This window comes from Pelobates fuscus, chromosome 13 (assembly GCF_036172605.1).
Source record: "Pelobates fuscus isolate aPelFus1 chromosome 13, aPelFus1.pri, whole genome shotgun sequence".
Classification (NCBI taxonomy): Eukaryota; Metazoa; Chordata; class Amphibia; order Anura; family Pelobatidae; genus Pelobates; species Pelobates fuscus.
The window spans coordinates 100,146,606-100,218,694 of NC_086329.1; the positions used below are offsets into that span (position 1 = coordinate 100,146,606).

General features: G+C 42.6%; 1 protein-coding gene across 1 annotated transcript; it reads left to right on the plus strand.

Moving 5' to 3' along the window:
* Positions 1 to 407: 407 nt before the first annotated feature.
* Positions 408 to 31,986, plus strand: NES (nestin). Its single transcript, XM_063439543.1, has 4 exons — positions 408 to 1,320; positions 14,712 to 14,836; positions 18,681 to 18,754; positions 20,219 to 31,986. The coding sequence occupies exons 1-4, from the start codon at positions 514 to 516 to the stop codon at positions 29,632 to 29,634; spliced, it is 10,422 nt and encodes a 3,473-aa protein (XP_063295613.1). The 5' UTR covers positions 408 to 513; the 3' UTR covers positions 29,635 to 31,986.
* The last annotated feature ends 40,103 nt before the right edge of the window (positions 31,987 to 72,089 follow it).

Consider the following 72,089-nt stretch of genomic DNA (forward strand, 5'->3'; position numbering starts at 1 on the left):
AACATTTTAGAAATGAAATAATCAAGTTGGCTACAAACTCTAATAATAATAATAATTATTATTATTATTATTATTTTTGATAAGTATCAGATAGGTATCATCTCATATTTTATTTGAAGCCCGTGTCGATCTCTGGCATATCATTGATTCCTCTATTTCATCACTATTTTATTTTTAATATGCTTATGGGGTGAAAGAAGCATCTGAGATACATATTTATATATAAATACTGTCTCAGAGCTTGTATAAATCTGAGCTATATGACCTCTAGCTAAGACATTGGCTGCAGAAAACAGTGTAATGGGTTAATAATTATGTTGATTTGGTGGGACCCTCCCACACCCTGCCTGACCAGGCAGTATGAATAGCTGTGCTGGACCCCTCCTTAAGTCACTTCATCAGTGCTTTCAAACTCACTGCCAGCTATCCAGCACTAACAGCCCTTGGCTGATACTCTGTCACACTCAACGAGAAGACTTTCACTGTGGAATAGTTGACACTGATAGAAAGAGGATGGAATCTAGCTACCTAGCATCGTTATCACTGGGCGAAGAGTCCAGCCAAATGTGGAGTCTTAACAAGAGGTTAGAAGCATATCTGTCCAGGGTTAAAGCTTTAGAAGAAGAGAATGAATTGCTCCGGGCAGAGATACACCAGTTGCAGAGCAGCAAATCTGAAAGTTGCTGGAAAAAGAAGTTTTTCAATGAGATGCGCAAGTTGAGAGAGGTCTTGGATGAGAGTCATGCCGAGGTGGTCCGGGTGGAAGCGGACAGAGACAACATTTATGAAGAGATCGAGTTTATCAAAGAAAGGTGTCTGCAAGAACGCCATGCACAAGAGGACGCAAAGAAAGAGTTATCCGAAAGCAAGAAACTGCTGGAAGAGGAAAACCGAGCTCAGATCTGGTTGAAAGAAAGACTTCTCCAGTTGGAAGGAGAGTTGGAAGAGATAATCAAAGCTCACGAAGAGGATAAAGAACTGATGGAGGAAGAAATTTCAAGCATCTCCCAAAGACTGCAGAACTTCAAAGTGGCACCAGTGGTTATCCAGCCGGTCAATGTGGATGACTATGCGAACAAGCTCTCGGAGATCTGGCGAGAGGCGGTGGAAGGGTACAAGAGTGAAGTGTCAGTGCTGGAAACTAGCTTGTCAGAGTCCAGGGAAAACCTGAGAAAAGTGCTGGAGGAAAATAAGCAGAGCAAGATACACCTGCAAAACCTGGAGAAAGAGATGCAGAGCCTCAAGACGAGGAAAGACCTGCTGGAGGAGATTCTCTCCACGCAGTTGCAGGAGCAGAAGGAAGAGGAAGGCAACCTACAGGTAGGTAATTCAGATAAACACTGAATGTGATCCTGTGCATGTCAGAATGTTCAACCACTCATTAATTGTAATCATTTTTTACAGTCTTACAGCACAAAGTGGATTAAACTACATACATGAAGTACATATATTTGTCTAAACACTGGAAAATATCCATCTATCCATTTATCCATCCATCTCTTATATATTTTATAAATGTCTAAACTAATCTCTATTTACCTACCTGTCAATTTGTAAATACCTATCAAACTATATCTGCCTATCTAGCCAATACTGCAGCTCTGAGTATATGTGTACATACAGATATCTCCTGGGTAGAGGATTTGTACACACCCCCACCCTATTAGTCACTCCCACATATAAATAGTATATGTTAATACATTCACATATGCATAGTGCACATAAACACATTTATGCACATTAGTAGACATCCATAGACACATACTAGCAGACATCACATTATCAGATAACACTCACACATCTACACACACTAGTACATAGCACTAGTACATAATACACACACATCCATAAACACACATTCATAGTACCCACTCAAGCGAGCACACAGACACTAGTACACATACATTCTTTTGCACAGTAGTATAGAAATTAGCACACATCCATAGACAAACACTCACAAAAATACTCACTTGCACAGACACAAACTCATACATACATAGACATGCCCTAACACACATTCATCAACACAGACTCAGACATACATATACACATGAGCACATATACCTAAACACACTTCCAAACATACATACTACCAGCCATGCTTAAACACTTGCACACATACATAAACAGTCATCCACAAGCACACACCCATTTACATACATACACTAACAGATATGCACATTCACTGACATACAGACACTCACTCACACTATATCAATTTGTCTCTCTCCCTCTAGTCCTCAGGGAGGGGGAAAAGGAGACAGGCTCCATTGTCCTGAGTCCCTGTTTTCAAGGGTTGGAAGCGTGAGAGCTATGCACCGGGCAGTACAGACTTCCATCCTGCTTACTATCAGTACGCACAGTGTACAGACAGCGAGTGTAACGATATGCCATCATATCCCAGTTCCTGCTGCCTGTCGCAGTGTTACTATATAATAGGCAGAGGTAATGACAGTAACGTCACTAACCACAAGTCCACATTCCAGGCAGACAGTAATTCATGCTTTGTCCCCTACCCATAGATGTCAGTGTAAAAAAAAAACCACAATGCTCGCACCCCAAGGCCCAATGAATGCCTCAAGAGTAGGCCTGACATACAGTAAGGCAATATTCCAGCTATTAGTATATCATACATTAGGCAATATTCCAGCTGTTACTGGATATGCACATACAGTATGCATTATTATACCGCTTTACAGTATATCTATACATACAGTATGCATTATTCTATAGCTTTGTAGTATATCTGTACGTACAATATGCATTATTCTACTGCTTTGTAGTATATGTGTACTAACAGTATGCATTATTCTACCGCTGTGTAGTATATCTGTACATACAGTATGCATTATTCTACAGCTTTGTAGTATATGTGTACTAACAGTATGCATTATTCTACCGCTTTGTAGTATATCTGTACGTACAGTATGCATTATTCTACCGCTTTGTAGTATATGTGAACTTACAGTATGCATTATTCTACCGCTGTGTAGTATATCGGTACATACAGTGTGCATTATTCTACCGCTTTGTGGTATATCTGTACTTACAGTATGCATTATTCTACCGCTGTGTAGTATATCTGTACATACAGTATGCATTATTCTATCGCTTTGTAGTATATCTGTACTTACAGTATGCATTATTGTACCGCTGTGTAGTATATCTGTACATACAGTATGCATTATTGTACCGCTGTGTAGTATATCTGTACATACAGTGTGCATTATTCTATCGCTTTGTAGTATATCTGTATATACAGTATGCATTATTGTACCACTGTGTAGTATATCTGTACATACAGTATGCATGATTGTACCGCTGTGTAGTATATCTGTACGTACAGTATGCATTATTCTACTGCTGTGTAGTATATCTGTACATACAGTATGCATTATTCTACCGCTTTGTAGTATATCTGTACATACAGTATGCATTATTCTACAGCTTTGTAGTATATCCGTACATACAGTATGCATTATTGTACCGCTATGTAGTATATCTGTACATACAGTGTGCACTATTCTACCGCTTTGTAGTATATCTGTACGTACAGTATGAATTATTCTACCGCTTTGTAGTATATCTTTACATACAGTATGCATTATTCTACCGCTTTGTAGTATATCTGTACATACAGTATGCATTATTCTACCGCTTTGTAGTATATCTGTACATACAGTATTCATTATTGTACCGCTTTGTAGCATATCTGTACGTACAGTAGCAATTTCCATTCTCTGTATATATCTGTACATACCAAAGGAGCAGTTAGGAGGGGGCTTTGGACAGAAGGATATTTTGTATTTTTTTTATTTTATTTTTACATCAGACAGTTGCTTCTCCGGCCACTTATTATAAAAATAAAGGTCAGTAGTATGAAGCTCCACCAGGCTTCTTGGGAGGAGAGGGGGGTGGAGAGGGGAGGGGAGGGGAAGGAGGGAGAGAGGGGAGCTGTTACGTTATAAGATTTGTTTTTGGGATCAAGCCCCAGATGTTTTTGGAACCTAGAAAATCCCATTTAGGACAATAATCCAGCTGTCAGTATATTTACAGTAGCCAGCATTCTAGATGTAAATATATCACAATATTCCAGCGCTGTGTGTTTATCTGCACACATGACACACTGTATCAGCTGTGAGTTTATCTGTTCATACAGTAGCCTGCATTTCAGCGTACATACAGTAGGCAATATTCCAACTCAACGTATATCTTTACATACAGTAATAAGTACCCAGCTCTGTGTAAATCTATATATATATATAGTAGTCATGCTTCTAAATTTGATTTATGTATATATATTCATATATATTAGAATTCCAGCTGTGTGTATATCCGAACATACAGTACCGGCATTCCAGCTGTGTGTATATCTGAACATACAGTACCGGCATTCCAGCTGTGTGTATATCTGAACATACAGTACCGGCATTCCAGCTGTGTGTATATCTGAACATACAGTACCAGCATTCCAGCTGTGTGTATATCTGAACATACAGTACCAGCATTCCAGCTGTGTGTATATCTGAACATACAGTACCGGCATTCCAGCTGTGTGTATATCTGAACATACAGTACCAGCATTCCAGCTGTGTGTATATCTGAACATACAGTACCAGCATTCCAGCTGTGTGTATATCTGAACATACAGTACCAGTTCTCCAGTTGTGTGTATATCTGAACATACAGTACCAGCATTCCAGCTGTGTGTATATCTGAACATACAGTACCGGCATTCCAGCTGTGTGTATATCTGAACATACAGTACCGGCATTCCAGCTGTGTGTATATCTGAACATACAGTACCAGCATTCCAGCTGTGTGTATATCTGAACATACAGTACCAGCATTCCAGCTGTGTGTATATCTGAACATACAGTACCGGCATTCCAGCTGTGTGTATATCCGAACATACAGTACCAGCATTCCAGCTGTGTGTATATCCGAACATACAGTACCGGCATTCCAGCTGTGTGTATATCTGAACATACAGTACCAGCATTCCAGCTGTGTGTATATCTGAACATACAGTACCGGCATTCCAGCAGTGTGTATATCTGAACATACAGTACCAGCGTTCCAGCTGTGTGTATATCTGAACATACAGTACCGGCATTCCAGCTGTGTGTATATCCGAACATACAGTACCAGCATTCCAGCTGTGTGTATATCTGAACATACAGTACCGGCTTTCCAGCTGTGTGTATATCCGAACATACAGTACCAGCATTCCAGCTGTGTGTATATCTGAACATACAGTACCAGCATTCCAGCTGTGTGTATATCTGAACATACAGTACCGGCATTCCAGCTGTGTGTATATCTGAACATACAGTACCAGCTTTCCAGCTGTGTGTATATCTGAACATACAGTACCAGCATTCCAGCTGTGTGTATATCTGAACATACAGTACCGGCTTTCCAGCTGTGTGTATATCTGAACATACAGTACCAGCATTCCAGCTGTGTGTATATCTGAACATACAGTATCGGCATTCCAGCTGTGTGTATATCTGAACATACAGTACCGGCATTCCAGCTGTGTGTATATCTGAACATACAGTACCGGCATTCCAGCTGTGTGTATATCTGAACATACAGTACCAGCATTCCAGCTGTGTGTATATCTGAACATACAGTACCGGCTTTCCAGCTGTGTGTATATCCGAACATACAGTACCAGCATTCCAGCTGTGTGTATATCTGAACATACAGTACCAGCATTCCAGCTGTGTGTATATCTGAACATACAGTACCGGCATTCCAGCTGTGTGTATATCTGAACATACAGTACCAGCTTTCCAGCTGTGTGTATATCTGAACATACAGTACCAGCATTCCAGCTGTGTGTATATCTGAACATACAGTACCGGCTTTCCAGCTGTGTGTATATCTGAACATACAGTACCAGCATTCCAGCTGTGTGTATATCTGAACATACAGTATCGGCATTCCAGCTGTGTGTATATCTGAACATACAGTACCGGCATTCCAGCTGTGTGTATATCCGAACATACAGTACCAGCATTCCAGCTGTGTGTATATCTGAACATACAGTACCGGCATTCCAGCTGTGTGTATATCTGAACATACAGTACCAGCATTCCAGCTGTGTGTATATCTGAACATACAGTACCGGCATTCCAGCTGTGTTTATATCCGAACATACAGTACCGGCATTCCAGCTGTGTGTATATCTGAACATACAGTACCAGCTTTCCAGCTGTGTGTATATCTGAACATACAGTACCAGCATTCCAGCTGTGTGTATATCTGAACATACAGTACCGGCTTTCCAGCTGTGTGTATATCTGAACATACAGTACCAGCATTCCAGCTGTGTGTATATCTGAACATACAGTATCGGCATTCCAGCTGTGTGTATATCTGAACATACAGTACCGGCATTCCAGCTGTGTGTATATCCGAACATACAGTACCAGCATTCCAGCTGTGTGTATATCTGAACATACAGTACCGGCATTCCAGCTGTGTGTATATCTGAACATACAGTACCAGCATTCCAGCTGTGTGTATATCTGAACATACAGTACCGGCATTCCAGCTGTGTGTATATCTGAACATACAGTACCGACTTTCCAGCTGTGTGTATATCTGAACATACAGTACCGGCTTTCCAGCTGTGTGTATATCTGAACATACAGTACCAGCATTCCAGCTGTGTGTATATCTGAACATACAGTACCAGCATTCCAGCTGTGTATATATCCGAACATACAGTACCAGCATTCCAGCTGTGTGTATATCTGAACATACAGTACCAGCATTCCAGCTGTGTGTATATCTGAACATACAGTACCAGCATTCCAGCTGTGTGTATATCCGAACATACAGTACCAGCATTCCAGCTGTGTGTATATCTGAACATACAGTACCGGCTTTCCAGCTGTGTGTATATCTGAACATACAGTACCAGCATTCCAGCTGTGTGTATATCTGAACATACAGTACCAGCATTCCAGCTGTGTGTATATCTGAACATACAGTACCAGCATTCCAGCTGTGTGTATATCTGAACATACAGTACCAGCTTTCCAGCTGTGTGTATATCTGAACATACAGTACCAGCATTCCAGCTGTGTGTATATCTGAACATACAGTACCAGCGTTCCAGCTGTGTGTATATCTGAACATACAGTACCGGCTTTCCAGCTGTGTGTATATCTGAACATACAGTACCGGCTTTCCAGCTGTGTGTATATCTGAACATACAGTACCAGCATTCCAGCTGTGTGTATATCTGAACATACAGTACCAGCATTCCAGCTGTGTGTATATCTGAACATACAGTACCGGCTTTCCAGCTGTGTGTATATCTGAACATACAGTACCAGCATTCCAGCTGTGTGTATATCTGAACATACAGTACCAGCATTCCAGCTGTGTGTATATCTGAACATAGAGTACCAGCTTTCCAGCTGTGTGTATATCTGAACATACAGTACCAGCATTCCAGCTGTGTGTATATCTGAACATACAGTACCAGCATTCCAGCTGTGTGTATATCTGAACATACAGTACCGGCGTTCCAGCTGTGTGTATATCTGAACATACAGTACCGGCATTCCAGCTGTGTGTATATCTGAACATACAGTACCAGCATTCCAGCTGTGTGTATATCTGAACATACAGTACCAGCATTCCAGCTGTGTGTATATCTGAACATACAGTACCGGCTTTCCAGCTGTGTGTATATCTAAACATACAGTACCGGCGTTCCAGCTGTGTGTATATCTGAACATACAGTACCGGCGTTCCAGCTGTGTGTATATCTGAACATACAGTACCGGCATTCCAGCTGTGTGTATATCTGAACATACAGTACCGGCTTTCCAGCTGTGTGTATATCTGAACATACAGTACCAGCATTCCAGCTGTGTGTATATCTGAACATACAGTACCAGCATTCCAGCAGTGTGTATATCTGGACATACAGTACCGGCATTCCAGCTGTGTGTATATCTGAACATACAGTACCAGCATTCCAGCTGTGTGTATATCTGAACATACAGTACCAGCGTTCCAGCTGTGTGTATATCTGAACATACAGTACCGGCTTTCCAGCTGTGTGTATATCTGAACATACAGTACCAGCATTCCAGCTGTGTGTATATCTGAACATACAGTACCAGCATTCCAGCTGTGTGTATATCCGAACATACAGTACCAGCATTCCAGCCGTGTGTATATCTGAACATACAGTACCGGCTTTCCAGCTGTGTGTATATCTAAACATACAGTACCGGCGTTCCAGCTGTGTGTATATCTGAACATACAGTACCGGCATTCCAGCTGTGTGTATATCTGAACATACAGTACCAGCATTCCAGCTGTGTGTATATCTGAACATACAGTACCGGCATTCCAGCTGTGTGTATATCTGAACATACAGTACCGGCATTCCAGCTGTGTGTATATCTGAACATACAGTACCGGCATTCCAGCTGTGTGTATATCTGAACATACAGTACCAGCATTCCAGCTGTGTGTATATCCGAACATACAGTACCAGCATTCCAGCTGTGTGTATATCTGAACATACAGTACCGGCATTCCAGCAGTGTGTATATCTGAACATACAGTACCAGCATTCCAGCTGCGTGTATATCTGAACATACACATGTAGCATGTCTCTTCTTTATGATGTACAGCAGTACCTGAAGAGCACTGTATTGTATTTTGACTTTAGGATCTTGTTTAAATAAAGTTTATTAGTATCTTTTGTTGTTTTTCCATTACCTTTGAATGATTCTACTTAGGTGGTAATTCCAGTAAGGAGGGTTTCTACCTTTGTTAGGCAGGTTCCTTTACCTTAGTTCCTTTACCTTAGTATTAGTATCTTTTTTCTAATTAACTTGGGTCATGCCCATATTACCTCTCTGACCATATTTATGACCACGTACATATTAGGTGTTCCCTGATATTGTTGTCTTCCTCTTTTTCTTGTATGCCAGAGTAATATACTGCAGGAAATAAATAATTACTCCAGGGGAGCACTTTTCATGCACTGCTTTACCACATGTAAGGTATTGGATGGAATGTAGAAAAAGTAACACGCTTTTTAGAGATTTGTTTCTGGAGCTCTTCCTATTTATTCCCATATGTGCACCAACATATTTCTTACTGCATCTGTCATTTTATTTTCCCATTCCATTTCGATGGATGTTTGTTTTTTGATTCACACATTTGTCACTCCCAATGTTAAAAATGGAGGTGCAAAAGTGTGCCCTTCCTTGAGTAACAGTTTATACACAAGAAAATGGTACATGCAAACGAAACAGGCACAAACAAGTGAATTTGACAGTTTTCATGCATGTTCTTTATTATGTCACATATCTCCCAACATTTCAAATAAGCAAAGAGGGACACTTTAATTTTAGGGGTGTGGCCAGTTGCGGGGATGCTCAGAGAAATTTTAGGTGACTTACTGATAACAAGGTATGCAACTAAAAATGTAATTTAGAACAATAACAATGTATCTTATTCACACTGACTGATTGCTAAACACATTTATTGAGTTTAAAGACACATTACTGGGAGTATTATTGCTGTGGAGCTCTGTTATACACTCAGATACACCCAAAATATGGCGCTCCTAGAAAAGTTGGGCATTAGGATAGAAAAGAGGGACAGAGGAATCTGGGCCCAAAATAGAGACTGCCCCTTCTAAGAAGGGACACTTGGAAGATATGACATAATTTCATGGTGCCTTCAGTGACTGAGACAGAGAAGCAATGTGAACATAGTTTATTTTCAAAAACTTGGAATTACAAAGCCTTGCTCACCCTCAGTGCATTCAAGGGACACTTTAGGCACCCAGACCACTTAATCTAATTGAAGTGGTCTGGGTGCAGTGTCCTTATACCCCTTAGTCTTGCAATGTAAATCACTGCAGTTTTTGATTCCAGGATTCTAAGGGACTCTGAGTCCCTTAAACAACACTGGACATCACCAGTGGATGCATGAGGATATCCAGCATCAGTGAAAACCTCATAGAAAAACACTGATGCATTACTTTTCTATGGAGAAGGCCTAATGCACTCACAATGCTCACCACGCATGAGCATTAGGTCCCCCTGTCTGATGACATTGGAGGGGGTGGAGCGACTACATTGGCAGTGGAATCGAGTAAGTTAATAAAGGTTTTTTAACCCTGAAAGGGACACTGTAGGCACCTAGACCAAATAAGCTCATTGAAGTTGTCTGGGTACAAACTCCTATCACCCTTAAACTGCAATAATTTCCTGCTAGGGTTAACTCCTTGTTTAGTGAGGGACTTCTGGGTACTTAGATGACTTTTGGACAATTAAACTACACTGGACATCCTCATGCTATGCATGCTTTTTTGGGGGGGAAATCCTAATGCCAGCGCGGCCATTCTCGCGCGTGAGCATTAGGCCACCCTCCCCGCCAGCTGACGTTGGCAGGGGAGAAGTGTGGGCGGAGCTGAGGGACATCAGCACTAGACCCAGGTAAGTGACAGAAGGGGATTTAAACGAGTTTGTTTTCCTGGCACTATAGTTTCCCTTTCATGTGCCGTAGTGGGGCCACAAGGGAGCGAGGGCCAGAAGGCACTTTAGTGTTAGGAATACCGATTTGTATTCCTATCACTATAGAATCCCTTTAATTAGTAGAAAAACCTTTATAGCATCCATTGCATTTGGATTTGGCAATCAGGCATTTACCATCTAACTGGACAAAATGTCACATTTCCCCAAATGTCATTTACAGCAATACTAAATATTTCGCACATTTCCTTCCCACGTTCATTATTTCTGGTAGTATATAATTACTGGGATAAACAGGAATTCATTTTTAGGCATGCCCTTGGAAATAAGGATGTTATCTAGTTAAAATGTCGCCTCTAATGTTCACAAAAATCCTAATTCACAGGGTTATTTACTAACGTGTAAATTCAAAGTAAATGTCAAATTTAAGGACAAAATAGCCAAACTGGAGCAATTCTCTAAGTCAGCTGTGCTGTCAGTTCAGCTACTCTGGCCTTAATTGTGAAATTCACTTCAAATTTGCTTCAAATTCTTAGTAAATGACTTGGTTACAGTTTATTTTGTGAATCCTATATACCCGTGGGGAGGCGTTTTGGAATTCTGTACTTTAAAGTAAGATCATATGGGCAGAGATATGTTTTTTTTTCCGACACATTGTGATCTGTATGAGTCCCATATGTGATAGTCGCTCCAGCTGTGCATGAGAAAGGAAGCATGGGGAACTCTGCTCTTACAAAGTACTGTCAAGGGGATAAACTCCATTACAATAGTGAAACATTTACTCCCACTTTTCACAGCGTAGGGCCAGTTCCACTTCTGTACTTCATTTTAACAAGTCCATTAGCCTGATGGGAAAGTCTGGGCTAACCTCTAGAGGTTAAGGGCAATGGCCTTAAGGCAATGTTCGATTATAGGAAAAATGTTCAAGATCCCCTAAGGTCGCTGTCAGCATAACATCATAAGGAAGTAGCCACAATTAATGCAACAAGCTTCCAAACTCTCCTACTGAAGATATAACGGAGGGGACATGGGGATACATAGAACAGATTTCGAAACATAAAACTGGTGCCCAATTGGTTGCAAATTCATCCCAGATTTAAGAAACGTTTGATCATTCAGACATTATAAGCTGTATTTCCCTGTATATGGTTCGTTTGGGCAAAGTTTATGGATTGAACTTAAAATGACACTAAAGTCACCCAGACCATTTTATTTCAATGAACCAGTATCCCTGTTTATATTGCAGGGTTAAGTCTACCTTTAGTGGTTGTCTTCCGGACAGCCACTAAAGATACTTCCACTGCACTGACCGAGTAAAACTTGGTCACGTGATGTATAAGCTTGTAGAAAAGCACTGAATACAGTGCTTCCCTGTGAGAGTGTTTGGATGCGCACACTGTATGCACCACGCATTTACTTTACGTCTCTATTGTTCCTCTATGAGGAGCATTGGATTGGACCATTGATGGAGAAAATGGTGTATTGGGAAGTGGAGAGATGAGCAGGGCCAAAGATGCCTTTGCACTGGAAAAAGGTAAATAAATCTTTCATTTTATTAATTTTTATTGCATACATAAACTAACAATCTAGAGATATAACAGGAAACTCTACCACAAAAAGCTAACAATCGAGTGATAAAATGGGTGACACTAATCCTAGAAGCTCAATAACTACCTGCATAATGGGAGTCCTTATCCCAAGAAGCTTACAATCTATTGGTAGACCCTACCTGAGGGAGACCATACCTCAAGAAGCTTCCATATATTGGAAGGAGCTATGCTAAGAAACTTACAATGTAATGGCATAGTGAGTGACATTGCCCCAAAAAGCTTATAATCTAGTGGCATAATCGGAGATCCTACCCCAAACATTCACAATCTAATTGTATAATGAGCAATCCTACCCCACAAAGCTTACACTCAAGTGTTATAATGGGAGATCCTACACCATGAGGCCTACAGTCTGGCCGCATATTGACAGACCATGCATCAAAAAGCTTAGAAATAATAATTTAAAATCAGGCAGACGTGATATTACACTAGTGGTATGATGTACAATCCATCCAACAGAGGATCTGCAGTCTGGTAGTAGTGTCAAACATGTGCAAGAAACCTCTATTTAGTCACAGCAGGAGCAAAGCAATACCTTTGTGTCTTTATTATCTAATGTACTTAATGGTCAATATACTGTATGACCAGTCCTGTCATGTTCTCTAATCAGCAGAGAGGCCAGGATTGGGTATATTCTGTAATTTGCCCTGTTCAATGTTATGTGCTAATTGCATTATCCTACAAAAGGAAACAGATGTTCTTTTGTACAGAATTATAGATCTGTCTGGCAGATGGCTAATATTTTGCTGCTCTTAACTTGATTTAAACCACTTAAACTTATTAGATGGCTTAAGATACAAGGAAATATATGGTAGAACATTGAATATAAATGACCTGTACACATAGGTGCAGGACTGTTAACATATATAGAAAAGGATTTTCCAAAACCCTTTATGGAGTTTAATCACTGTACCTCCGAAGAGTTCTGATAATTTTTAGGTGACTTACTAATAACTATTTATGCGGCTAAAATTAAATTTTTAACAAGAACAATGTATCTTATTTACACAGACTGATTTCTAAACACACTTATTGCAGTTTAAGGAGTATTATTGCTGGGGAGCAAGGGCCAGAGGACCCAAAAAATAATTCTGCCTGACTTTGTCTCCCGAGTCCCGGCATGGGCCGGGCCACTAGGGCTGCTGGGCCTGTGACAATTGTCACGGTTGTCATGCCCTGACAGCAGCGCTGCAACTAAGCATTACTGGGAGTATTGTCGCTGTGGAGCTCTGTTATTCACAGTCAGACACATCAACAATATGGAGCTCCTAGAAAAGAGGGACATTAGGTTAGAAAAGAGGGACAGAGGAATTTGTATCCAGACTGTCCCTCCTAGGTATGATTTACTAAACTTGAAACTTTAGAGAACTGCATTTTATTGGCCAAATTTAAAGAGCTGGAGAAAAAGCTGATTTTTATATATTTTTTCAATTTGTCTAGTTTGCCAAAACCCTTGGCAGCTTTGTGCAATTTCTGGTTTCGTGGGTAAACCTCAGAGTATTCAATGTTACCTAATGTTATTCAGCATGTCAAAAGTATCATTAAGGGGGAAAAGCACATCTAAAATCCTTTGAATATGCACTTTATTGCAATCCTCTGTCATCAGATGCCCACGTAGCTCCTTGTTTTATGGCTTGCATCAAGAAAAAGTATAAAATATGAAGTGCAAAATACAATGTATATGCTCCAGTGATAAGTAAAAAATATAAAGAGAAATAGTCTAAGCCTAGATAACCTAAATTTATCCAAAAATGCCCCTAAAGAACAAAGATGGGAAACATAGACAATATACCGTGTACCTGGGCACAGCTGGCGTACCCCTAGTGCACACCTACACACATGAGCAGCTAGGTCCCAGAGCATGGGGCAGACACTACAGTAACATAACTGGGGCTTTAAAACTGTCAGAACAATAATATCTTGTTTGCAATAAATCCTGTGTTGTCTGAAAGCATAAACAAAGCGTAAGAATGATGTCTACATATCTTTATTTTCAACTTTAGCAAATGTGCCACAAAGTGCAAATGCAAGATGGTAAATCCCTGTAGATTGTTATCTTTGTACCTGAATAAATATAAGGATCCTTGCATGGGCCAAATGTCACATGGCCTATTATCAGTGTATGAAAGTATTGCTTCTTCTTTCCAATTGGAGACCCAGCAGAAATGCTTTGTTACTTATTAATTCATAGTCCCTTGGAGTAATACATTTTATGCAGGGAAACATCGTGGGTCATTAGTGTTTACAGATCCTTACAGTGTGAAGGAAGGAAAACGAATTGGCAGGAATATTTGTCTCTCTTACATGGTTATCCAGTGTTCAGTGATAATTATCAAGAATTCAAAGTGAATTTCAAATTTCAGGCCAAAATAGTTAAGCTGAAAACAGAATTAACTTGAACGTTTCTAATTTTGCTGTATTGGCCTAACTTTTTAAATTTACGTTGATTTCACTTTGAATTCCCATCAATTCTCAGTTTAGTGAATAACGTTCTGAGTAAGAGTATTCAAAGCATTTACACAGATCTGAACAGTCAGGCTAATTGTATTGTTATTTTTTTTTGTCTTTGAAGTGTGAAATTGAAGATCTAGAGAAAGAGAAACAGCATTTAAGGACACAGATTGCGCAGGTTCTGGAGGACAGACAGCAGCTCATGCACCTTAAGATGTCACTGAGTCTGGAAGTGGCCACATACAGGTAATACGCATTGTGTGTAGGTAGGTGCATCATATGGAATGGAACTAACAAAACCTCTTTCTCTGACCATCAATACAGTGTCAGCGGCAGAATGGTTTGCAACAGAGCAGTAACATAAAGATCTGTTAGTTTTATCTAGCAGATTGAACTAAAGTTGCACAGCTACAAAAACATTATTTTCAATAATAATGATATCTGAACAATAATATGCAGCGCATATATTCTTCATCAGTGGGGGAGAACCTACAGACTTCTTGATATTTCATGACTGCAACTTAAATCTGGCTGACAATGATGAGAGTTTTAGGTTGACAGACAATAAAATGGCATATATAAAACCCAGCTGCACAATTGAAGTCACATTTTGTTGTTGCAACAGGTGGTAATTTGTTTTTTTAACTTTGCATTCATTTTTATTTTATATTTTACACTGCACATGTGGCTGTCTTGGCACAGCCGAGGCATGCCATGTAAATTAGTTTCCCTCTGCAATGCCGTGTGCGTGTACGGCACTTTTGAAGGAATGCTCAAATGCGTGTTTACTTGAGTGAGGAAACAGTCACTTTCTGAGAACTGACAGCTTCACTTGAAAGGACCAATCCAAGTACCATAAGCACTACAGCACACTATAGTGGTTATAAAGTCAGGAGTTCCCTGGCATCCCCCCATTGTTAGTTGTCAAACCAATTAAGAATGGATTGACTTCTTACATGGGGTCTGCCCGTCGATGCTACCCACCTCTACTACTTTAGACAGAGTGCAGAGCAGAGCTTAGCTCATTGGCTGTGAACAATCAGCTGACACTTTCAGCCAATGAGCTAGGCATGCACTGCAGGGTTACGTTTAGAAGAGTTAACAAAAGGTACTCAGCCAGAGCTGTTTGCTCTTTGTCATTAGGAGGTGGGGAGCAGTGCCCAGTGGACTCCCGGTATGATAACCAAGTGCACTGTAGTGGTTATGGTGCTTAGAGTGTACTTTTAAGGCTATAAGTCCTATTGCCAATGACTTTAATGGCATTAAATTGGGAATTGTGGAGAGTTGGAAAAGGTGCTGACAATTCTAAGTCCAATTGTCATAAAACATTCTATAACTCAGCTATGTATCAAGTCTGGCTATTTTTGCCTAAAATGCTATTACTTCACCAAATTTCCACAGTTCTCACTTCCGTAAATAAAGTCTATATTTTAGATGGTGATGGAACATAACATGGGTTGGTTCCAGATAAACAAAAAACCTGAGCTCTTCCACAGAAAAAACCTGAGCTAGAGATGTAAGTCTAGGGAGATATGATTTGACGATATGACCTCATATACTGTGCTGCCATTGCCATTTTCAGTCTCAAGGGAGCATAGATACTCTGTGTCCATTGGGATTTGGGGCCTGGTTTCAATCAGCTGTGACATTAATATAGTTGGACCATGGCGGTGTTTTTTGGAGTATGGGGGAAGCAATTTTTTTCTGCGCAAAGCCTTGGGAGCACATCCTGAATTCTTCCAGAGGAAGGTCACATGTGCAAGGAAAATGCTTCTACCCCCCCCCCCCCCCCAAAAAAAAAAAAATATTGGTGAAAAATAAGACTCCATTGTTTACCAAATACAGTAAATGTAAAAAATAAAAATGAATTTATTATATATTTTACATTACATATCTAAGATAAGATGGTCCTGGGAGCTCAGTTGAAATATAAAGCATGAAAAATACATTTTTAGTATTTAAAAAAAATATATCGTAATTTAACCCTAAAAATTTTCATAGTTTACACACTTTAAATCAGTTTCCATTTAACTATATATGTAGCGATTCTATTAATTTCATTGAAGCCTAATGTGACTGTGCAACAATATATTTTGTGGGGGACAAGCATGGCTTCTCTTTGTACAGAACACAAAAGAAAACTATAGACTGCACTGTATGGGGCCGCCACAAAATGAGATCATCCGATGTCCTAATAAAGATTAGTCTCTGGGGGTGTGGGGGAGATAAACGGATACATTTTAATCCACAATTTAGGAAGTTAAACTTTAACAAAAGTCAAGATTGGCAACACTTCAAAAAAGAAACAGACAAAACAAAACAAAAAAAACAAAACATATTTTAGGGAAATCTAAAAATATTTCTAGCATTTTGTCAGGCTAATAAGTTTTCTGTCAGAGCATCTTCTCTTGTTTCATTTATTCCATGTTATGCATGGGAATGTGCACTAGCTCAGCATTATTCCTTCTCATCCACCAGCGAGCCCCCACTCCATTTCTCTGAGACCTTCCAGATGGTGTCAAACAAAAGCTGACTGGCCATTAGCATGATAATGCAGTTCTATTGGTGGTGGGGCTGTAGATTTCTCTCCTGAGACCTGCCATTATGTCATTGGGTTGGTCATATCACAGAGGGATAAATCTTTTATAAACTAAGGGGAGGAATGTAAAGTGTAGACATCTGAAGGACTTATTAAAGAACTTGTGTGTGTGTGTGTGTGCCCATTTGAGACTGAGAAGTAAGATGCTCTGTGTGACAACACACGAGGGTTTGAAGACAATGGGTGATACAAGCTGACAATCCACACTAACGAGGCATGTTTTGGAAGTTACTGCAGTAAAATGCTAGTTTGTTTCGGACATCAATTCCAACAAAAACACAGCGAGGATGACACAATCCTTTGTTCTCTAAAAGAGATTTTGTTTGCGATTGAACTTTGACCTGTGTCATGTAAATGTAAAAATAAAGTATGAATATTAAGTACATTAGCAGTGTCGCAGATGTCACTATTGACCTTTATGGGGCCTTACATCGGCCTTACATACTTTTTATAAAGTAAATGTGATTGCCTACATTTATTGGACTATTGGACAGAGAAAGCACTGTGCAAAACACAGAGAAAAATAACTGATTAAAAAGGTTTTTTATTTTTTCTACCAGTAACAAACAAGTACTATTAGCCATTAGAACAAGTTAATGGATCAGTTATTTTATGAAGATGAACTGTCATCTCTCAGTTGGTGCCATTTTCACATTTAGTCACCCAAACAAATATTATTGAATTTACTGGGGTGAGGAGTGCCCTAGGCAGGATGTACTGGGTTCAGGCCGGGACCCAGCCACATCACACACATTTAATAAAGTTGTCTCCACCTGTACCGTCCTCCTCTGTCCCCCACACTGTCTCTCCCTCTACCGCCCAATAGCGTCTCTCGCTCTGCCCCCATAAAGCCTCTTCTTCTCTCTCCCCGATAATGCAGTTCTCTGCCTTCCCATAGTGTCTCTTGCTCTTCACTATATTAACTCTCCACCACTGCGCCACCACTTCTATAATGTCTCTCCCTGTATCCCCAATAGTGTATTTCCCTGTGTCCCATTCATATCAATGTTTCTTCCTCTGCCTCCATAGTGTATCTCCCTCTCTCATACAGTGTCTTTGCCCCATTCTGTCCCTCTTGTCTCTCATTCTGTCTAACCACAGATTATCTCTATCCCTTCATTGTGTCTCTCTCATGTATTATCATCACTATGACAGTCACTGCAGTTTTAGACTGTGATAGGATCAGGGAAAAGATAATATGTCAAACAGCAATACACACCCTTAAACTGCAGTGTTCAAATACAATGAAAAGTTTACCCTTTGAGGTGAGTAGATCACATAAGAATTCCTCAAATCCTCGAATAATAAAAACTGTATGTACAAAAGATAATATGTGCTTATCGAGAGGGAAAAGGATCATGTGGAACTCCTAAAACCTGGTTACAGTTGTATCCCCTCCAGTATTCATTGTTACAGTGCTGACTGATGATATAAGTTATAAAATAATTTACAAACAAATCACTGACTTCACCATTTTCTTGTTCCCTCTAGATCCCTTCTTGAAGCGGAGAGTACCAGAATATACAGCCCAGGGATGGATTACAAACTGTCCTCTGCCTTTAGCGGTATGTTATACTGTATCTCTTATAAATACTTTGGGAAATAGGGATGCGATATGGTGCACTGAGAAATGTCTAGTGGTATTACTGGACTATTCTACGATATTATTTCTATATTATACGTAATTCAATGGAGCTCTATTTTATATTCATAAAGACCCAAAATAGTACAAGTCCCTGTTTTGAAGACGTATTTTATGAATGCTTCTTTAGAGGAAGCAAAATATATTCCAGAAATGCTTAAAAAGTTAGGTCCATCCCATTTTCAAGAGCATTAGTGCCATATTTCTCATTACTGTTCTAGGGCATAACCTGAGATATCGCTACACAAAAGTTAAAGGGACACTATAGTCACCAGAACAACTACAGCTTATTGAATTTGTTCTGGTGAGTAGAATCATTACTTTCAGGCTTTTTGCTGTAAACACTGTCTTTTCAGAGAAAAGACAGTGTTTAAATAACAGGAAGGTGATAACTTCACTGGCCACTCTTTAGATGGATGTTAGAGATCCTTCCTGGGTCATGGCTGCCTAAAATGCATCCAAACATTCAGTGTCTCCTCCCTCTGCATGCAGACACTGAACTTTCCTCATAGAGATTAATTGATTCAATTCATCTCTATGAGGAGATGCTGATTGGCCAGGGATTTGTTTGAATCATGCTGGCTCTGCCCCTGATCTGCCTCTTTGTCAGCCAATCCTATGGGGAAGCACTGTTATTGGATCAGGCTACCACTTTTGATGATGTCAGCAGACTGCTTGCTTTTCTGAGTCAAACAGCATGCAGAGTTACAGCTTCAGGCTTGAATACAGTAAGATATTGCTATATTTATGGAGGAATGAGGGGCCCGGGGAGGGGGGTGGGGGGGGGCTAGATGGTGATTTTAAAGCTATAGGGTTAGGGATACATTTTTGGGTTCCTGATCCTATAGTGATCCTTTAAGTCCAGTCTTGGTTACTGGCAGAACTACTAGGGTTGTAGACAATGAAAATGAGACTGGGACTAGCAACTGAAAGTGTTCTCTCACTAAGCACAGGACCTGTACCATTGCTCTTTGTCTATTTAAATATCACAATATGGTCCCTATATTCAATGGACGTATTTTTTATTTGCTTATTGGGCACTTTATTTGATATTACAAAGGGGTAGAAAAAGCAAAGGCAAAACATGTTTTTGTTCTGATTTAATTCTTGTCTGTATACATGTTGTGCAATAAAAACGTATTCCAATTTACTAAGCATGGAAATGAGGAGAATTGACAAAAGTAAATAGTCTATCAACATTTTCTAAGACAGCTGTTTTTGGATAAAATTTCCAATTCTTTTGTCACTTCTCCACAATTCTTGAATTTGTAAATAACCCCATGCTAAATGTAATAATGTTAGAGGCAAATTCTCTGTAAACTAATAAAAGCAAGTACTGCAGTCAGCTCTAATTTGTGGCTTTATTTTTTTTATTTTTTTTTAATAGATTCTTTTCTGGAGCCGAAAAATGCACGAAGAAGACAGAACAGAGATAACAAGAAAGTTCTGTCTACAGAATATAATCTGAGCTCCAATAAAAAGCAAAGAGCAGAAAAAAACGAGGCATCAAGGACATCTGCACACCACCTCCTGAATGTGAAAAATACTTCATATGAAAAAAGGACAAGTCCCGTTACCAAAGAGTTCCAGAAAGTCAGCTCAGTGCTCCAGTCTCAAAGCTATACCAAAGCTCCCATTGCTAAAGCAGTGTCTTCACTACCTGCGCTAGAAAGCAGTTTTGAGAGGCGCTCTCAGTCTGCAGAGGTTTTCAGGAAAACGAACAGCAAAACAGTTTCCCCTTCCTATTCACTTGATTCATCGAAAGACAAAGGTCTTCAAGAGCAGAAAAAATATACAAAGGACTTGCCTGTATTAAAAGAGCATATTTACTCTACCGAAGAGAGGGATTCAGGGAAAAAAGAAGCTCTAGATAAAGTCAATATTAAATCTCATTCTACAAGTTCACAGGAAGCCCCCACTTCACAGCTGAAAGAAGATAATTTGGACGTAACTTTGAAAAACATTGTTGAAATAAATAAATCAATAGCCCGGGAATATGTTCAGAAAGTGCAGGAGAAAAAGGAGGAGGAACAGGAGATTCAGTTAAGTGAAACACATCAAGAAGAGAAGAAAAATCTCAATGTGCCTAAACATGACACGTCGGAAGATATAGTTCTTAATATTGCTTATCAAGATGGATCTTATAAAAGTACAGAGGCCATACAAGCTTCTGAAGAACATGCGACAACAAGAGAAACCATCAGTTATCAGAGCATAGATTTCAGCCTACAAGATGTTATAGAATCAAATTTTTCAGAAGAAAAAGAGGTAGATGAAGGGAAAGTGGCAGAAGCTCTTGATTTACATAAATTAAATACAGAAGCTGATTTAACACTTTCTCCAGAAATATCTGAATTTGATCAGAAACACGAAATTCCAACTTTCCAAATCACTGCAGTTGAGAAGAAAGAATTTCAATTGTTGTCGATGGACAATGACAATGTGTCAGAAATCATAAGGAAAACTGTTGGAGGACTTTTGGGAAGCAACTTGAAAATCATGTCTGTAACGGAAGTTGAACACGTTAGTTATCAAGAAGATGATTCACAAGGATCCCAGTCATTTGACCAGCACATTGCTGACCAGCTAAGCATAGAAGATGTTAATGTGCAGCCTAATCGAGAAGGGCAAGAGACTGTTGATTTAGATAATGCAGAAAACAAAACTGTCCAGTTGCCACATGAAGAACAGGACAGTCAACTGTCCTATGAGGAAGAATGGACAAGTAAGAACTTGGAGGAACCAGTTCAACAAATGCAAGTGTTCACTGTCCTTAAGCAGTATGCTGCAGAATTGCATGAGATTAAAGAGCATAATTTGCAACAAGACCAGGAAGTAGAGAAGATTCTTAGCTTGAATGCTATGGCAGAAGAGAGTAAACTTTCATATGATGGAAAGACAACTGAAAATATAACGGACATTGAAGAACCAGTTCAACAGTCTGAAATGTTCACGCTTGAGCTTGAGCAGGCAAGTTTACAGCAATTTCATGAGGCTACATCTCTTGAGCTAGAGAATGCAGAGAAAGATGATCAGAAATGTTCCACTTTCATTGGAACCGAGGAAAATGTTGAGCAGATAATTGCCAGTGTGCAAGTTAACCAAGAATTTAATAGCAGGTTTGAGTCTGAGAATCAGCACTTTGACAAGTTAACAGAAGATGAAGATTCCAGCCTTAAAGAAAACATTATAGAAGAAAAGGACTTTGGTTTCACCAATGCTGGATTACACAGTATCAAGTTGACATATGAACATGAAGGCCAACTCTCAGATATTGAACAGAAAAGTGATACTTCTAGTGATGATAAAATATTAAATGGTGTGGATGACTCTATTCAGATGTTGGATAACAAAATCAGTTTGGAACAATCAGTTGATGTTGAACAGGAAACAACACAACCACTTGTTATAGAAGATGACAGCTTGCAACATAGCCTGCTGAAAATCAAGAATATTGGGCCATATGAAGTAGAGGAAGATTACAAGACGATAAATGCAGAAAATGATTATCAAGGAGAGAAAATTATCAGTAAAAATGAAAGAACAGATGTTGGTCAGTTGGATAATGTCGAAGAAAAAGAACCCAGTGCTAAAGAGGTTTTGACTCAACATCTCATTGAAGAAGGAGCTGATCTAACTGTATCAAGTGAGGTGAACATAGATGACCAACAGATAGAATTAAAAGACTATGCCCATCATGTAGAGGAGAATCTACAGCAGACAAGTGATAATGAGGAGTTATGTCAATCTAGTGACCATGAAGAACACACTGCTATTCTGGAACATCAAAAGGTGGTCGGTGATCATGATGCAACTGAGTCTTTTTCTGATATAAGGAGAAATGATGCTGAAACTTTCAACTTGGATATCGGACTTTCGAATGACACAATCAAAATAGAAGTTGATATTGTAGATAAAGTGCAAGAAAGCCAATATGAAATCTTTGAACATGAGCATACAAAAGATGAAAAAGAAGAACATGTTTTTTCAGAAAATGAAAATGATATAGCAGAAAGGCAGCAGGAGTGTTTTTTAACTGAGACAAATTTGGAAACAAATGTTTCATTCACAACTAAAGAGGTTTTAAACACTCAATTTGAATTATCTGCAAATTTACAGTGTGATGCATCTGAGGAAGAGAATGAAAACAAAAGCCCTGACCACTGGGTCAATGAGGTTGTTACTGTAGCAAAGGAGGACTTTCATTATGTTAATCAAAGTCCCGTGGAACCCAAGTCAGAAGAAGTATATAGTGAGGAAATTGAAGAAATAAAAGAAAGGGAAAGGGGATTTAATGTGAATGAAGAAGTAAAAAATGCAGTGGAAAACAAAGAAGATATAGAAGTTACATATACAGAGGAAAATGTTGAGAGTAAAGAAAAAACAGAGGAATATGACAGGGAAAATGTAGAGGCTAAAGAAACTGAAGAGCATGTTCATAAAAATGTGGAAGCCTTAAATACAGATGAAAACAATGAAGATGTAACAAAAACAGAAGAAACTATTAAGGAAAGTAAAGAAAGCACAAAACCACAGGAAATTAAGGAGAATGCCGAAATAAAAACTGTTGAAAGCAGAGAAGAAATAAAAACTGTAGAAATTATAGAACCAAAGGAAAATGTTGTGTATGAAGAAGCAACAACAGTAACTAAACAGGATTATGAACATGAAGAGGCTATACAACTAGAGGAATATGTTGAGGAAAATGTAAAAGCTTTTAATGCAGAGGGCAAAGATTGTGAAGAAGTAAGAAAAACTGAAGAAACTATTGAGGAAAATGAAGAACACTCAAAACTAGAGGAGCATATTAAAGCGGATGAATTTACAGAAACAGTAGAAAATGAAGACAATGTAAAAACTGGAGAACTTACAGAAACAGAAGTAAATATTGAGCATAAAGAACTAAGAACAACAGAAGAACATGTCGATGAAATTGTAGAAGCTATAAACACAGAGGAAAATCTTAAAGGTAATCAAGACATAACAAAAGCAGGAGAAATTATTGAGGAAAGTGAGGAAAACATAAAAACAGAGGAAATTATTAAGGAGAATGAAGAAATAACAATAAAAGAAGAAATTATTAAAGAGTATGAAGAAGTAACAAAAGCAGAGGAAAATATTGTTGAAAATGAAGAAGACTCAAAACCAGAGGTGAATATTAAGGAGGATAAAGTAACAGAAACAGTGGGAAATGAATACAATGTAAAAACTGGAGAAGTAACACAAACAGAAGAAAATATTGAGGAGAACAAAGTAGACTCAAACACAGAAGATAATATTCAAGAGGATGAAGTGACAGAAATAGTGAAAAATGAAGACGATGTGAAAACTGGAGACGTTACAGAAACAGAAGAAAATATTGAGTGTAAAGAAATAACAACAACAGACGGACATGTTGAGGAAAATGTAGAAACTATAAATACAGAAGACAGTGAAGATGTAATAATAGCAGGGGAAAATATTGAGGAAAGTGAAGAAGACATAAAAACAGAGGAAATTATTCCGGAGAATGAAGAAATAACGACAAAAGAAGACATTATTAAAGAGTATGAAGAAGTAACAAAAGCAGAGGAAAATATTGTTGAAAATGAAGAAGACTCAAAACCAGAGGTGAATATTAAGGAGGATAAAGTAACGGAAACAGTGGAAAATAAAGACGATGTAAAAACTGGAGAAGTTACAGAAATAGAAGAAACTATTAAGTGTAAAGAACTAACAACAACAGATGAACATGTTGAGGAAAATTTAGAAACTATAAATACAGAAATTAGTGAAGATGTATTAAAAGCAGGGGAAAATATTGAGGGAAGTGAAGAAGACATAAAAACAGAGGAAATTATTCAGGAGAATGAAGAAATAACAACAAAAGAAGACATTATTAAAGAGTATGAAGCAGTAACAAAAGCAGAGGAAAATATTGTTGAAAATGAAGAAGACTCAAAACCAGAGGTAAATATTAAAGCGGATAAAGTAACAGAAACAGTGGGAAATAAAGACAATGTAAAAACTGGAGAAGTTACAGAAATAGAAGAAAATATTAAGTCTAAAGAACTAACAACAACAACAGATGAACATGTTGAGGAAAATTTAGAAACTATAAATACAGAAGATAGTGAAGATGTAATAAAAACAGGGGAAAATATTGAGGAAAGTGAAGAAGACATAAAAACAGAAGAAATTATTCTGGAGAATGAAGAAATAACGACAAAAGAAGACATTATTAAAGAGTATGAAGAAGTAACAAAAGCAGAGGAAAATATTGTTGAAAATGAAGAAGACTCAAAACCAGAGGTGAATATTAAGGAGGATAAAGTAACAGAAACTGTGGAAAATGAAGACAATGTAAAAACTGGAGAAGTTACAGAAACAGAAGAAAATATTGAGCATAAAGAACTAAGAACAACAGAAGAACATGTTGAGGAAAATGTAGAAGCTATAAACACAGAGGAAAATCTTAAAGGTAATGAAGACATAATAAAAGCAGGAGAAATTATTGAGGAAAGTGAGCAAAACATAAAAACAGAGGAAATTATTAAGGAGAATGAAGAAATAACAATAAAAGAAGACATTATTAAAGAGTATGAAGAAGTAACAAAAGCAGAGGAAAATATTGTTGAAAATGAAGAAGACTCAAAACCAGAGGTGAATATTAAGGAGGATAAAGTAACAGAAACAGTGGGAAATGAATACAATGTAAAAACTGGAGAAGTAACACAAACAGAAGAAAATATTGAGGAAAACAAAGAAGACTCAAACACAGAAGATAATATTCAAGAGGATGAAGTGACAGAAATAGTGAAAAATGAAGACGATGTGAAAACTGGAGACGTTACAGAAACAGAAGAAAATATTGAGTGTAAAGAAATAACAACAACAGACGGACATGTTGAGGAAAATGTAGAAACTATAAATACAGAAGACAGTGAAGATGTAATAATAGCAGGGGAAAATATTGAGGAAAGTGAAGAAGACATAAAAACAGAGGAAATTATTCCGGAGAATGAAGAAATAACAATAAAAGAAGACATTATTAAAGAGTATGAAGAAGTAACAAAAGCAGAGGAAAATATTGTTGAAAATGAAGAAGACTCAAAACCAGAGGTGAATATTAAGGAGGATAAAGTAACAGAAACAGTGGGAAATGAATACAATGTAAAAACTGGAGAAGTAACACAAACAGAAGAAAATATTGAGGAAAACAAAGAAGACTCAAACACAGAAGATAATATTCAAGAGGATGAAGTGACAGAAACAATGAAAAATGAAGATGATGTAAAAACTGGAGAAGTTACAGAAACAGAAGAAAATATTGAGTGTAAAGAAATAACAACAACAGACGGACATGTTGAGGAAAATGTAGAAGCTATAAATACAGAAGATAGTGAAGATGTAATAATAGCAGGGGAAAATATTGAGGAAAGTGAAGAAGACATAAAAACAGAGGAAATTATTCCGGAGAATGAAGAAATAACAAAAGCAGAGGAAAATACTGTTGAGAATGAAGAAGACTCAAAACCAGAGGTGAATATTAAGGAGGATAAAGTAACAGAAACAGTGGAAAATGAAGACAATGTAAAAACTGGAGAAGTTACAGAAACAGAAGAAAATATTGAGCATAAAGAACTAAAAACAACAGAAGAACATGTTGAGGAAAATGTAGAAGCTATAAACACAGAGGAAAATCTTAAAGGTAATGAAGATGTAATAAAAGCAGGGGAAAATATTGAGGAAATTGCAGACATAAAAACAGAGGAAATTATTAAGGAGAATGAAGAGCTAACAACAGAAGAAGAAATTATTAAAGAGTGTGAAGAAGTAACAAAAGCAGAGGAAAATATTGAGGAAAATGAAGACTCAAAACCAAAGGAGAATATTAAGGAGGATGAAGTAACAGAAACAGTGGACCATGTAGATGATGGAAAAACTGAAGAAGTTACAGAAACAGAAGAAAATATTGAGTGTAAAGAACCATCAACAGCAGACAAACATGTGGAGGAGATTTTAGAAACTATAAATTCTGAAAATAATATTAAAAATAATGAAGATTTAATAAAATCAGTAGAAAATATTGAGGCTAGTGAAGAAGACAGAAAAACAGAGGACATTATTAAGGAAAATGAAAAATTACCAACAGAAGAAAATATTAAAGAGCATGACGAAGTTACAAAAGCAGAGGGAAATAGTGTGGAAAATAAAGAAGACACAACAGATGAAAATGTTAAGGAAAATAAAGATGCAACAACCATAGAGGAAACCATTAAACTAATTGAAGTTGTTCCAAAAACAAATGAAGATATTTATAAAAATGAAGATGTAATTAAGGAAAATAAAGAAGTAACAACAGAAGATAATAGTGAGCTTGAAGAAGAAACAAAAACACATGAAAATACTAAAGAAAGTGATGTTACAGCTGCAGAGGAACATATTGAGGAAAATGAGTTTTTAACAAAAACAGAATACAATATTGAAGAAACCGAAGGAGTGATAAAAGCTGAGGAAAATGAAGGTTTACCAAAAACATCAAATGAAATTATTGAGGGAGGAGACAAAATAAACAAAGAACTTACAAATGTAGAGACTGTGGAAGATTTAAGGCTTTCAGAAAATGAAAATATTGAGATTTTAAATATCACAGAACCTCATAATAAAACAAAAACTATTGCAAGTCCAGATGAAAATGAAGAAAACATTCACAATTTGGAAAGGTTTGTGCAGCATGAAAAGTCAGAACCAAGTGAAGAAAATGATAGCCCATCTTTATTACAAGCAGAAAATTACTCAGAATATACTGTCAAAATCTCAGAAATACCCAACATAGAAGATGCTCCTAAGAATGAGAATGATTTTGTAAATTTGGAAGAGCAAACCAATGCTGTTGAACTGTCATCTGAAATTCCTACTGCTGATTCTCATGTACGTTATGTTGAACATGAAAATGATATTGCAAAGTTTGAAGTCCAGAGTTTTATTGATGAACAGCAGGATGCATCACAAAATATCATCACCAAAACAGACAATGAGGACTCAGAAGTTGAAGAATCTGTAGATTCACAAGAAGATTTGTCACTTTTGTCACAGAGGAGTGAAGAGTTTGAAATTAGTAGTGATTACCATCAAGAGAAAACATTGCCAGACACAACACCTCTACCTAACATGGATTATGAATTTGAGGATATACCTAAGGAGCACGTTGTCTTACCACTAGAGTCAACTGACATTAGTGAAGAAAATCAATCAATAGAAGAATCTGACAAGCATGATTTTTTAGCAGATGAATTTGCAGAGGTTGCTGTTGAAAAACCTGAGGAGAACGAACCTGCGAAAGTCAAAGAATCTGTAAAATCACAAGAAGATGTCTCGCTTTTATCACAGAGGAGTGAAGGGTTTGAAATTAGTAGTGATGACCATCAAAAGAAAACATTGCCAGACACAACACCTCTACCTAACGTGGATAATGAATTTGAGGATTTACCTAAGGAGCAAGTTGTCTTACCATTAGAGTCAACTGACATTAGTGAAGAAAATCAATCAATAGAAGAATCTGACAAGCATGATTTATTAGCAGATGAATTTGCAGAAGTTGCTGTTGAAAAACCTGAGGAGAACAAACCTGCTGAAGTCGAAGAATCTATAGCTTCACAAGACGATGACAAATATGTTACTGATGAAGAAAGAGAGGAACTGAACGTTTTCAAAGATGATCATGCTACAGACACTGTAAAGCAGGTTGCAAATGAAACATTGCAGAAAAACCAAGAAAGTATCAGTGTAAATTTTCAGTCAGTTTCTTCTAAATCTGAAGAATTGGTCAATATAGTTTTTCAAGGAAACCAACAGTTTGAAATTGATCAATATCAAGATAGAGTCTCAGACAGTGAAGACGCTGGATCGTCTGATGATGGATCACCAAATGCCACAATAAAGTTTACTTCTGAACATGAAGACATCAGAAAAGTTATAACTACGGAAGTATATGCCGAAGTTGAAGTTACAGAAGAATTTACAGTAACTTCTAAGGAACTGGGACACATTGTTTTTAATAATGAAGAAACCAAAGAGACACCTGCAGAACCAATATCTGCTTGTGATGATATAGTTCAAATAGAATGTAATTTATCAGACCAAGAAAAAGAGGTGGCAAGTGAAAGCAGTGACTCATCTTGTGATCTGAGCAACGCCCCTGAATCAAGTGAGCTTAAGAGTCAATCAATTGACAAGTTTGATCATTCTGCTCTGGAATTCACAAAATTAAATAGTGCAAACATTGATGCAGTGAATGGACAACAGGCAAATGAAAAGTTTGGTTGGTCAGATGATATGCTAAATGGTCACTCTGAAAGGGAAGACAAAGAGCATGAACAATCTTGCAAAAAGGGCTACATACAGTTAGACACTGATGCTCCATTTATGCATGCGTATGATCAGGAATTCCTTGGTGATTCGGTAATTAAATTTGCCATGTCAGAAGGTAAGGATGAGGGTCTATTCCAGGCATTGCTGGAAACATCAGAACTGAAAGACCTTAGCAGAACAGAAGAGGTCCACTTTGCGTCAGATAGTCAAACCACCAAAGAATCCTCAGTGTATCTGGATTCTGCTAATGAAAATGAATATACCAAGCTAGTGCAAAATCCCTACCTTATAGATAAAGATTTCCATGACCAACCTCAGGTAATTTCCACAAAGCTTCCCTTGACAGAAGAAGCCCTTATTGATTCAACAAACGTACAAGGAAGTGAAACATATGCAGGAGTTTCCAATGTAAAGCACGAGGATGACATATCTTGGTCATCAGATGACTAAACAGACTAAATTGCCTCAATATATTTGTGGAGCAAAAGTGACTATATTTATTTTCTCATTACTGTGAATATATCCACCTGGTTCTCTGAGAATTTTGGTAATAGGTTCCATCCAAACGAGAAATAGCAACCATATATTGGTACAGTGGCATATATGGGAGGATATATTTTAATGTCTAATGATGTCTGCATTTGTATGGTGTTTGTAACTGAACCTACCATTCTATGTTCAGGTTAATTTTATGCAAAATGCGTTGGGTGTTCACTGTGATTCAGTGCTTTAAGCTCAAAGAAAGGAACCTTGAGCAATATTTTTTTGCCAACTTGCTGTGAATTTTGTCAGGACCTTGTTGAAACCCTTCAATTAGGGGACTGGCATAGAGCGTTATCCGCACTGAAGAAACATTAGAAGTATACGTTTGCATGTCCATATAGTATTTAATGAGCATAAGTTTGATTCTGTTTGGTTTGCTTTTCATCTAATGTATTATGAATGAACTATTAGGAGGCAAACCTATACATTTTTTCCAATTACTGCATCCTTACAAATGGATGCCCTAGCTTACAAACATATATGTGCTTTTAACCTTTATGGGATCATGCCTTCTTACATTCCCAGGTTTAAAGGACACTATTATATTTTCATTACATTTGACAGAGCCTTAAATGTTGTAGGATCATTTTCAGTTCAATAGCGAAATAAGTTAGCATTTCATTGCGTGACCTTATAGAACTATCATACCTTTTATATTCTAAATAACATGCTCAAATCATATATTAGTGCTTTGGCATACATAGTAGCATGACATAAACTGGCCTCTTAGTGGGACCTCTGCTTTAAACAGATACCCAAAGGGGGGTACACATGTCATAGTTGCCTAGACAGCATATAGAGTAAGATTATTTTTTTTTTTAACTTTTTGTAAAAACAAAAACAAAAAAACATTCTGTGCAACCTGGCTATCTACAATTCACTCTGGTATAAATAAACAAAGTACAAAGCAGTTCAAGTGTCAATTGCCTTATAACGAGTGATTTTAGAAATGGAACAAAGCTACAACGTTACTATAGGAATAAGTTAATTACTTTAGTAAAATGCATGTTTTGATTTTATTATAAATAATTTCAGCAGTAAAATATTTAAGTTACATCAAACTTAGAAATGAGGAACATATGGGTCATACTTATATAATTATGATCTTAGACAAACAGTGCCTTTTCTGCTTCATCCCCTTAAAGCGTGCATACATTTGTTTTTTTAAAAAGCTACTAGTTGACAAAACTTTACATTTCTAAGAAGTTTTAAAAAAAAATGTATTAAAGGTTTGTTTCTTGCTGAACATGGGATTGGTGAAATCAGACCATCACTATCAGCAAGTTCAAACAAAAAGGTTTCCTATTTTCTTGCACCGTAGAGAACTGGAACTATGAGCAAATCGTAGATTCTGATTGGCTGCTGTAATCACACGCTCTCTGCAACAGTGTCTTCTTATATCAATATATGAAAACTTTGGCAAAGTTCCAAAATGGCCACCTCCATACTGATGTTCTAGCAGATCTTCCAGCAGTAGTTATAGCTAAACTAACTACATCTGGTTAGATGAAGAGATCTGTGTGGCATATTGCTTTAAACTGATTTTTAGTAATACAATATTGAAAGCTCCAATTTGATAAAAATACAGGTACAGGTAACAGCTACACTGGGTCATGTGGATTCTCTAAGAGGATGTCACATAAAAAAAAAAAAGAAACAATTAAACAAGTTATTGGGAAAAAAAACATGTTTTTTGAAAAAATGTTCTAATTGGCTCACTTAATATTATGATGTGACCCATGATGTATTATTGTGTAAGCACTGATATCCAAAGGATAATCCTTTAACATGTCTATTGGTATCTGTAGGTTAGGCATCACTAATTATAAACATATATGGCTGGTATCCACGATTGATGAGAAGTAACCCATTCAAAAATTATTTTACATTACACAGCCATTTAGAAGGTGGCCACTTTGGCAGGGATACCTCTTGCTCTTGTTGTCTAAGCAGAGTACTGTCTCAAGCAAACAGTGAATCTATAGCCGATGAGCAATATTCATGACGCTCAGCTATTTTGGCCATTATATTATTATCTTATTATAATATATAAGATATGTAATTAATGATGCTACCATTTGAAATGACTCTTACAGATACCAATCTCACCAGCATCAATGAATGTGGACACTGGAAAGCTAAAAAAAAGACTGAAATGTGTAAATAATTTATAAAGGAAACTTAAGACAAAACAAAAAAAAAGTTGAAATCATGTGCCTTCCCTAAGAATTAATTAATAAAATTTGCTATTGTATCTTTTGTTGTGGTTTTATTTTTTTCATCGATTTGTCAGCAATAGTTTTTTTTAGAAACTCTAAGATGTTAGCTTTGACAATTCTATAGATCTGAAGAATACCATGCAGTGTTTTGCTGGCCTACATGCTTATCGCAATAATTTACTGACAAGTCACTAACTGCTGTAGGAAAAAAATAATAATAATCTTTACATGGTACAAAATACATTTGTAATTGTTGGCTGCCGAAAGTGGTAATGTCTTCCATAGAGATTAACCCCTTAAGGACCAAACTTCTGGAATAAAAGGGAATCATGACGTGTCACACACGTCATGTGTCCTTAAGGGGTTAAAGGGACACTATAGTCACCAAAACAACTTTAGCCTAATGACGCAGTCTTGGTGTACAGATCAGGTCCTTGCAGTCTCATTGCTCAATTCTCTGTCAAATAGAAGTTACATTTGTTAACTTTATTCATACAGCTGCACCTGCTGTCTGTGACTTACACAGTGCATACACACTTCTTGAAAAAGAGTCAACATTTTTTTTTTTTTTTTTTTTTTATTCTTTATTTTTATTGTGCATGAAATAACAATATACCTGCTCTGCCTCAATAGCAGTCGCAAGTAGTATGATAACAGGCAAGACATTACAAAAGATTACACAGCACTTTTTCTTTTTACGAGTAGGTTAAGAGAGAGTTACAACATTAGATGATTTGGGATTAGCAACCTGCTGACTAGGCAACTTGTCATATCGTCCCATCGATACAGTTAACATTTCCTATTAGTTGACAGCGCGTTTCTAAATAATAATAACATCAGGCCATATCTGAAAAGGTTATGACGGAAAATAAAATATGCTGTAAGCTAAAGAGTCTGCTATTTGCAACCTTGTCACGCTTATGGCCAACTATACTAATATTCAACCCTGTTAACGTCCCTATAAATCTCTGTTAGAAAGGAGCTTAAACATCTAACTTAGAGTACAGGAATCATGTAACACGCTTTTCAGTACTGGTGTTAGTTGATACACTCATATCACTGGCTTCTGAGAACACCTATTTATAGCTATGCTGTCTAATGACTATGTACAGGTTAAACGTAAGACTATCATGTAGCGTATTGCATTCCCTGGATTGTCAGGCAGTAATCGATTCTATATCTAAACAAGGTGTACAGATAATAAAAGCAATTCACAAATGTTCAGCTATACTCTGTATCTTTAAAATAAACGTAAATAGGTAAGAGGCTTTGGTTGTACTTTTTAAACAAAGGCAGCAGGTAAGGAGATGGTCTCAGTTAGTCCTAACCTGAGTGAGAGGGAATAGAGTCAACTGTATCAAAGTGAACTTGGTGGTTTTTGGTTTATACAGATGAGTCATTTTACTAGAGCGTCATGTGCCTATGGACAGTTCACCTGCCGAAGTTTGCTGTTCTCCTCAGCCTATGCCCTTCAAGGTTAGGTCGCACTCCCGGTTTGGTGTAGTGGGCCATCGCTTGGTATGGTGGTCAAACAAAAAGCGCGGGGTGTATTCTTAACTGGCTCAAAATATAAAGTGATACGATCAGAAACCAAGAGTATCAGCTATTTGCATGCATTATACGTTTGATGCGCTGCCCTGTCTGTAGATTTTGTTTTAACATCAGAAGGTTCACGTTTTTAGGATAAAAATAAAAATGGGAAGCACCTTATTATTTAGGCAGTAATAAAAAACTAGAAAGTAAAATGTAAGTGAGTAGCCTGGATACAGTCCCGGATTGAAGAGGGTAAAACTGCGGCGAGCTGTGGTTCAGGGAGGCAAAGTTAGCAGTCCTTGGTGTTGTAGATGTTAGTCGGCTGGTTGGTCGGGCATATGTATGGTACTGCGGGAGGTCCCGGCCATTATATGTGCAGTACCGTTGCCGAACCCTGCAGGCGTGTGTGCATGCCTTAGTCGAACAACGATGCTGTTGCCAGGATTGGAGCGTGGGCATCTCGGCTCTTGTTAGGTGGTGACCAAGGCGTATGTGACTGGTGTGGTGTTTTGTGGTACAAAAGGGGCGCAATTCGCTGGGTCCCAGCTGTGAGCCGGGGTGGTGGAGGCTCGGTTATCCGCTTGGGAGAGAGAGTCCAGTGGTAGGCCTAAGGCCTGTAGAAGATCCTCTGCATCCTCTGGGCCGTGGATTTGGTTAGTTGTTTCTCCCTGCTGTACGAGGAGTGTGTGAGCAGACCGCCAGCGGTATAATATTTTGTGCCGCTGGAGTGCGGCCGTGAGGGATCTGAGCGATCTACGCCATGCCAGAGTTCCATTTGAGAGGTCATTGTAGAATGTTAGCTGTGCATTTTCGAATTGTAGAGGGGTTTTCCCCCGGAGGGCGGTGAGGATCAATGCTTTATCTGAACTATTTTTGAAGGTAAGGATAGTGTCCCTTGTGGCCGCGTCTGGGGCCTTGGTGGGTTTTCGGGATCCGGAATAGATCTGTTGGAGCAATGGGTTTAGTGTGACCTGAGGGAAGTATAGTGGTCAGTAGGCGCTTGATCGTGTGCGGTAATTCTGTCTCAGGTAGCCCCTCCGGGATCCCCCTGACCTTTAAGTTGTGTCTCCGTCTCGCTTCCTCCTGGGCATCTAGGCGCCGTTCAAGCATCATGTTTTTGCGGCTCAGTTCCTGCACGTCAGTCTGCAGTGTGGTGATACTGTGCTGGCGGTCTTGAGAGGAGTCCTCCAGCACGGCAATTCGGCCTGTGAGGTGACATCCGCGACGATGTTTGTTTGTAAGTCCGTAGGGCTTTTAGCACCCCGGTGGTGACCAGGTCGGCATCAGGATCATTCCTTGCCTTGCCTGGTTTTGCCCTCGGCTTTGGGTCTGGGGCTCGGAAGTATTCCTCGTCAGCTCCCTCGGAGCAGTCGTCCGAGAAGTCCGTGCAGCCTCCGTGGAGCGCCGCCATATTGGCTTCGCTCGGACCGCATGCTTGCCGCCACATTTCCCCTATTGTCAGTCCTGGGGTTGGTTTGTCCGACATCTGTTTTTTATGTTTACGTCCCATCGGCCTTGAGGGGTGTCTGCGTGTGGTCGGTGGTTAGTGGGGGTAGTTTAGGCAGTTGTGCTTTGTCAAAATTTCTGACGGCGGCCCTGCCAATGAGAATGGCATAGGAGGGGAAAGAAATGAAGGATAGCAGAGGAAAAGAAAATAAACTTTAAAAAGGACATCTGAGGAAACCATACCAGAATATGGCTCTAGAAGGAAATTAATAAAGCGGTGTAGTTTTTGGTAAGGGAAAGTACATAAGGGGTATTTTTACACAGGATACCAGAGGGCATCCCTATTCTTCATGTGCTCTATTCATCCTATTGATGCTGATGGCCCCCCTTTCAGTATCTTCATTTTACTATTCCCACAACCTTCAGTGTCACCATTTCCCCCTTACATCAAAATGCCACCACCCCACACCATCACAGTGTTACCATCTACCACCTACTCCTTGTCACCATCTTACCCTTAAGTGTCACCATCTTTTTAACTTCCATGCCTGGGCCATAATATGCCATATTATTATCACACCATTTTATGTAACCACCCCCTTCACATCAGAGTGTCAATCACCCCCCCCCCCCCCCCCATGTCACCTTTCTACTCTCTTCCCCTGTCACTATATCCTCCTCACAACCTAATGTCACAAAATCCACAACTCATCTATCCTACAATTACCATCAACCTCAACCCTGCTCTTTTCCCATCGGGACCACCTCACATCTCCTCTGCTGGTTCTATATTGCCCCCTGCTCTCCCAAATCCACTATAAACTCACCTCCACCCCTTGCCCTCCACCCCAAAGAAGACATCAGGTTCCATTATTGCATACAGTGAAACACTATTATTAAATAACCTTTAGAACTGCCAGGGAGAAAGAACTGCCTATGTCAGAAGGTATCATTTAGGGCAGCATTATGATGATCCCCGGTAAGCAATGCCTGGATCCCATGAACCCACTGTAACTCCTTTTACAACCAGTTCTGTTTTCTCTTTACAGCTCCTATGTTTCTTCTTCCACCTCTGACATTTCTCCTCTGCTTGCACGTCAAAATAAGTGGTTTATGGGGCGGTGCCTGGCAGCAGTCCAAGACAGTCGCATGGTCCTAAAGCCCCGATAAACAGCCTAAAATTGGACTCAAACTGCCCTTTTTCTGGTGAAATTGTGCCTACAAGCCTGGAGAGAACTCTGCTTAATACTTGACACCTTTCTGCCTGACTCCAGCAGACACAGCCCAAGCTAGGCTACCCTGAGGGCTGCAGCCATACTTGCAGCCATACCTTGAATTAGAGCCCGCAGACTTTGATCCCGGTCCCCACTGGAATACTTGTGCGGTGAATGTTGCAGGATATAAAGTCTCCCAGTGCACAGAAACCTAGCAGTCAAAATGACAGTCAAAATGGCAGCCCCACCAGGGCCTATAGCCACATGCACCTCCCCATGGTCGCCCATGTCCATGGACCAGCTACTCATGGAATTTGATCGTGATTGTGTGTGCTACGTTCTGGGTAAGGTTCTATGCTTGAGAAAATACTTCTGCTCCTGTGAGCTTAATCTTGGCAACCCAGACCCATGCTTCATACGGGAGGATCTTCTGCGAGTCCCCAAACTGGCCTTGCGGAGGAAACTGCGTGTGAGGACACCGCAACGTGTGACTACCTTGCACAGCCCTCGCCTTCCCACCGGTACTGACTCACACCAACTACAGTGTGATAAGCATACTCACCTCCAACACTGCCTGCAAGATCCAGAGATCTATGTTTCCCGCTGCCGGGTGTGCCGGGCCATGAAAAAGACCATGCTGAATGGCCTGGGGACTCGAGTTCAGGGGAAGTGCCCTATCGAGGGGCCTGATAGTGGCGGAGGCTGGGACTCCCCCTCCTCAGGCATCGACTGAGACAACCATAAATTTAATCAGCAGCTTGGCTGTTTTGCTGAGGATCTCTTAGTGCTCGATGTTTTTACATAGTTACATAGCTGAAAAGAGACTTGTGTCCATCAAGTTCAGTTCCTGATGTTATTAGGGTATATTGCAGTGCCATACCTATTTATCTGTTGTTATTTTTTATTATCCAGTGGTACTTAACTCTTGTTTTCCTCTACAGTTCTACCCTATGACCTATCTCACTTTTTTTCTTACAAGATAGAACTGTATTCCTTATGTGCAACCTGCAATTAGTATACAATACACTGAATATTTTTTTATTCTTCGTCTGATGCTGACCAATATGCACATATTCTTGTTACATCATTGCACTTCAAAAATAAAGAATTAAAAAAAAAAGTGGTTTCATTATTCAATTCTGATTTGCAGTCATTTGAAATTTGAAATGCAGGAAAAAATTCTAGCTCATCTTTAATCTTATCTTGGCTTTTTTAGATCAAGTTTTGCAATTCGATTTCAGTTTGTTACAATTTGAAGTTTTGTCAATACACCCTTAACCATTCAGTGGATACATAGCTATATTGCAAGGATCTGGTGTCAGTTCCCTTTGAAAGCAGTATCAAACTAATTTATGAAGGATTACATTTTTACGATGTTGAATTCGAGATATACGGTTTGCATGAACGAGCCCGTTCACCTGCTTGTGGTAAGCAGATTTAGCTTCCAAACCATTAAATTCTTTTAGTTCAGGACTCCTCGCTGGCCATTTGCATTTAAATATCCTGCAAGATCATGCTGGCTTATTTAAGAATGGTGACGAATAATTATGGAACCTTGGCATGGTTTCAGTGTATACTTGGTGGCGTGGGTTTCTAGGACAACCCTCCATCAAATTAGAGATTGGAACAGGCCGGAAAAAAAGAGGAAAGATTAACTCTGTACAATGAAACGGGGGTTTTATTTCATTATCATAAGCTAATGATTGCAGAAGAGTATGCCCCTTTCTTTTATCTGGAAATTTTGGTATTGTAGCAGTTGTGTTCATGAAGAGGCTTTGAAGAGAACCTAAAATTAAAAATGCACTAATCCCATTTAACTTTAAAGACAGCCCTAAGTAGCCTGTAGCTGCTTTCTAGTTGAAGACATTATTGTTAAATGCCTTCCTTTTTTTCAGCCATATTGCTTGAAATACATTTTATTATATTGTATTGTGAGTTGTTGTATATTTGCCCTTTTTTTTTCTCCCATAAATTTCTCAGTAGTGTTAGTATTTTAGCTGATACCATAAAGACTTGAGGGTTCCCAATCCCTGGATCCATCTATGGCTCTACAGATGGAGTTATTTAATTTATAGGAGATAGAATTCTTTTTTTTTTAAACTTTTTTTTTTTTTTTTAATAAGGGTCTATATTGTATATACATGATATTCATTTAGAAACCCATTATTTAAAGATTTACTCCAACCACCATAACTACTTCTGCTTTTAGAAATGGTCATGGTAGTAGGTGTTTGTATGTGCTGCGTACAAACTCCTACACAATGCACCCCCACACACTGCACCCCCATACACACACTGCATTAGGACATCCAGCGTCACCCAAAACCCTATAGTAAAGCTCTCCGCGCATGCTCATTAGCAGAGGAGCCAAGGCAGAGCCTGACCCAGCGCAGAGGGACCTTGGCGCTGGATTCAGGTACGTGACATAGGGTTTTGCACTGCAGGAGGGAGGTGGTTGCGCGAGTGAGGAAGGCACTACAGGGAACTATAGCGCTAGGAATACAAGTTTGTATTCCTAGCCTATAGTTTCCCTTTTTTCCATTTTAATTTCAAGTGATCATTTACCTGTAATCTGAACAATATTAACTAATTAAGGCCTCAATTTAATATTTTCACAAATTATCACAATCTGTTAAAAAAAAAACTTTTCAAATGATGTATCTACAAGAATTCCAAGAGATTGTACTGCTGTTCTCTGTAGCTAAGATTGCAATAATTTGATAAGCTTTTCTATATATATATTAACCACAGCCTAAGAATATACCATGACAGTTTGATCATTCACAATATAGCAGTATAAATATAGATGTAATGCTATCAGTTGGCCTTGACGTTTTTTTTTTTTTTTAGTTATCTTTGTATCAATATGCCCATCGCTAAAATCACACACGATAAATAATGTGCTATAAATGACTGCTAATCCCGATGACACATTTAAGACGACCAGCATGACCACGGATAAAGAATGTAAACCGACATTTTCTGTATACCAGGGAGGCCGGAGCTATACATTAGACACGTAGTACATGACAGCTGGACATACTTCAGATCATGTGTGTGACTAGCAGAATTACCAAACAAGAAGCATGTTGTGGATCAAATCACATAGGGCACAGCACTCCCAGATATCCCTTTGAAATCCTTTCCAGGAAACGCATATGGGTTAACAATTTGCAGCTAATCGCTGTTCCCTTTAAGTAAAATAATTGTAATTTAGTTTGATTGTGAGATAACATCCAAATATTCCTTGTCTCACATACAAAAAAAATCAAAAATATATATATATAATTATGGATATATATACGGAATGTAATGTATCTTGGTAAATTTGTAAACAAACACAAAAGGATAGAAGCAGAACTTAAATGTCAAGACACTCCCAGCAGCATGAAAATCATATGTAAAGTCACCCCTACCTGTCGTTAAAAAAATTGTGACCTTCAGTATGATTTGTAGTTAAGTGCATACCACTGTGCGTTTCATATATCTCACTACGAGGTGAGATTTTTACAGAGCCGTTACAAACTATTAACACTTGAAATAATTAGTGCAACTGAGGTTATTTGTTTGCCTAGCGTATGATGAATTTAATAATGGTTATTGATGGGCTTATAAAGGCAGTTATAACAGTTTAATTGTTACTTAACCCTTTAGTGATTAAAGTTTTTATGAGATTCTGTCCAATTGTGATTGAGGTTGTTTTGGCACCTGTGCCATGTGTTTGTTGCACAGTAGTTTCCTGTTTTCTCATTAAAAGGTCACTCTGCACACCATGACCACTTCAGAAATGGTCATGGTGCGCAGAGTCTGCATGGTCAGCTTGAAACGCACATACATAACCTCTCTGCTTCCGTAGGCATTACTCTACCTCCGGTATCATCATTGAGGTGTCATCAGCTAGCGTGGAACTAGAGGTCCACGCAGGCTATCGTCAACTATGTGTAACTTTCACGCTCTGAATGGCAACGGCCATGTCTTCCAGCTTCTGTGGAAGTTGAAAGCATGTCATCAGACCACCAGGTAACTTCAGAGTACAGCATCAAAGTACAACATCATAGCCCAGGAGGACCCAGGTCAAAGTACAGCATCAGAGCCGAGGGTGTAGCAGCCTCTGTTTAACCCGACCAGTTACCACAGCTAATTTCCTTCCTTTAGCCAGTCAGGAACCACTTAAACTGAAACAAGACCCATTTCCCCCCAGTAACTGGACAAGACCTAGTTCTGGAGGTACAACACAATTTTTTTTGGCCACACACGGCTTTTAAGCATACCCGTGCAAGGGTTGGATTACACACATCCCACAATCCTCCCCCTCCCCGAGGTCCCAGCGCGGAAAGGGACTCCGTTCTCTTTGTCCCCAAAGCCCGCCACTAAATCTCCAGGGTTCCCCACACCAACTGCCAGGGGTCTTCTTACCAAGAGCCTCTGTGCCTGGGAGTCTAGGAGTGGGAAAAAGGGACTGTCTCTTTGTCTCCCAGGCACAGAATAGCCCGCCGGAAAAGAGCTGGTCTTTGTCCCTTGGGCTCATAAGAGCCCGCCAAAACTCGCCAAAACTCCCAGAAGTGCGCACATCCATCTCAGAAATCCTCGTCTAGGTCCCTTGATTGGCTAGTCTCTGTTTGCGAGGTCCTGGTGTGAAACCCAGACAAGGGAAGTGTCTCCTTTTGGGGTACGAATGCCCCCCCCCGGATGGCGTTCGTATATATGAAATGGCAGCCACCCAGCACTCATTAATTAATTCCCTTAGGTTGCAAGTGAGAACGTACTGATAAATTGTTGCATACGTACTAATGGGGCACTGGGGAGGTTCTCATTCGGGAAACAAACAAGTCAGGAAACATTCCACGAATGCTCCTCCTGACTGGCGTTCATCTGTACGAATGGCGGCCGCCCTGGGGATCGCTCATTAATTGTTTCCCTTGCGGTTTGAGGTTTGATACTTATGTTGCGAGGTGTGAAGGTTTTAAACTAACATTCTAAATGGGGGGTATTGGGGTGGTCCCCATTTGGGAGGCAAATTAATTCCCTTCGTGAAAGCACTCCTGAACGGGGAGAGGGCACAATATATGAAAACACATAATATAAAGAAAGGCAATTCACGGACAGGCAGCAGTCCCACCACACAGCTCCCCCTTAACCACAAGCCAGCATACACAGTCTGATCCCAACGGATCGGCTTGGGGATGTCCGGGGAGTGCCCACAAATCTTCTCCAGTTCTGTCTGACGTGACAACCTGTCGGCATTTCCATTCTGCTTACTGGGTCTGTAGTTGATGGTGAAGTCATATGGTTGTAAGGCCAGGCTCCACCTTTACAGCCTGGCATTGTCCCCAGCGACCCAGTTAAGCCACACCAACAGGTTGTCATTTGTGAGCAGGGTGAATTTCTGCCCATAGATGTAGGGCTGCAGCTTCTTGAGGGCCGACACCACCGCCAGACACTACTTCTTGATGGTGGCGTAGCTCACTTCCGTAGGTAGTAGTTTTCTGCTGAGGTAAGCTACTGGGTGTTCTCCACTATCATCCCCGACCTGGTTCAGCATTGCTCCTAATCCAAACATAGAAGCATCTGTGTGTATGAAAAAAAAAAATTCGGATTAGGAGCAGCCAGGACAGGGGTATTTACCAGGGCGTCCTTAAGAGCTTGGAACGCCTGCTCACACTCCGGGGTCCAGTTTACCTGTCTGGCCAGATTCTTTTGGGTCAGGTCTGTAAAGGGCTTGGCTATGGTACTGTAATCGGGGACAATTTTTCTATAGTAGTCAGTGGTCCCTAGGAAGGCCATCACCTGGGTTTTAGTGCGAGGACGGGGCCAGCTAACTACAGTCTCTATCTTAGCTGGTTTGGGTTTCTGCTTCCCACACTCTACCCTGTGTCCCAGATACTGCACTTCGGCCATCCCTATGTTACGTCAAGGTCAACCCAGCCTCCCTAATCCTATCCAGCACCGCTCCTATTAGCACTAAATGCTCCTCTCAGGTGTCGCTGTAGATGGTGATGTCATCCAGATATGCACAGGCATAATCCTGGAGGCCATCCAACAGCCAGTCCACCATCCTCTGGAAAGTGGCTGGGACGTTCTTCATCCCAAACGGCATCATCTTAAATTGGTACAGGCCAAATGAGTTGACGATGGCCGACTTGGGGACATCATCCATTGCTAGGGTAATCTGCCAGTAGCCCTTACAAAAATTGATTGTGATGAGGTACTGACCATGAGCCATCTAGTCTAGGAGCTCGTCTATACGGGGTATGGGGTTGGCATCTGAGACTATCTTGTCATTGAGCCTCCGGTAGTCCACACAGAACCGGTTGGTCCCATCTCATTTTGGAACCAGGTGTCACGTCCTGCTCTGTTCTGTGGAGATGTCTGACTTTGGCTTCTGGTATCCAGTACTCTTTTTTGCTATTCTTGCTTAGTTTTCCTTGGTTTTTTGGTTTTCTAGTCTGTGTCTGGTTTTCTTCATGCTGGGATTTCTGGGTGCATTCCTATAGTTCGTCCCTGGATTTCCCAGTCTCCAGGTTTCATTTAAATGTTTGTTTTATGTTGCCACACCTGTTTGTTTTCCATCATTCATTCTCTGTTTCAGAGTTCCTGCAGGCAGCTCCTCAAGGCTTCTGCCCTTTCTTGCAGGTAAGTGCTATATATGTCTTTTGGTTGTTTTAGTATACATTAGGCAGTGTAGGACCTGCCAGATATGGGGTACATTGGCGTTGTTGGCAGGCTTATGCAATGTATGATCATATAGTGTGACTAAATCCCCATAATTTCCATATGTAGTACTTAGTTATTTCTCCTCTTGTTTTGCCTATGTTTTCTTGTCTTGTTTTAGTTTGTATACCCAGTCCATGTAGAGTCCTGTCCAGTCATGCCCATGTTATGTTCATGTTTTCCTCATGTCTTGTGTATATGTTCTGGGTTTAGCTTACTATCCTTCTCTGGTTCTGGGTTCTATTAGTTCTGTCTTGTTTTCATGTTTGGTGCCTATCTCTTGCCTTGTTTCTAGTACTGGATACAATCCTGCTGCAGAGCCTCCCTATTTAGCTCCTGGGAGGTCTGCTTATTTCCATGTTCCTAGTTCCGCTGAAGCTGATTCAGGGTCTTGGTATGTGGCTGCACAAACGCTGGTGCTCAACATCAGGGGGCGCGCGGTTACCCTGCACCAGACCCTGCTAATCCACCTCCACACTGTGACTCCTACTCTGAACATCAGGCATACTCGGTCCCGGTCCTGCATCGCCGCCAGGACAGTGTCTGGGTCCCGGGCTCCGGACCGCCACCCTGACACCAGGACTACTAAGGAGGCCCAAGGACTCTGGGACGATTCGATCACCCCTAGGTGGAGCATCTCTTTGAACTCCTGCTTCATATTCTCCCAGATCGCTTCTGGGATCCGGTACAGGGTTTGCCTCAGAGGTTGCTGGTTTGGGGTTTCTACCCTGTGGGTGGCTAGGGGAGTGCAACCGGGTAGGTTAGAGAAGGTCTCTCTCTTTGCAGACAGCAGCTGCCGCACTTGCCTTCGTTCCTGCTCAGTCAGTCGGTCTCCCAATTTGACCTCGTCTATGGACATTGCCTAAACTCCATCCTCCTGGAGTTTGGGCAGGGGAAGATTGTCAAAATCTTCCGAGGCAGGTGCACACATAGCGGCAACCTCCTCTGTCTGTTCGTGGTAGGGCTTCAGCATGTTAACATGGAACATGCATCCGACCCCGTGCCTGAGCAAGGGCCGATCCCATAGGTAGTGTCACACTTCTTGTCCACTACCCTGTATTAGCCCTGCCAGGCAGCCTGCAGCCTGTCATGTTGGACAGGTTTTAGAACCAAAACCTTCTGACCGACCTGAAAGCTACGGTCCCTGGCTCCTCTATCGTACCAGGAGAGTGAGTTCCTCTGGGCCGCCTGGAGGTTCCCACGTACCAGGTGAGTGAGTTCACCCTAAACTCCAACATATATGGGATGATGCAGGTCCCTTCCTGATCCCCTTTTTCCTCCCAGTGCTCCCTGACAAGGTCTAGTGGTCCCATCACCCGACGTCCGAACATCAGTTCAAATAGAGATAATCTTGTAGATTCCTGGGGCACCTCCCTGTAGGCGAAGAGGAGATGCGGCAGAAATCTCTCCCAATCCTTGCGAGTCTCTGCAAATGCACGGAGCATCTGCTTCAGCGTGCCATTGAAGCGCTCGCACAGGCTATTTGTCTTGGGATGATACAAGGAGCTCAGAATCCATTTAATGCCACATAACCTCCACAGTTGAATATTCATCTCGGCATTAAACTGAGTGCCCCGATCTGAGACGATCTCATGGGGAAACCCATCCTGGAGAACACTTGCATCAGGGCTTCGGCCACATTCTCTGCCTGAATATTACTCAGGGCGACTGCCTCGGGGTAACGAGTCGCATTGTCCACAATGGTCAGAATATACTTCTTCCCAGTGGGATTAGGGTTAGCCAGGGGGCCTATGATATCGACAGCTACTCTACTGAAGGGGTCTTCAATGATGGGCAGGGGCTGGAGCTTGGCCTTGTGCCGGTCCCCCCACTTTCCCACCTTCTGGAAGACATTGTAGGATTGACAGTAGGCATGTGCATGGGGAAAATTTTCGGTTTGGTTCGGCATTCTAAAATTCAGGATTTTCGCAATTCGGGACTTCGGCAATTCAGCACTTCAAGACTTCGGCAACTTCGGAACTTCGCCACTTCGGCACTTCGACACTTCGGAATTTCGGAACTTCGGCATTTCGGAATTTCGGGACTTTGGCACCTCGGGACTTCTCTTGCAGCCGCTTGGTAGATAACTCCCTAATTCCCACGGTATTAGGGAGTTATCTACCAAAAGGCTGAAAGACCTAAATTGGTCTTTCAGCCAAATTTACTAATACTAAGTAAAAATTACTTAGTATTAGTAAATTTTGCCCCTACTCGCTATACCGCGAGTAGGGGCATGTCTAGTAAACAGTGAGCAGCCTGTGACTGCTCACTGTTTAAAAAAAAAATATAGCACCCCCACCGGCCCCCACCCATGAGCGGCGGGTGGGGGCCCTAACGTAAAATGATGGGGGGGACCTATTATCCTCCCCCCTGGCCCCCACCCCTGAACGGCGGGTGGGGGCCCTAAATCAGAATAAAGGGGGGATCTAATGTCCTCCCCCTTGGCCCCCACCCCTGAGCGGTGGGTGGGGGCCCTACAGTAAAATAAGGGGGGACCTAATGTCCTCCCCCAGGCCCTCACCCCTGGGCGGTGGGTGGGGGCCCTAAATACTAATAAGGGGGGGGACCTAATGTCCTCCCCCCGCCCCCACCCCTGAGCGGTGGGTGGGGGCCCTACAGTAAAATAAGGGGGGGACCTAATGTCCTCCCCCCTGGCCCCACCCCTGAGCGGTGGGTGGGGGCCCTAAATACTAATAAGGGGGGGGGACCCAAGGTCCGCCCCCCTGGCCCCCACCCCTGAGCGGCGGGTGGGGGCCCTAAAATAAATGTCCCCCCCAAGGTAACTAGGGGTCCCCAAACACCTAGTCACCCCCTCCCCCCCAATAAAAATTATCCCCCTACCTACTCCCCTCACCTTAAAAACTAATGAGGGGGGGCCTTTAACTAAGTACCTGTAAAAAAAACCGATGCAATTATAAAAAAAAAAAAAAAAAAAAAAAAACGAGCGCAAAAAATAATGATCCTTCTTCACCCGGCGAGGGCTCCGCGCAGACTGAGCACTCTGATTGGATGGCTTAAACCCACCAATCAGAGTGCTCTGAGCCTAATTGCAGGGCGGGGGAAGGCTTTATAAACCTACAGATCTCAGTCTGCGCGGAGCCCTCGCCGGGTCAAGAAGGATTATTTTTTTTTGCCGTGGTTTTTTTTTTATTTTTTTTTATAATTGCGTCTGTTATTATGTTTTTTTATTTGCCCTTTTTTGGGGCTGAAAAAAGAAGATTTTAGAAGAAAGAAAACATTGAATGGTAAGTTTTCTTTTTTTTACAGGTACTTAGTTAAAGGTCCCCCCCTCATTAGTTTTTAGGGTGAGGGGGGTAGGTAGGGGGATAATTTTTTTTGGGGGGGGGAGGGGGTGACTAGGGATTTGGGCTCCCCTAGTCACCTGGGGGGGACATTTATTTTAGGGCCCTCACCCGTCGCTCAGGGGTGGGGGCCAGGGGGAGGACACTAGGTCCCCCCCTTATTAGTATTTAGGGCCCCCACCCACCGCTCAGGGGTGGGGGCCAGGGGGGAGGACACTAGGTCCCCCCCCCTCTTATTTCAATTTAGAGCCCCCACCCGCCGCTCAGGGGTGGGGGCCAAGGGCAAGGACATTAGGTCCCCCCCCTTATTAGTATTTAGGGCCCCCCAGCCGCTCAGGGGTGGGGGCCAGGGGGAAGGACATTAGGACCCCCCCTTATTAGTATTTAGGGCCCCCACCCGCCGCACAGGGGTGGGGGCTGGGGGGAGGACATTAGGTCCCCCCCTTATTAGTATTTAGGGCCCCCACCCACTGCTCAGGGGTGGGGGCCAGGGGGGGGAGGACATTAGGTCCCCACCTTATTTTACTGTAGGGCCCCCACCCACCGCTCAGGGGTGGGGGTTGGGGGGAGGACATTAGGTCCCCCCCTTATTAGTATTTAGGGCCCCCACCCACCGCTCAGGGGTGGGGGCCAGGGGGAGGACATTAGGCCCCCACCCACCACTTATTCTGATTTAGGGCCCCCACCCACCGCTCAGGGGTGGGGGCCCGGGGGGAGGACAATAGGTCCCCCCCCCCATTATTTTACATTAGGGCCCCCACCCACCGCTCAGGGGTGGGGGCCAGGGGCTCGGGAGGGGGGAACTTATTTTTTTATTTTTTTTACAGTGAGCAGCCACAGGCTGCTAACTGTTTAATAGACATGCCCCTATTCGCGGTATAGCGAGTAGGGGCATAATTTACTAATACTAAGTAATCTTTACTTAGTATTAGTAAATTTGTCTGAAAGACCAATTTAGGTCTTTCAGACTTTTAGTAAATAGCTCCCTAATACCGTGGGAATTAGGGAGTTATCTACTTATTTATTCCTGTCATTACATTGACTGGCCAAGTAACTTACATTTTATATGAATGTGTGTTACTTGATTGTTGTAAGTGTTGCAAATGCTTACAGCTGAATCCTGGCTATGTTTGTATACTTTTTATTGAAAATTATTTGCAATGTAACATTCTTCTTCTTTCACTGGGTAAGTATATTAGTACTTAGGCAATACTGTGCTTTGGAACTTTGGCACTTCGGCACTTTGACACTTCGGAACTTCGGCAACTTCGGAACTTCGGCACTTCAGCACTTCGGAACTTCAGCACTTCGGAACTTCGGTACTTCGGCACTTCGGAAATTCGGTAATTTTGGAACTTCGGGACCTCGGCAATTCGGCACTTCGGCAATTCGGACATTCGGAAGTACCCGAATGTCCGAATTGTCCGAAATTCAAACCGAAACGAATTGCACATGTCTAATTGACAGTACCGCTGCATGTCCCCAGAGATGCCTGGCCAGAAGAAGCTTTGGGTGAGTCGATGCTTTGTACAACTGTTTCCCAAATGCCCTGCCAGGGGAATATCGTGAGCTGTCTTCAATAGCTCATGCAGGGAGAGCCAGGCTTCCTGATAACAATGGGCAGCGGCTTGTGGTGTAGGAAGGAGCCCTGGACGAACACACGAGGACCGGTCCCTCAACTGAGGGCACTCCCTCTTGGGAGTGGGAACATTGGTGCACTAGATGGTTGCCCAGTTGGGTGTCCTCTTAGGTGGTGCAGGAGCTGGTGTACCTCTGGAGTGGGGGCTGCAGGCAAGGCAAACTAGGGTTCCAGGTGTATGGGAGGTTGAAGTGGCAGCCGGACGTTGGGGTCGCCTGGTATCCACGTACTCATCGGCATTTTGGGCTGCTTCGGTCAGGGTCTTAGGCTGTCGGTCCCTTACCCAGTACTATATCTCAGTGGGTAGCCTATTGCAGAAATGTTCCAACAGGAACAGCTGGAGGACTTCCTCTGGACTCTTAGCCTGTTTGGACTGCATCTAGCTTTAGGTTGCCTTGCTCAGGCTGCCTTGCTCCGGTGGCACCGTGTAAGTCCTGTAACCCCTTCTCCAATTCCCTGAACTTTTGTCGATATGCCTCTGGGGTGATGGCATACCTTGTCAACAGGACCTGCTTCACAGTGGCATAGTTTCGCAGGTCCTCCTCGGGCACAGCTGGTAAGCTTCCTCAGCTTTCCCTGTGAGTTTCCCTGCCAGAATGGGAACCCAGTCTGCTGGGGCAATTTCATGTAGCAGGCAGAGGCGCTCAAAGTCCTGCAAAAAGTAATCTATGCCCTTTTCAGCCTCCGAAAAACTTCTTAAAGGCTTGGTAGGGTAGTTTGGACTTGGGTTCTGGGGAACACTTCCCCAGCCCGCTGTTCATGGATGGGCACGGGGTTCGTGCAAGCTCTCTGAGCCAGGACATATGCTTGTGCCTCTGCAAAGATCCTGGTCATGCTTTCTGTGGAGAGTTTCTCCGCGTAGTATGCCAAGCGACGATCCATCTCCTTGTCCAAGGCATCTTGATCCTTCGATAGGCTAGTCTCTGTTCGTGAAGTCCTGGTTTGAAACCTAGACAAGGGAAGTGTCTCCTTTCGGGGTATGTATGCTCCCCCCTGGATAGCGTTCGTATATACAAAATGGCGGCCACCCAGGGGAGCACTCATTAATTACTTCGCTTGCAGTTTCACACTTAGGTTGCAAGTGAGAACATTCTGATTAATTGGTGTGAACATTCTAATGGGGCACTGGGGAGGTCCTCGTTCGGGAAACACACAAGTCGGGAAACAACTACAAATGCTCCCCCTGGCTGGCGTTCATCTGTACGAATGGCGGCCGCCCAGGGGAGAGCTTATTAATTGTTTCCCTTGCAGTTTGTGGTTTGATACTTATGTTGCAAGGTGTGAAGGTTCTAAACTAACATTCTAAATGGGGGGGATCGGGGTGGTCCCCGTTCAGGAGGCGAATAAATTCCCTTCGTGGAGGCACTCCCGGTAAGGGGCACAATATACAAAAATATGGGGAGAACACACATAATATAAAGAAAGGCAATTCATGGACAGGCAGCGGTCCAGCCACATAGGGAAACCCAGATAAGAAGGCAAACTGTTGCTAAAGTGTCAGAGGGCATCAAAACTCCTACAGAAGGCATTTTAATATTTTTGGATAAGCTATCCAAATTATTTTATATTTTTGGACACATATTTTAATATGATTTAATATTTTGAATTTGTTTTTATATTTTAGTGTTTTTTCAAATGTTTATACATTTTTTGATATTTAAAAAAAAAAATTAAAAAATTATTTAAATGTTTATCCAAAAATATTAAATTGGGGTCAATATTAGATTTGAATAAAATATTTAAAAATATGAAAAAAATAAAATCACAGTTTTGCTAAAGAAAGATTTCTCAAGCCAGACATTTCATTAGAGAAAAGCATATGTTTGTAGAAAATAGACCCTTTGGTTTTTAGCAATGAGCATTTATGATTTGACAATTTCATCACTACTATTCTGCTAGTTAATCTTATTTTATGCTTTTCACATGTTTTATTTTTGTGGGGAATATCACAGACTGTATGTGTCCCTCTACGCTAAAAATTCCAGTTCTGTATTCTGTTATGACCCAGAACACAGCAATACCCCCATTTAGACCTTTGCAAGATTTTTGGGCAGTTATGGGGTCAACGTACAGCCATGTCATTTTCAGTGTTTTGACCAATTGATTAACTGGGCTCATGTAACTTTTAGGACAAAATAGTATTCCTCATCTGCATTCTATCCCATCATAACATACCATTTGTAAAAGACCTACACACACCACAAATGAGGGGCTGGGAGGTCAATAGGTCTACCCCCTGTCTAATTTAGGGCCCCCATCTGTAACCAATGGGTGGGGGTAAGGGGAACACTATCTCCCCCATTAATTTAATTTAATAGCCCCCACTTGTGGCCACAAGTGGAATCTGAAGTGGGACTTTAGGTCCCCTGTTTATTTTAATAGTCCCCACTTGCAGGATATCGTGGTAGCATTGGGTAACAATATGTCCCCATGTTTACGCTATTTAATAGCCCCCATATATTTAAATGGCCCTCACTCATGTGGCACTGGGGACACTATGTCTCTCCCAGTTTATTTTTGCAGGTGCCCCATGATGGGGGCATGGGGGACCTGTGTCAGGCTCCCTTTTATTGGATTAGCAACTGGGCAGCAATAGCTTTTTTTATTAACAGAGAACAGTCACTAGCTCCCCGCTTTTAGTAGACATGCCACAACTCACAGCACAGCCGGTAGCCGCAGGGGGAGGGTTTAACCTCCCTTATTTACTACTGCTAAGTATTTTATACTTAATATTAGTAAAGTTGGCTGAAACACCAAATTACGAAAAGGAAGGGCTTTTCGTAATTTTTGTCTTTCAGCTTTTTAGTAGATAGCTCCCTAATCCTTGTGGGATTGCCGTAAGGATACAAAAAATGAGCTACCTACTAAACAGCTCCCTACTTTGGTACCCCTAAATATGGCAATCCCTCAAGGGTACCAATTTAGGGAGTTATCAACTAAACGGCTGCAAGATGCAGGTGCAGCATTCGTCCTATTGAAATTCCGAAATGAACATAACAACCGAATTTCACCCGAAAACAAATGAACAAGTGGACGAAATTCAGTTAGGACGAAATTACATTTCCCCCGAATGTGTTTGAACGAAACAAACATTTCAATGGTGCCCAAGTCTACTCAACTCCATGATTTGAAGTGTTAGAATAGGCAACATTGTTACACTCAATTTAATAAGCGGATCTGCGTATGTCATTTTAATATGGACTATAACGTGCCATTTAAATTCTACCATTGTGTGTCTTCAAACACCCTTGAATTCCTTTTTAAGAATATAGATGAGGCAGGTGACTGTTCTTGGACAGCATTGGAGGGTGTTCCCAAAGCATTACAAGAAAATACCCCTTCTCATTATAAAAATATGTCACATGCGCTCGGGGATATAGCCTCTGAATTCTCCCCCATATATACATAGCTGATGAAAGTTTATTTTCAGGCTCCAAGCACGCTCGAAGGAATGCGCTCGATCTTTTCCATCACATGGCTAAAAGGTTTTCTTTAAAAAGATATCTCGATGCTTTGCCATGTGCGTCTGTAACATGACAAAGCAGTTTCAGTTTATTTAAAGTCTCCTCATTCAACAGCTGTTACTACTTGCTCTGTATGTATCATAGCAGAGAAACCACCTTCCTTTTCAATTGGTCGATTTGGAAACATAAGAGGATTAGGTTCTGTGTATTGTCAAAACAATAAGGTACTAACTGGGGGAAAAAAAATCTAAAAGGTTATCGTTACTCGTGGTTCCTTTACGTCAGTTCCGATGCCTAGTTTTATTTTATGAGGGGCATACATCTAAACATAATCTTTTTATCCCCTTAACCCCTTAAGGACCAAACTTCTGGAATAAAAGGGAATCATGACGTGTCACACATGTCGCGTGTCCTTAAGGGGTTAATCAAGCACATTAAAAAAATAGATTTTTGCACGAAATATCTAGTAATTCCAAGCTTTTTCTCGCTTGTTTATTTACTTTTTTTAGTCCAGTTTGCTTTTTTTTTTAACTCTATTTTGCTGATAAATTCATTTTACCCATTACAGCAAAGTAAAAATCGTTGTTTTTTAAAATCAGAGACTTATAATACTATAGCAGTTTTATCGGGTGGGCTACAGCAGTGTGCCCCTTAATACTTGTAGGAAATCAATAGGCCAATAAAGTTACCCTCCAATACGTGTCCTGGCTGAGAATAATAGTGAAAGTGAAAGTGCACAGAATCTTGAGTGTAATTATCCCATAAAAATGAAAACTGTATATTGTCTTAAACCAAGTACTCCCTAACGATTACAGAGCACTTTGGTTCATGAAAAGCAAAGCCTGTACAACGTCACTTACATGGCCTTCTGCATATCATACTTTTAATTTGAGCTATTTTTAACAGCTAGTAGGGGTTTTAGGAGTTGTACAATAGTGACGTTCCAGGACAAGACAGTTGCAGAAGACATGCCAGCCCTGGCGAAATGCTAAGATTTCAACGTCAGACCACATCCCCCACTCACATAATCAACGATTGTCTTCTACAGAAATATTGCTTTAAATAATGTGTTGATCGAGCATCGGGGTAAACAGGAATCTTTGTTCTACATCCAACGGAGCAGCTTCTAAAACAAGCATTGTGGTTTCTAAATTCTGGAGAAACAAAAAAATGAATTCAGAAGAAAAGACGTGTTTGCTGCAAAGGCTCAACTAAAAAATGCAAAATGCAGCATGGAAAATGTGGGTGATCCGGGAGGGAGAACATGACATCAAGGACAATGTTTGACTAAGCACGTTTTCTGCCTTCTTTTGTTTTTAATTAACAAAGCAAAACTAAAACAGCAGATTATCGCTCTGGCTAATTTCAGATAGATGGGGGAGCGCCTTGATTTGTAGAATGTTTTTCTTCGTCAATTTGCTGGGTAAGAAACATGTTGGTTACTTAATGGAAAAAGTAAAGAAAAAGTGAAAATAATGGAAAGCACTATCTGGAAGAGGGCAGTGGTGATTTTAGAAAAAAAAGGAAAAATTAGCTCACATGTTCGTGGCTAAAATATCAAACTGTTACCAATATCACCTGTAAGGCCTAAATTAAAATTATTCTGATATTGTCAACAACATATTATCAAAATCAGAAATAGAGCATAATATTTTTTTATTAAATGTATCAGAAAACAACTAAAGTAAAAGTTGTCACTTGCTCTTTTTTGCCCTTTCAAGGGTTTATATGTTTATATGTGTTTGGAAAAAAAAACCCTCTCTGCCTCATTAGAGATTGTACCTTTTAGCTGAAGACAGCAAGGTGATTTATTAGTGTGGGACTCAACTAAGAGGTCTGCCGTACCATTGGTGTGATACTAAAACACCTCCATTTCATGTGCATATCGATTTGAGACGGTGTGCAGGTAATTCACTGCTGCCGCCCAGGAGTAGTGGGAGTTTGAGCACAGGGGTTCTTTTTTTTATGTTTGATCTTTTTTGGGCCCACACACATTGTGGTGTGGTCGCCAAGAAAGGAGGAGAAAGATATCTTAAACAATAACACTGGTTACTATAAGTCAAGTCCGTTGCATGGCTGTGAAGTCGCAAAGATTATTATTATTATTATAGCAATTTATATAGCGCCAACAGATTCCGTAGCGCTTTACAATATTATGAGAAGGGATTTAACTATAGATAGGACAATTACAAATAAACTTACAGGAACAATAGGTTGAAGAGGACCCTGCTCGATCGAGCTTACATTCTATAGGAGGTGGGTGTAAAACACATTAGGATCCGGGGTGACAGTATATGATGTCACAGCTGATGCCCTTGGTCACTGCATCTGAGGATTAATAAGAGAAAAGAGAATACATTAAAGAAATATTCAACCGTAAAATTGAAAAAAAAGAAGCTTGTCTAAATATTGTTAATTTGCAGCAAATGCTTAGGATTGACAGCTTCTGCAGTGAGCTTTCCTCAGCTTAGGAACCACCTCAAACCTTTCAGACAATACTAATTATGCCACAGTGTCCTATGGGAATGTTGAGCCTATACCACAAGTCACTGCCTGTTCTGCAGGGACTGATGGCTATGTAGTTCAGTGTTTGGCAGCAATTGCTGATCATGTGTGAAGCTCTAACACAGACTCTCTCGTGGAAATCTATGTAACGGCCTGTTGGGGGAGACTGAGGAGTTGTGCATGCGCCATACAAGTACTTGTACAGCCATAGGGAAGCATAGCATGTATATCAAAAGAAAACATTCTTAAACAGACTGAAACGTTACAGGAGCAATGGGAATCTTGCTCCACAAACTATGCAAGGACTGTAGGTGGTTATGGTCCTGGGAGTATCCCTTTAAATTCCATTTATTTTGTTAGTATAAACCTTGTTAAGAAACTTGTGGAGTGGTACAGAGGAGGCATTGTCTTGATTAAATTACCATTTGTTTCTTATAGATAAATAGCTAGCCAGCTGTACACGGCCAAGATCACTCTTACATTAGACAAGTATATTATATAATTATAATATAGTATAAGTATAAATATGTATTTGATATACGACTTGATCCAACTGTTGCCCAGGCTGCATCACAGAAGACCACGACCAAATCTCGGGTTTCTTTATTTCTGTAATCCTCGTCCGTTACAGTAAGAAATGTGCCTTTTAAGGCTATATTCAGGCATAAAGCCTCAGCGAGGCTCCTAGCAAGTAATTTGGACTCAATCGTAAAATATAAAATGTTTCTTGTCTCCAAACACTTATCTGCTCTTATCGTTCAATGGTGCAGTTTGATGCCTTGTATTTAGATTAACTGTGTCCAGTTCTGGAATTGAAGGATATAGAGTGTTCCAAAATAAACGGCACGGTACCGACATACAAAACAGAGCTAGCCTGGCACAGAGGGTATGAAAAACATCAACTTCCACGTTACATATTCATCAAAGCATTAAAGGGACACTATAGGCACCCAGATAAATTCAGCTCATTGCAGTGGTCTGGGTGCAGTGTCCCAGGTCCCTTAACCCTGAACAGGCTTTTTAATAAACTGCAATAATTACCTTTATGGGTTAACTCCACCGCAATAGACGATGATATTCAGCGTTACTGGAAACTCCATAGAAAAACACTGTATCCTAATACGAGCACAGCCATTACCGCGCATGCACGTTAGCTCTCCCCCACTAACTTCAGGAGAGAAGGCAGACCCGAGCCAGCGCCGAGGGACATCAGCCCTGGACCCAGGTAAGTGACAGAAGGGGTTATTAATTAATTAATTGTTGCACTAGCATGGAAAACAGAAAATCTACAATACAATAATAACAGAGAAAAACATGCAGTGCAATAATGTTGCAACAATTATAAAATGGAGAGTAAATGCAATAATCACACTCACAAACCAAAATTGATTGTAGGCGTATCATAAACCTCAGGACTTGTGGAGCATCATGGCCAATATAGAGGAAAAGAAAAATAATAATAGTGCAGAGTATCTTAGTCAAAATAGACACTTTAATAAAAAGACACACTTACAAGATTGAAGTGAAAAACAGGCACATCATATAAAATAGGTTCAATCACAGGATCCCAGCAAACAGGAACACCGGAAAAAACAGTATCCAAAATGATAAATAAATGAAAATAAATAAAAACAAAAACAAGTGATAAAATAAAAAACTCTGCACTAAGTTAAATAGCCCTACGCGTTTCGTTCAATAGCTTGAACTTCCTCAGGGACAAGTAAAACTCCTTGTAGGCATAACCGTCCATCAAGTCCCAATCTTCTTTTAAACTCCTCTAATTGTGGCGCGCAATGTATCCGAGCCTATCGGCAGCATGCTTCCGGGTTCGTCGCTCCCAATACTTCTGGGTGCATCCGTGTGACGTCACCGGAAATGCGGCTCTAGCCTCGCTTTCAGGCTAAAACCGGACATGGTGATGTGTAAGCTTGCGTTCCATTCGGCAACTTGCGTTCCACCGCTCATCATGCTCATGCATGTTTTTCTCTGTTATTATTGTATTGTAGATTTTCTGTTTTCATATCATTTTGAGGACTGTGAGGAGTCCTTACCTACAGTACCTGTAGTACAAGGGTAATTGTTTTGGAGTTTTTTCTATTGCCCACTAAGTGTGTTTTTTCCCACGTTTTTGGTGTATCTGTACATTTCTGTATTTTGTTGCACTAGCATGTAGAGTGCAGAGTAATCACATTGCCCATAATTAGAGCACTGTATTATTTTGGTGTTGGTAGGTGACTGTCCACAGAAAACGAAGATACATTGTCAGGGCCATTCAATAAGAGTGAAGTACCGGGAAATCAAAGTCAATTTTAAGTTTTAGGTCAAAATAGTGGACTGTAAATAAACAGCTATCTATGTAATCTGAGTCAATTGTCTTTGAATTCTGTGTAAGGCTTGTGGAAGAAATCAGTCACACTTTCTACATTTTGTTCGGGTAAAAATAACCATATTAAACACAATTTTGCACAGGAAAAAAGTGTACACTCAACTTCTGCTTGCTTTTTCTGTGATTTGTGAGTTTTTGCTACAGAATCTAAACAGGACCAGGAGTGGGTTGGTTTCCAGGCTGCTTCAATAGACATTACATGGCCCAATAATTCTTGCATGGGGCGTAACAGCCTAACGTCCACCATACAGTGGGAGAATAATTTACTACTCTAAGATCATTTTTGGTATTGGATTATTTTTACTGTTACATTGATCGGCGATAAATCACTGTTTCCCCCGTATATATTAGGCAGGCAGTGCTGCTAAGCTTCAGTTTTTGTACATTTTTTTTTTCTGTTTTCGATTCACCTGGTTCTATTTTCTATGTTTTATATTGAAGACATCTTAAGAAAATCATTTGATTTCCAATTATTCACATTCACATTTGCTTCATGAGACTTGCAGTCCTGCAATAGTTGAGGATGTAAATTTTAGCCATCCCTGTTCCGGGGTTACAATTTCAACTTCTATGCCAGACCTGGTTGGACCTTAAAAGGTACTCACCACTGCAAACCTGGAGGGTGCATGGCATACTTATCAAAAGTAATTCTTCTTGCCAGGGCTAAATTTTCACTTGCCGATGGCAATGGATATGCTGAGCCCTGCATGCTACATTATAATTTCTAAAAATATAATTGTGCAATCGTTCCAAATCAATTCCTACTGGGATACGTGAATGGGATTTACATTTTCTATCCGTTCCTTGCTCCCCTTTCTGTCTTGCTACACTCCGAGGGTTAATGCACCATTCGAAGCCTGAATCCTGGATCCCTAAGAGAATGAGCGTCTCCATATCTGCAGGAATTTGGAGCTCGTCCAAAACAATTAAGTGCTTTGTTTCCTTTGGGCAGCTTGTGTGGATCTGATGCGGGCTGACTCTATGCAAACCACACTAGCCCCCCGCCAGGGAGATGACCTCATGCAGATACCAAACTCCGAGCTCCTTGTAAGGGAACAATGAAAAAATACTCATAATATCTAAAAATACTGTAGACATTCAGCCTATTCTCAATTGTGTTAAGCGGCATGTCGTGGCGTGCCAGAGGGCAATGGATTTTAGTTTCTTTCGAATTTAATGTGTAGTCAGGATAGATACATTGTCTAAAGAAATTCAGTATGAGGAGCTAGTGACACATCCATAACCACCACTTTACCCTCTGTTCTTTGGGGAATCGGGCAGCAAAGATGGATTGTTAAACACCAATCACATTCCCATGCACACTTTGCCTTTGTACAGTTGGGGTCTAAATTTCGGCCACTTTTGTTCAGCAACACGGCACGATTTTCACCAAAAGAAAACCTTAAAGGGACACAGTGGTTTTTAATATAACAGTATTCTTTTAATAAAGGTATTTTTGGCCACTTTCGGTTTGTTTTTTTATATAATTTTTTATTTACTTTTTAATTGCTATTATCACCATCCTTTTTACCTGGCACCAGAAGTTTTTAACTTTCCAGTGAGGATATTACTCCAAAGAATCATAGGTGGGGATTATACCATTCAAGCTGTATTCATTGAGCAGTTAGCCTGCTCAATCAAATGTGAGTAACCACTTGGTATTTTATCATCTCACCTCTGGTTTTTATACTTTAAGCACTATTTCTGTCTCTTTTATTTATTTTTTATATGGTTCCTATATTCCTATATCAAGCAAGACTACATAGACCTCAGGTATCCTATACGTGGGGATTGTACCACTGTACGCTATAAACACTAGAGCTAAGTAGATATCTCTATCAAACGTGAGTAGGACCATATAGATTTTCTATACTGTATTTAGCCCCTGTTTGGGACATACTGCACCATTAGTTGTCATTTTTATCTATTTCATATGAACTTCAATGATTTATGTATATCACATTGAGGAATACACCTACTATCAAGATTGTACAATCCCCCACGGACAGGTTTTCATTTTGGATTTATCCACCTCATAGACTTTTTACTCTTTAGCTAGACTTTTTAGCTATTGTTTATATATTTTCTGCTTGTCATATGTGATAGTATTATACTACCTTTATATTTTAGTGGCGCTACCTTTCCTTTATCTGTTTCTACTTAAAGGGACATTGTAGACACTGTAATTGCTTAATGTCAGTGAAGTGGTTATAGTGTCTGGAGTCCCTTGGCACATTATTCCATTCATTGTTAAGCCATTTTGAAAGTTTTATTGCTAAACAAGAATCCCCTGGAGCCCATCCCCACAGTGTGGCTCTGGATAATGAGAATGTATTAGCCTGAGCAGCAGCGGGTGTTGGTGATTGGCTGAGAGTGTCAGCTGACCGCTTTCAGCCTATCACAGTATCCATTTCTGGTATGAACTGGTATGACTAGAAGGAAGTGTGTAATCTATGACCTTAGCCACACCTCCAGGTGGGCTGTGCTGTGAGCAGACAGGGACAGTACTACAGTGTTAAACTGCTCCAAAATGGTTTACAATCAGAGGGAATGGAGAGACAGTACCAGGGGACTCCATACACTACAACCAATTCAATTAGGTGAAAAGTTTATAGTGCATAAAGTGTCCATTTAACCCTTTTACTTCCACAGAAAAGGGACACAAATTTCTGTACATCTCTTTCCTAAATCATCTAAGTTTCCTGGAGTTTTATTTTCTAAATTGTGGCTTTGGCTAGCTAATCAACATCTGAATACGAAAAATTCTCGGATCGAAAAAAAAAATGTTTTTCGGTATAAAACAATTTACTGTTTAGTTAATAACCCCCAACATTAAATGGCCTTTTTATTTTTCAGAGACTTAGAGGAGCTTAGTTGTTTAACTAGCAGACTATATGTCTCTTTAGACAAGGACCTGTCCCCAAATTGCAATGGACTGGGATAACCCCCACCGGTCCGAGGGGGGGGGAGGGGAACGGAGCTCCTGCCGGGAAGTAGCTGCTCCTGGGCATCCCAGGATCGGGAGATCGTCCGCCTCTCCCGCCCAGTGAGCACCAAGCCACACTTGCCACGCGGAGGTAAGTAAGACTCTGTCGAGTTGCTGACCGCTATTAAGCATGTCGTGTCAGTCAGGTAGGAGCAACATTGCTGGGTCATCCCCTTCTGGGGTGAAATTCACTTGTTGATAGCTGCTTAAAGTGAGATATTGAGGGAGCTCACACGAAGTGCATCTTTCCTCCATGACAGCTAGGCCCCACCCCCCGGAAGCTGCATTCTTAGTGAGAGGAGGGACAGTGTAGCTGCTGCTGATTTAATAGAGAAATCGATAGCTAGGCTAGTGTATTCAGTGTCCACTACAGTCCTGAAGGACTCATCTGATCTCTGTAAGGACAGCACCCCAAAAAGCCCTTTTTTCTGTCTTTTTTCTAATTGCAGTTGCCTGCCTGCCAGCGTGTGTGTCAGGCTCACAGCGTATACTGTGCCCACTTGCCCAGTGCCACCACTCATATCTGGTGTCACAATAGCTTGCATTAAAAAAAAAAAAACTTTTTTGACTGTAATATAATAGCAGTCAGTTTCCTTCACACGTGTGCGTTTCAGGGCCTGCCAGGGCACAGTGTCACACCAGTGCAACTCATATCTGGTGTAACAGTAGTGTACATTAAAAAGAAAACTAGAAATTTGACTGTGAAATAATAGCAGTCAGTTTCCTTCACACGTGTGCGTTTCAGGGCCTGCCAAGGCACAGTGTCACACCAGTGCAACTCATATCTGGTGTAACAGTAGTGTACATTAAAAAGAAAACTAGAAATTTGACTGTGAAATAATAGCAGTCAGTTTCCTTCACACGTGTGCGTTTCAGGGCCTGCCAAGGCACAGTGTCACACCAGTGCAACTCATATCTGGTGTAACAGTAGTGTACATTAAAAAAAAAAATACAGGGGGCTTGTTGTCACCTTTCGGGGACCCTTGGTGTTGTACGTGGCTGGGTGGAGGAAGAGAGACCTTCAATAACATCAGTGAGGACAAGGAACGGGACATGGCTAGCTTGGTATCCAACCTTGTGCAAATGGGGAATTTGCGGTTGTGCAAATGGACTGTTTGCGGTGCGTTAAACGGGGAGTTTGGTCTGTCACTGTGAAGCGGGCGTAACCCTTACACTACCTGATCAATACAACATCATACCTGATGTTTTAAAGCACGTTATTCCAAACAATTTAGGAATGTTAGGTGATTTATGCCCTTTATGGATTAAAACCAGACTCTGCATCAACTATGTAATTTTCCATGGGAGTTTTGCCATGGATCCCCTTCCGGCATGCCACAGTCCAGGTGTTAGTCCCCTTGAAACAACTTTTCCATCACTATTGTGGCCAGAAAGAGTCCCTGTGGGTTTTAAAATTTGCCTGCCTATTGAAGTCTATGACGGTTCGCCCGGTTCGCCCGGAAAATTTTATGTTCGCGACATCTCTAATCCTCTATGATACAAATACTTCACATATTGATTTATTAATCTGTACCATCTATGCCTCCCAACTGTCCTAATTTTGGCGATTTTCGGGTCCTGTCCCACATGCCGACTTAGTCACCTTTTGTCCCGCTTTTGGGGACACTGGGGAACTGTCCCCAACAATCATAGCATGAGCGCATCAGTAGACATGCTCACACTATGTTTGGGGCACTAGGACCTGGCTGGGAGCATTGAAACAATGCTCCCTGTAGAGCAGGGGTTCTCAACCCAAAACACCTGAGACACACCCAGGTAATCCCTAAATCCTGGACTGGTAGGGGGTCCTTGAGGACAAGGTTGAGAACCCCTGCTGTAGAGTCAGCTCTTAGTGAGCCAGTTAAAATGATTGGCAATCTGATATGTATTCACACTAGACTGGCTGGAATGCAATGAGGTCAGACATGCCAGCTTTTGGGCAGGTTCATCCCTTTTGGGTATGAGCCAGTGACTCGATCTTGTCCCTGGCCTGCCCACTTTAATCCCCTCCCACCTTTATCCCATTTCTGGGATGGACGATTTTGGGGGGTGTGCAGTACAGCACGGCCGGACTGGGAAAAAAATTTGTCCCGAGCATTTTTGAATCACAGTGGCCCATCACCAATGACAACCACCCCCGAACTCGTAAAGTGAGCATGTTAGTGTAATGCTCTTCCCGATCAGCCCATGCGCAGAGCCCTGCTGAAAAGCTCTTGCATGAGAAAAAGGCTCTGTAATTGTTCTGCACAGCCCAAGCAAATTTGTTTGTGACTTGTGGGACGGATCCCCTGGTCACCTAAGCCGGGATACATGACTCCCCGGCCCTCCACCTCTACTAAGAAAGACTAAATCACTATAGAGTAACCCTCTAGCCCGTGTCTCCCAGCCCAACACTCCTTCCTGGCTGCCCAGAACCATCTATGTTCCACCAGAGAGGACACAGAGACGTGCGCCTGACCGGGACTGACTCAAAATTACCATTGAACTCTAAAGAGGATAGTGGAGGACCCGCGGTCCGCTTGAACTTTAATCAGAGCGCTTTCGGTCCCAGGACATACAATCAGAGTACATTTTGGAGGGTTAACAGAGGAGGTAGAGAGGCAGCAAACGACCCCTAGGACTTGGGAGAGTTCCATGTATTCAGAGAAAGAACCATGCTTTAAGGTGACTGGGAAACTCCACCCAGCACTCTGGAGCTCTGCGCCGGATCAGAGCCTTGCCGCGTCCTGCTGAACTTTGGACTTCAACCTAATTCAGACTAGCCATATCCGATCCAAGAATTAACAGAATGAGTGCTCCAGAGAGATCTTTCCAGGGATGTATGGCATGTGGAGGTTCTTCATGGTATTCTATATGTTTTTGCGGTTTTATGTATTTGGCTTTCACTGAGAGCTGACTCAATTATCTCCCAGACACAGAGATGCCTGGGTGGGCTTGTGTTGCATTGAATGGAGACCCCGTGCTGGGGGGTCTGTGTATAAATGTGTGTGACTTTGACCCAATAAATCAGTTCTTCTTCACCTTTCACTAAGTCTCGACCAGTGCTTGGATGAGACAGTGGTACTTTGCGCAGGAGGGTGTAATCACTCTAGAGCTACAGACACTGGAAAGGGACAACCTAGGTGGTAGTAACCCATCTTCTCGAGCGTATACAACGACAACTTGTCTATGATGTCTCCATAAGTGGGATACCAGAGACAAAAGAGCCAGCAAAGTGTATTGTGCATGTGTTTGGAGGCTGCTTGTGGGATTGTATGTGTGTAGAGTGAGTCGATTGTAGTGTGGTTTAAGCCCTTAAGACCGGAGGGCGTACTATTACGCCCTATTTTAAGCGACTCTAAACGCCGCCGGGCATAATATTACGCCCTCCGGTGTTTTTTTTACTTACCCGGTCGCCGGCGATCCCACGCCGGCGATCGCGGTTGGGGGGACTCCCAGGGAGTCCCCCGCGGCAGATCCGTCCTCCTGGGGGCTCCCCGGCCATGTGAGAGTGAGGTCCTTGCGAGGACCTCACAATCACATGGCCGGGTTAGCTGGCTGAGGCATTGCCAGCAGGGGGACTGCCTGTATTGACATGTAGTCCCCCTGCTGGCTGAATTCAAATAAAAAAAGTTAAAATAAGTGTAAAAAATAAATAAATATATACTTAGATCATATATAGTTTATATATATATATGATCTAAGTATATATATATATATATATACACACATATACATACACATACATACACTGTCTAGGTGTATTTTACTATTAATATATATATAATTATATATATATATATATATATATATTAATATCAAATTACACGTAGACTGATACTGATTAAATATATATATAATTATTGTTATATATATATTTATATATAATACAAAAAAATATGTAAATACGTTAAAAAATAAAATTAAAAAATAGTTAAAAATAAATAATTAGGGGGGCGGGGCCTGACTGTCATGGAGGGTAGACGTGCCTTGCTGGAGCTCCTCGCTAATCTTGGCTATTAAGGCTTCTACTGACCACAAACGGCTCCAAAACAAGACAACAAAGAGATTTACTGGCCCTCAGTCCTCACGGGAAACCGGTGAAGCGGCCCATGAGCGGACAACAGAAAGACGGTCAGGCCTGTGAGAGTATGCGGCCTAGCAAACGCCGGGCGGGAGAGGCGGCCGATCTCCCAGCCTGGAGATGCCTGGTACCCGTTTGCTGCTCGCGGGCATGCCGCAACCCCCCCCCCTGGACCGGTGGGGGTGATCCCGGTCCACCTATGGGGAGCCTCCCTGGCATGGCGGCAACAACTGGGAAGTTAGCCGGAGAACCGAGTGGCCCACCTAAAATGGCGGAGACCATGCAGACCTTAAACAGCCATGAGGTGAAACACGACTACGTGTCCAACCTGGACCGAATATTCAGTAACTTCTGGTTACAACTCGAGCAAAAACTGCTACAGAGTGCCCCAACACTCCTGGACAGCCACTCACCTCGACAGCTGCCACTCGATCCACAGCACCAGCTTGCAGCCCCTGCGGGGAACAGAGCCGTGAAATGGCGGCGGAGGGACAAGCACCTCTCACCCCCACACATGGCAGCAAAGCGGAGGGAACCACCGCAACCAAGCACGGCACACAGACGGCTCCAAGCACGCAAACGATGGGAGGCAAAGTACAGCGTGGAAAAACCCACCTCATCAACTCATCCCCGCTTCCCTGGGCGACGTTCTGGAGGAAGGCGAGTCAATGCTCATAAGCCGCTCTCTGGGATGGTACACTCCTGGCAACAACAGCCACAAGCACGAAGAACACCCAGAGGCAGTGGACAGATTAAGGGACTCAGCTACTTGTCTAACGGCCGGAGGCAGAAGCATGCAGGCAACCGTGACAGGCGACGACCTCACACACTGAAAAGAGGACTCAAGTTTCCCACTGACAGCAGCCTGCCAACAACGGGCATCGGCTAAGCAGACCTAGGCACAGGTCCATCCATGGCAAAGTCTATCTTAGCTGTGAAAGGCAAGAATTTTAATCGCTCACTCCTACTCCCACTTTGTACGAACTAAGGTGGTAACCATCTTCTGGACATCACTCACTTATTCTTAGCCGCCCACGTTATTTTTATAATTTTGATTTCCACCCATTTCATTGCTGTATTGTTTATGCTAGGGCTTAGCTTGCATGTCTTTAATCTTGCATATTAACTAAAGTACTAGCCTCTCTTACTGGCACCCTCCCCATTGCTGTAGAGCTATCCCGGCGGTGATAGTCGAGATAGTGCAGCCATTCATTAATACTCTGCTAGCCTTCCGAGCGCCTACACCGACCATAGGGCCCAGCGGCTCCCATGCCAGGGAATTAACTACTGTTTAGCCTGTTACCTTATTTTGAATTAATAGATTTGTATACATCAGTGTCAATCCAAACAAGATGTTTCACACAATCTAACTGTTCTCTTGTTAAGTGACATTACATGTCTCAGCCTGTTTCTCGTTTAAAAAAAAAATGTGCGGGGCGTGGCTTGGACGCCGAGAGAAATGGCAGCATAATCTGTGAGCTCCCCGCTGGCTCCGCTTAAATCCTCGCTAAACAACGTGTCGGACCCCAAGATGGGGAGATCTCAGAGAGCATCACAGGCTACCAAATCTGCCGACACCCCGAGAGGGTCCCCGGCCCCGTCGATCAGGCAATACCTCACCACGCCGGCCGACCTTACCTCACAGGCCTCTAACGACTCCGAGGCCGCGGATCCCGCTCCAACACCTACCTGGGGAGGGGACCCTGCCCCGCACGGGACACCATCGATGCCTCCGGACTGGATGGTGATGCTAAGCAACCTCCCGACTAAAGCAGACCTGAGGGAGGCTAACAAGGCCCTGCAACGCTCCATCACGGAGGAACTACACGCCATGCGGGAGGACCTGCAAGGCCTCACTCACAGAGTCTCGCAACTGGAGGCAGACTCTGACCACGCACAATCGGTGCAAACGGCGAACTCGGACGCCATACATAAACAAACAGCCCAACTCAAACAGATGGCCCACCATATTGAAGACCTCGATAACAGAGGCAGAAGGCAAAATATCAGAGTCAGGGGTGTCCCCGAAAGCTCGACCGCCCCAGAACCGGTGAAGGAGATCTTAACAGGCCTCTTTAACAACATCCTCGACAGGCCGGAGGCTTCACACATAGAGTTCATAAGAGCTCACAGGGCGCTTCGCCCCAGGGGGAACCCAGAAGACCCCCCCAGAGACATTATCTGCTGCCTGGCCAGCTTCCCACTCAAAGAAGAGATCCTCCACAGGGCCAGGGAGATGGACCGTATACCACTGAATGGAGCCGCGATACAACTCTTTCCAGACCTCTCCCCAGCGACACTGGCCTATCGCAGGGCCATGCGCCCGCTTACGAGGGCCCTACAAACCAACAAATATCGTTACCGCTGGACATTCCCAACCGGATTACAGATTTTCACACCCACGGGCCCCATCCTGGTGCGAGAAGCAGAGGACCTACCAGAACTGATCCGGGAACTGCAGCTCCCCCCGATCCAGATGCCATGGCCGGACCCGCTGGCATTCTATATACCTGCCACAACGGCCCATTTGCCTCAACAGAGACCACAGAGACAAAGAAGAGGCCGACAACAGGCGACACGCCCGTCCGGGGCCACTATGTAGAAAGCCCGGTGCGACGCCCGGGCCCCGCTGGGGTCCAGAGCCCACCCACGCCCTGCTCACCAGAGCTAAGGTAACACTCTCCGCAGGCACTTGGCCACCTCGTGCCAATCTACCCAGGCAACCACCAAGCACCCCAGAGACCGACCGGGTGCAGGGCGGAGGGACAGGACTATTTGACCCACCAACCCTTCAACTGAGACGTATACAGCTGGTAGATTACCAGAGACTTTCCATAGCACCTTGGACACTAAAGCGGGCCGCCCAGCCGGGAGACCAGAGAGGCCCCACAACAGCAGCCAAAGAATTGTATCTGTTGCATGGACTGGTGAGGGCCGCAAGGCCGCCCCGGGGGGGGGGGTGGGGGGGTGGGGTGGGTGGGGTGGGGGAGGGGTGTCTGTGCCCCCGGCCGGGCCGTGTCGGGGGCTCCCCACTCCGCTGCGTGACGACCCGTGCAGGAGAGCGCGCGGGGGGGCGCCCCCGGCTGGCCTGGGGGGGGCCCGGGCCCCCGGGAAAGGGTAAAGCGGGCCATCGCGGCCGACTAACACAAGATAATACTGCCTAGGTGTTGAAGCTGACAGGAATGGGGGGAGGGGGTAGGCCCCACGGGGGCAATGGACACATAATGCTGGGCTGGGACAAGGCCCAAGACACTGCAGATTACCCTTTCCCCTCATTTATGTTATGTTGCATGCATATGACCAAATGCTTAACCGATATATGTTAGGATGTTGAAGGGTTACTACGGAACCCCCACCCCCACACACACTATCCCCTGACCCACGAGAGTACTGACAGGCACGAAGGCTACCAGGCCAGAGGACGTGCCCCAAGCAAAGAGGGCGGGGGCCTGTGCCCCGGGCTGGGCTGGGTTGGGGGCTCCTCGCCCCGCTGCGTGACGACCCGAGGGGGCGAGCGCGCGGGGGGGGTGCCCTCGGCCGGGCCGGGGGGGCCCGGGCTCCCGGGAGAGGAAACGAGGGCCTCCACGGCCGACTGGCACCGGCTAACACTGCCGGATAGTGAAGCTAATAGGGATGGGGGGGGGAGGTGGGCCCCGCGGGGGCACTGGGCACATGCTACCGGGCTGTGACAAGGCCCAAGACGCAGCAGGTTTTCTTTTTCTCTAATTTTGTTTATTGCTACTAACCAAATGTTTAAAATGTTTACATTGTTTCAATGTTTGAAGGTTATATGGTCATCACAGACCTCCCCCACTCACGCTACCTTTTGACTTACGAGAGATCCGACACGGATGTAGGCTTCATGGCCCAGGGCCACGCATTAGAAAGCGAGGTACACATAGACTACCTAGACACACTACGAGCCGTTAGGGGCCGACATGGATAACGAACCCCAGGACTTAGGGGACCGGTAACACAACAACCCGCACACTCACGAGTGCTGCCACGACACTCGCGACCTCCCTCGACCCCTCTGAGGAAGGGGTAATAGACCCCGGGTAGGGGGTCGCCTCACACCCCTGGTGGGAAGGTGACTAACCCGTCCCGGGCAACCCACATCCTAGACAGCGCCTCGACGGACGCTGGTTCACCACAGACTGACTACTCACCCCTGTTTCCCCCCACCCCCCCCTCTCTTTCTCTCCCCAACCCCCCCCCCCTTTCCTTTTCTTTTCCCTTTCTTTTCTTTTTTTCCCCTTCTTTTTCCCATACATATCCCCCCTAGACCATCACCCTGAGGTCCCCCAGGTGGCCTACCATGGCGCTTCGACAAGCGGACCTCACAATCACCACTATCAATGCAAGAGGGTTGAACAAACCCGAGAAACGCTCAAGCGCACTGAGGGACTTCTATAAATCCGGAATAGACGTGGTCTATATCCAGGAAACACACTTCAAAGAAGGGCTCCGGCCCAAACTGACGGACCACAGATACACTAGAGGGTACTATAGCGACTTTAAGACAAGCAAATCAAGAGGGGTCGCCATATTACTCCACAAGAGGGTACCATTCCACGAAACGGGAGCCGAATCGGACCCGGAAGGACGATACCTATTCCTAAAGGGCACCATATCCGAAACTACATATACCTTTGCAAACATCTATGCCCCTAACCAAAGACACTACAGCTTCCTCAAACGCACCTTGCGCAAACTGCTAACCTTCACAGAGGGCATACTAATTATGGGAGGGGATCTCAACTTGACGCTGGACCCTAAATGGGATTCGTCCTCCGGGTCCTCAAGGGTCCCGACCCAGCACCTGACACACATCAGGGCCCTACTTCGACGATCGCAATTGATAGACTGCTGGAGAGCGCACCACCCGGACGAAAGGGACTATACGTTCCTGTCCCACCCACACAACACATACTCACGACTTGACTACCTTTTCACGACACACCACCACCTAACCCTGGTGAAGACAACGGAGCTGGGAACAGCAACGTGGTCTGACCATGCACCGGTGACGCTCACTATCTCCTCACCACTATATAGGCCAAGGGCGACCAAGTGGAGGCTGAATGACTACTTGCTGTCCATGCCTGACGTCCGGACCGAAAAAGAAAAGATACTGACGGACTACTTCACATCCAACACACCAGACCAAACCTCACCCACATACATATGGGAGGCACACAAATGCGTAATAAGAGGACACCTTATACAAAAGGGGTCGTGGTTAAAGCGACAAAGAGAAGCCCGCATCACGTCACTCATACATGACATACAGACGACAGATGACTCGAACAAAAGAGACAACCTCCCCTCACTACAGGCCAAGCTACTTCAGCTAAGAAGGGAACTATCCACACTATTAAACGCTAGACACCATAGAGAGGCGGCCAGACAAAAGACGTTCTTTGAGACCAACAGCAATAAAAGCGGAACATTGCTAGCGAGAATGCTGACCAAACGCAGACAGCTGACGTATATTGACAGAATGAAGGACGGTCAAGGGAGAGTGCTTCGCCTTCCTGCCGAAATACACAAAATCGTACGCTCCTACTACACAGACCTTTACTCCCTACCGACCCCACAAAACACACAATCACGAGCCAACCTCATGACCCGGATAACTAACTTCCTCCAAACTAACACACACACACACTTGGAACCAGAGGTAGCGGAGGCGCTGGAGGAGCCCATCACGGTGGAGGAGATAGCAGGGGCTGTCAAAACATCCAAACTGGGCAAATGCCCGGGGCCGGATGGCCTCCCACTGCGCTACTACAAATGCTTTGCAAAGATCCTATATGCGCCGATGCTGTCCTCCTTCAACGCGATTAGGGACGGGCACCACCTACCTCCACAATCCCTCAGGGCACACATCACACTCATTCCAAAAGAAGGGAAAGATGGCGACTGTTGCCGCAACTATAGACCCATCTCCCTTATAAATAGCGATACGAAACTCCTAGCAAAAATCCTGGCGACCCGCCTGCAACCGCACGTCCCTACCCTGGTACACCCGGACCAGGTGGGGTTCGTGAGGGGACGGGAAGCCAGGGACAACACGATCAGAGCCCTATCAATAGCCCACGGGGAGCAGGGGGGAGTCGGGGGCCTTCTCCTGCTATCCACAGACGCGGAGAAGGCCTTCGACAGGATCGGATGGCCATTCCTATTCCAGGCCCTTTCGCACCTGGGCATGGGAACGCACATGAGAGGTTGGATAGAGGCGCTCTACAAACAGCCCAAAGCCCAGATACTCGTGAACGGGGCTCTCACAGAGGACTTTACAATACAGAACGGCACTCGACAGGGATGCCCCCTGTCGCCGATCCTTTTCGTTTTAGCATTAGAACCATTCCTACAGGCAATCCGGACCAACCCGGACATCACAGGGGTAACCAGAGGCGGGGCACAACACAAGGTCGCGGCGTACGCCGATGACCTTATCTTCTTTGTTTCTAAACCCGAAATCTCACTCCCTAACATTGTTAGAGCCTTTAAAGAGTACGGAGAGATATCTAACATGAAAATTAATTTCGCCAAATCATACATCCTCAACATCTCCATACCCAAACAACGGGAAACACCCCTCCGCCAGAGCTTCTCATTCCAATGGGCAGACTCTAAAATCAGGTACCTGGGTATATGGCTCACCCGCAACACCATGGACCTTTTTAAGGAAAACTTCGCCCAGATGCTGGCCTTGTTTAAGAGAGATACAGGGGAATGGTCATACCCCCACATCTCCTGGTTTGGACGGGTCCAAGTCGTCAAAATGAATTTCCTCCCACGCCTACTGTACCTGATGCAGACGATACCTATACGTATCCCCAAGACATACTTCGCGACCCTACACAGGACCTTAAGGGAATACGTATGGAATGGGAAAAAACCTAGGCTAAAATTCTCTCAACTCACTCAGCCGAGGGAGAGGGGGGGCATGGCATTGCCAGACTTCCACCTATACTACCTAGCGTGCCATCTCCTCAGAATAGTGGAATGGTCCAAAGGCGCCGTCCACAAGCAATGGAAGACAGTGGAGGAGGCAGACCTGGGGATCCCCATAGAGTTGGCCCCATGGTTACCCAGAAGGGGGAAAATGGAGGCACCTATATATGTGAGGCACACTTTACAGGTATGGTACAGCATAGCTGACAGAGCTAGCTTAACCCCGTACCCGTCACCCTTACTACCCCTGACACACAACAAGGATTTCCCCCCGGGACTAGACCCGCTAATCTTTAGGAGCATGACACCTACCCAACTACCTAGACTTCTCCACCTAATCGCACCAACAGGCCGGAAGACCCTCTCAGACCTCATAGGCGACCGGCCCCCGACCTTCTCACAGACACTCACACACGCACAAACGACGAGCTATCTCCGGACCCTGCCACAGGGCAGGGCCCTACGCCGTACTCCGACAGAGTTCGAGCGACTGTGCCTAGACCCGGAACCACTCTCACACGGGATATCAAAGCTCTACGGCATGTTACAAACCCAGATCCCCATTGAAGCCCCTAGATTTAAGGGTAAATGGGAAACGGCCCTGAACCTGCAATTAAGCGAAGGGGAATGGGACAAAATATGCACACTGACACACCACTGTGCGATCTTCAGCAGACACCAAGAGGCCGCATACAAACTGCTCACACAATGGTACCGCACACCAGACATACTACACAACATGCACCCAGACCATGATGCAAAATGTTGGCGATGCGGGACTGAAACCGGGACACACCTACACATCTGGTGGTCCTGCGAGAGGATACAACCTTTCTGGCGGGGGATATACAAACTAATACAGAAATTCTCAGACAGCCCCCCCCCTACGAACCGGCAGCAATGCTCCTACACCACACCAAGGTGCCCGACAACAGATACAAGCGCTCATTGACTATACGGATATTAAACGTTGCCAAACTTCTCATCCCCCTACACTGGAAGGACACGGTGGCCCCTACCCTCAGGGAATGGTTTGCGAAAATGGAGGACCTCAGGGTGATGGAGGACCTACACCTGACGGCGACGGACAGAGCCCAGAGGTACCTAGACACATGGACACACTGGATTCTGACAATGACTGGAGACAGACTCCCAGACTTACTAGGGGAAAATGGTTAGTACTAAGACCCCAGTTACCTACAAACACGAGCTGGTGGCCCAAGCGAAGTCCCAGTAAGGGAACTTCACCAACCCAGCGCACCCCGACAACTGGCTTCCCGAGGAGCCGCCACCCCCCTCCCCCCCCCTCCCCCCCTCCCCCTCTACCTTCCCCACCCAAACGGACAGACACCCGACTGACCGACGTGCGGACGCACGCCCGTCCCTCCTCCCCACCCTACCCCGTAAGCACGACTAACAGACAAAACGAGACCAAACGCAGGTACGAGCACAGACTACTCCCTGAAGCCCTTAGGGAGACATACCTGGATCCCCGACCGCAAGACAACATACAACAAGACGACTGCTAGAGACACAGGTGAATAGTCTGACGGGAACAGGAGACCCATTAACCCACTGGGTATATTATGTCGGAACAACGGAACTGGGAGGTCGGGGAGCCTCTAACTCCTAAGCCCACAAGTAACCTCATCAGTCCTGTTTTTATGACAGCTCAACCGACAATATATTTAACTCGAATATCCCACACTCACAGTCCTAGAGTGTATTTGTTGGGACCAAAGGGTCCAAATGTTGCTTGCCATGTTATGAAAGGTATTGACACCGCTACTAGTAATCCTGAACGGGCGACACATACTTATCAGCAAAGACATTGAATGCCCCAAAGGGGAACTGTAACTGTAATTGCAATTGCTTATACCGGAAAAATTTTATTGACTCTGTATAACTAATGTGAACCCCACTATGTTCAA

What these genes read in the sequence shown, in the direction of transcription:
- NES (XM_063439543.1), top strand. Translation starts at nt 514, where the DNA reads ATGGAATCTAGCTACCTAGCATCGTTATCACTGGGCGAAGAGTCCAGC. An exon ending in AAGAGGAAGGCAACCTACAG is followed by an intron (nt 1,321 to 14,711) that starts GTAGGTAATTCA and finishes TTGTCTTTGAAG; the next exon opens with TGTGAAATTGAAGATCTAGA. An exon ending in CTGGAAGTGGCCACATACAG is followed by an intron (nt 14,837 to 18,680) that starts GTAATACGCATT and finishes TGTTCCCTCTAG; the next exon opens with ATCCCTTCTTGAAGCGGAGA.